Genomic DNA, 72089 nt, shown 5'->3' with positions numbered 1-72089 from the left:
TTGCAAGACTAAATAAAAAAATAGATGATCTTATGGAAATTAAAGAAACTGTTGACCAAATTAAAAAGATTCTGGACACTCATAGTACAAGACTAGAGGAAGTTCAACAATGAATCAGTGACCTGGAAGATGACAGAATGAATAATGAAAGCATAAAAGAAAGAATGGGGAAAAAAATTGAAAAAATCGAAACGGACCTCAGGGATATGACAAATGATACAAAACGTCTGAATGTAAGACTCATTGGTGTTCCAGAAAGGGAAGAAAAGGGTAAAGGTCTAGGAAGAGTATTCAAAGAAATTGTTGGGGAAAACTTCCCAAATCTTCTAAACAACATAAATACACAAATCATAAATGCCCAGCGAACTCCAAATAGAATAAATCCAAATAAACCCACTCCGAGACATATTCTGATCACACTGTCAAACACAGAAGAGAAGGAGCAAGTTCTGAAAGCAGCAAGAGAAAAGCAATTCACCACATACAAAGGAAACAGCATAAGACTAAGTATGACTACTCAGCAGCCACCATGGAGGTGAGAAGGCAGTGGCACGATATATTTAAAATTCTGACTGAGAAAAATTTCCAACCAAGAATACTTTATCCAGCAAAGCTCTCATTCAAATTTGAGGGAGAGCTTAAATTTTTCACAGACAAACAAATGCTGAGAGAATTTGCTAACAAGAGACCTGCTCTACTGGAGATACTAAAGGGAGCCCTACAGACAGAGAAACAAAGAAAGGAGAGAGAGACTTGGAGAAAGGTTCAGTACTAAAGAGATTCTGTATGGGTACAATAAAGGATATTAAGAGAGAGAGGGGAAAAATATATATGACAAACATAAACCAAAGGATAAAATGGCTGATTCAAGAAATGCCTTCGTGGTTATAACATTGAATGTAAATGGATTAAACTCCCCAATTAAAAGATATAGATTCACAGAATGGATCAAAAAAAAAATGAACCATCAATATGTTGCATACAAGAGACTCATCTTAGACACAGGGACACAAAGAAACTGAAAGTGAAAGGATGGAAAAAAATATTTCATGCCAGCTACAGCCAAAAGAAAGCAGGTGTAGCAATATTAATCTCAGATAAAATAGACTTTAAATGCAGGGATGTTTTGAGAGACAAAGAAGGCCACTACATACTAATAAAAGGGGCAATTCAACAAGAAGAAATAACAATCATAAATGTTTATGCACCCAGTCAAGGTGCCACAAAATACATGAGAGAAACACTGACAAAACTAAAGGAAGCAATTGATGTTTCCACAATAATTGTGGGAGACTTCAACACATCACTCTCTCCTACAGATAGATCAACCAGACAGAAGACCAATAAGGAAATTGAAAACCTAAACAATCTGATAAATGAATTAGATTTAACAGACATATACAGGACATTACATCCCAAATCACCAGGATACACATACTTTTCTAGTGCTCACGGAACTTTCTCCAAAATAGATCATATGCTGGGACATAAAACAAGCCTCAGCAAATTTAAAAAGATTGAAATTATTCAAAGCACATTCTCTGACCACAATGGAATACAATTAGAAGTCAATAACCATCAGAGACTTAGAAAATTCACAAATACCTGGAGGTTAAACAACACACTCCTAAACAATCAGTGGGTTAAAGAAGAAATAGCAAAGAAATTGCTAAATATATAGAGATGAATGAAAATGAGAACACAAAATAACAAAACCTATGGGATGCAGCAAAAGCAGTGCTAAGGGGGAAATTTATAGTACTAAATGCATATATCAAAAACGAAGAAAGAGCCAAAATCAAAGAACTAATGGATCAACTGAAAAAGCTAGAAAATGAACAGCAAACCAATCCTAAACCAAGTAGAAGAAAAGAAATAACAAGGATTAAAGCAGAAATAAATGACATAGAGAACAAAAAAACAATAGAGAGGATAAATATCACCAAATTTGGTTCTTTGAGAAGATCAACAAGATTGACAAGCCCCTAGCTAGACTGACAAAATCAAAAAGAGAGAAGACCCATATAAACAAAATAATGAATGAAAAAGGTGACATAACTGCAGATCCTGAAGAAATTAAAAAAATTATAAGAGGATACTATGAACAACTGTATGGCAACAATCTGGATAATGTAGAGGAAATGGACAATTTCCTGGAAACATATGAACAACCTAGACTGACCAGAGAAGAAATAGAAGACCTCAATCAACCCATCACAAGCAAAGAGATCCAATCAGTCATCAAAAATCTTCCCACAAATAAATGCCCAGGGCCAGATGGCTTCACAGGGGAATTCTACCAAACTTTCCAGAAAGAACTGACACCAATCTTACTCAAACTCTTTCAAAACATTGAAGAAAATGGAACACTACCTAACTCATTTTATGAAGCTAACATCAATCTAATACCAAAACCAGGCAAAGATGCTACAAAAAAGGAAAACTACCGACCAATCTCCCTAATGAATATAGATGCAAAAATCCTCAACAAAATACTTGCAAATTGAATCCAAAGACACATTAAAAAAATCATACACCATGACCAAGTGGGGTTCATTCCAGGCATGCAAGAATGGTTCAACATAAGAAAATCAATCAATGTATTGCAACACATTAAAAATTCGAAAGGGAAAAATTAAATGATCATCTCAATAGATGCTGAAAAAGCATTTGACAAAATCCAACATCCATTTTTGATAAAAACACTTCAGAAGGTAGGAATTGAAGGAAACTTCCTCAATATGATAAAGAGCATATATGAAAAACCCACAGCCAGCATAGTACTCAATGGGGAGAGACTGAAAGCTTTCCCTCTAAGATCAGGAACAAGACAAGGATGCCCGCTATCACCACTGCTATTCAACATTGTGCTGGAAGTGCTAGCCAGGGCAATCTGGCAAGACAAAGAAATAAAAGACATCCAAATTGGAAAGGAAGAAGTAAAACTGTCAGTGTTTGCAGATGATATGATCTTATATCAGGAAAACCCTGAGAAATCGACGATACAGCTACTAGAGCTAATAATCAAATTTAGCAAAGTAGCAGGATACAAGATTAATGCACATAAGTCAGTAATGTTTCTATATGCTAGAAATGAACAAACTGAAGAGACACTCAAGAAAAAGATACCATTTTCAATAGCAACTAAAAAAATCAAGTACCTAGGAATAAACTTAACCAAAGATGTAAAAGACCTATACAAAGAAAACTACATAACTCTACTAAAAGAAATAGAAGGGGACCTTAAAAGATGGAAAAATATTCCATGTTCATGGATAGGAAGGCTAAATGTCATTAAGATGTCAATTCTACCCAAACTCATCTACAGATTCAATGCAATCCCAATCAAAATTCCAACAACCTACTTTGCAGACTTGGAAAAGCTAGTTATCAAATTTATTTGGAAAGGGAAGATGTCTCGAATTGCTAAAGACACTCTAAAAAAGAAAAACCAAGTGGGAGGACTTACACTCCCTGACTTTGAAGCTTATTATAAAGCCACAGTTGTCAGAACAGCATGGTACTGGCACAAAGATAGACATACAGATCAATGGAATCGAATTGAGAATTCACTGATAGACCCTCAGATCTATGGCCGACTGATCTTTGATAAGGCCCCCAAAGTCACTGAACTGAGTCATAAAGGTCTTTTCAACAAATGGGGCTGGGAGAGTTGGATATCCATATCCAAAAGAATGACAGAGGACCCCTACCTCACACCCTACACAAAAATTAACTCAAAATGTACGAAAGATCTCAATATAAAAGAAAGTACCATAAAACTGCTAGAAGATAGTATAGGAAAACATCTTCAAGACCTTGTATTAGGCGGCCACTTCCTAGACTTTACACCCAAAGCACAAACAACAAAAGAAAAAATAGATAAATGGGAACTCCTCAAGCTTAGAAGTTTCTGCACCTCAAAGGAATTTCTCAAAAAAGGTAAAGAGGCAGCCAACTCAATGGGAAAAAATTTTTGGAAACCATGTATCTGACAAAAGACTGATATCTTGCATATATAAAGAAATCCTACAACTCAATGATGATAGTACAGACAGCCCAATTATAAAATGGGCAAAAGATATGGAAAGACAGTTCTCTGAAGAGGAAATACAAATGGCCAAGAAACACATGAAAAAATGTTCAGCTTCACTAGCTATTAGAGAGATGCAAATTAAGACCACAATGAGATACCATCTAACACCGATTAGAGTGGCTGCCATTAAACAAACAGGAAACTACAAATGCTGGAGGGGATGTGGAGAAATTGGAACTCTTATTCATTGTTGGTGGGACTGTATAATGGTTCAGCCACTCTGGAAGTCAGTCTGGCAGTTCCTTAGAAAACTAGATATAGATCCATTTGATCCAGCGATTGCAGTTCTCGGTATATACCCGGAAGATCTTAAAGCAGTGACACGAACAGAGATCTGCATGCCAATGTTTATAGCAGCATTATTCACAATTGCCAAGAGATGGAAACAACCCAAATGTCCTTCAACAGATGAGTGGATAAATAAAATATGGTATATACACACGATGGAATACTACACAGCAGTAAGAAGGAATGATCTTGTAAAACATATGAGAACATGGATGAACCTTGAAGACATAATGCTGAGCGAAATAAGCCAGGCACAAAAAGAGAAATATTATATGCTACCACTAATGTGAACTTTGAAAAATGTAAAACGAATGGTTTATAATGTAGAATGTAGGGGAACTAGCAATAGAGAGCAATTAAGGAAGGGGGAACAATAATCCAAGAAGAACAGATAAGCTATTTAACGTTCTGGGGATGCCCAGGAATGACTATGGTCTGTTAATTTCTGATGGATATAGTAGGAACAAGTTCACAATAATGTTGCTATATTAGGTAACTTTCTTGGGGTGAAGTAGGAACAGGTTGGAAGTAAAGCAGTTATCTTAGGTTAGTTGTCTTTTTCTTACTCCCTTGGTATGGTCTCTTTGAAATGTTCTTTTATTGTATTTTTTTTTATACAGTTGATTTAAAAAAGAAAAAGAAAGTTAAAAAAAAAAAAAAAACAAAAAAAAAACAAGGAATAAAAGATGTAGTGCCCCCTTGAGGAGCCTGTGGAGAATGCAGGGGTATTCATCTACCCCACCTCGATGGTTGCTAACATGACCACAGACATAGGGGACTGGTGGTTTGATGGGTTGAGCCCTCTACCATAGGTTTTACCCTTGGGAAGACGGTTGCTGCAAAGGAGAGGCTAGGCCTCCCCAAAATTGGGCCTAAGAGCCTCCTCCCGAATGCCTCATTGTTGCTCAGATGTGACCCTCTCTCTCTAGCTAAGCGAACTTGAAAGGTGAAATCACTGCCCTCCCCCCTACATGGGATCAGACACCCAGGGGAGTGAATCTCCCTGGCAACGTGGAATATGACTCCTGGGGAGGAATGTAGACCTGGCATCGTGGGATGGAGAACATCTTCTTGACCAAAAGGGGGTATGAAAGGAAATGAAATAAGCTTCAGTGGCAGAGAGATTCCAAAAGGAGCCGAGAGGTCACTCTGGTGGGCACTCTTATGCACAATTTAGACAACCCTTTTTAGGTTCTAAAAAATTGGGGTAGCTGGTGGTGGATACCTGAAACTATCAAACTAAAACCCAGAACCCATGAATCTCAAAGACAATTGTATAAAAATGTAGCTTATGAGGGTTGACAATGTGATTGGGAAAGCCATAAGGACCACACTCCATTTTGTCTAGTTTATGGATGGATGAGTAGAAAAATAGGGGAAGGAAACAAACAAACAAACAGACAAAGGTACCCAGTGTTCTTTTTTACTTCAATTGCTCTTTTTCACTGTAATTATTATTCTTGTTATTTTTGTGTGTGTGCTAATGAAGGTGTCAGAGATTGATTTAGGTGATGAATGTACAACTATGTAATGGTACTGTGAACAATCGAATGTACGATTTGTTTTGTATGACTGTGTGGTATGTGAATATATCTCAATAAAATGAAGATTAAAAAAAAAAAAAAAAAAGAAAGAAAGAATAAGACCAAGAAGATGGCAGCATAGAAAACAGTGGAAGTTAGTTAGTTAGCTAGTCCCCCAGAACAACTAGTAAATAATATGGAATAACTGCTGGGGGACAAACATGACTGTCCACACATCATACACCAACCTGGATTGGGAGGAATGCCTGAGATTGCAGCATAAAATCTGTAAGTAAAAACTGCATACCTGAGCCAGGAGCCCCCTCCCCCGATGGCAGGCAGAATTGCAAAACCTTGCTGTGATAGAGAGCAGCACTCTCTGAACAAGCGAATCTACCTCAGTCCAGCCCCAGCTGGGGTTTTAAGTAACAAATGTGGACTGCTCAATACAAGCTAAAAATCCCTGACAAGCAAACAGGCTTTTAGTGACGACTGACCTTAAAGAGCTGGAGGACTTCTCTGTCCCAGGAGCGGAAGCCCTAAGGACCAGATGCTATCTCTGGCCGGTGGGTGAAGATGGGGGGCTGTGGCATGGCCCTGAAGGGGGGCTTTCTGTCCCTTTCTCTATCTCTCAACCTGGGCGGTTCAGTGGAGAAAGCCGCAGCCATTTTCAGTTCACAGTGCTCTGACCCAGACAAGGGTGGAGATAGCAGAGTCAGAGAGACAAAGAACCTATTTAAATGCTGATGATCACTCCCTAGGGGGTGTATCTTCCCTAGGAGGAAAGAGGTGGTGCGCAGCCCTACTACCAGCTTCCCATTCAGAACCAGACCCCAGAGCCTGGAGGAAAACAGCCAAAAACAGCCAAACCAGAAACTAAGTGAGCCACACCTCCTTACACCCATTAGGAGCAACAGGCTGACAGGCACCACCTGTTGGGCAGGTTAGGAAAAGCACAGCAGCTAAAGGCCTCACAGGGTGTGTCAATCTTCTAAGACACACCCTCAGGGAAACCTGATACCAAATATTGCCAGCTTCTGAGATCTGAGCCTGTTCTGGTCTGGGAAAACCTGATTGGGGTAATCAAGGAAACCAGATGCTTAGACAACAGAAAACTACAACCTACACTAAGAAAAACAAAGTTATGGCACAGTCAAAGGAACAAACTTACACTTCAACTGAGATACTGGAATTGAAACAATTAATGCTAAATCAATTCAAAAAGTTTAGGGAAGATATGGCAAAAGAGATGAAGCAGATAATGAAAACACTGGGCAAACATAAGGTCGAAATCGAAAGTTTGAAAAAACAACTGGCAGAATCTATGGAAATGAAAGGCACAACACAAGAGATTAAAGACACACTGGAGACACACAACAACAGATCTCAAAAGGCAGAAGAAAACACTCAGGAACTGGAGAATAAGACACCTGAAATCCTACACACAAAAGAACAGATAGGGAAGAGAATGGAAAAATATGAGCAATGTCTCAGGGAACTGAATGACAATGTGAAACACATGAGTGTACATGTCAACGGTGTCCCAGAAGGAGAAGAGAAGGGAAAAGGGGCAGAAGCAATAATAGAGGAAATAATCAATGAAAATTTCCCATCTCTTATGAAAGACATAAAATTACAGATCCAAGAAGTGCAGCATACCACAGAGTAGATCTGAATAGGCCTACGCCAAGACACTTAATAATCAGATTATCAAACATCAAAGACAAAGAGAGAATCCTGAAAGCAGCAAGACAAAAGCGATCCATAACACACAGAGGAAGCTTAATAAGACTATGTGCGAATTTCACAGTAGAAACCATGGAGGCAAGAAGGGAGTGGGGTGATATATTTAAGATACTGAAAGAGAAAAACCACCAACCAAGAATCCTATATTCAGCAAAACAGTCCTTCAAATATGAGGGAGAGTTTAAAATATTCTGTGACAAACAGACAATAAGAGAGTTTGTGAATAAGATACCTGCTCTATGGGAAATACTAAAGGGAGCACTACAGACAGACAGGAAGAGACAGGAGTGAGAGGTTTGGAACACAATTTTGGGTGATGGTAGCAGAGGAATGTAAGTACACTGAACAAAGATAACTATGAGTATGGTTGAAAGAGGAAAGTTAGGAGCATGTGGGACACTAGATGGAAAGAGGAAAGATAAAGACTGGGACTATATAACTCAGTGAAACCTAGAGTGCTCAACAATTATGATAAAATGTACAAATATGTTTTTACCCGAGGGAGAACAAATGAATGTTAAACTTGCAAGGTGTTAAAAACAGGGTGGTATTGGGCGAAAAATATAATCAATGCAAACTAGAGACTATAATTAACAGAAACATTGTATTATGCTTCCTTTAAAGTAACAGAGGCAATATGCAAAAGCTAAATGCATATAAGCAGGGGACATACGGGAGGGGTATGGGACTCTTGGCATTGGTGATGTCTGACTCTTTATTCTACTTAAGTTTAATGCTATCTTTCCTTTTGTTGCTTCCCATCTGTCACTTTTTTTTCTTTCTTTTTTCTTTTTCTTTTGTCTCTCTACCTTCTTTGACTTTCCCTCCTTCTTTGTGGAAGAAATGGAAATGTCCTTATTTAGATAGGGATGATAGTGGTGAATACATAAATATGTGACTATACAGAGAACCATTGATTGTTTACTTAGGACTGAATGTATGGTGGGTGAACAAAACCGTCTTAAAAAAATGGGCTGATGAAGAAACCTTGAGGACACTATATTAAGTAAGATAAATCAGACACATAAAGACAAATATAGCAGGGTATCACTCACATGAACTAATTATAATATGTAAACTCATAGACATGAAATATGTTACCAGGATATAGAACAAGGCTAAAGAATGGGAAGCAGTTGCTTATTATGCGCAGAATGTTCAACTAGGGTGAACTTAAACATTGGGAAATGGACAGAGGTGACAGTAGCACACTGTGAAAATAACTAACAGTGCTGAATGGTGTGTGAATGTGGTGGAAAGGGGAAGCTCAGAGTCACGTATGTCACCAGAAGGAAAGCTGGAGGTTAAAAGATGGGAATGTATAGAACAGTGAATCTTATGGTGGACAATGTCTGTGATTAACTGTACAAATATTAGAAATCTCTCATGAACTAGAACAAATGTATGCCACTATAACTAGAAATTAATAATAGAGGGGCATATAGGAAAAATATACCTATTGCAAACACTATACTACAGTTAGTAATATTTTAACATTGTTTCATCAACAGTAACAAATGTACTATACCAATACTTTGAGTCAGTAATGGAGAGGGGGTGGTTAGGAGCATGGGAGGATTTGAGTTTCCTTGTTTTGTCTTTCTTTTCTGGAGTAATGAAAATGTTCTAAAAATTAAAAAAAAATTAATTGTGGTGATGGATGCACAGCTGTATGATGGTACCGTGGGCAACTGATTGTATACTTTGGATCTTTGGATAATTGTATGGCATGTGAACAATCTCAATAAGAAAAAAACTTAAAAAAAAAGAATTGATCAGGCTATTATCCCTTTGTGCCATCATTTTCCTGCCCCCTCTCTCCTTTTTAGTCAATTAATATATTTTATAAGGCATCAAAATCACTTTCCACTTCCCACCTGTGGTTCCCCTTATAGGAATATTAATTGCCTGCTTTCAGAAAAACTAGTACTGCACTCAGCCTACATAACAGTTCTCAGAAAAAGTTTATAGTTAAGCACCGCATCCGCCTTGACTAAAATTCCAAGCCATTTGAACAAACTCTCACTCTCATTCCTGTATTCTATGTAACACACCTATATTTACATTTCTGCTTAGAGTTAAGGGAAGGTAACTGAATGGATTGTTGCCATCTTTTCTGGACCTTAGAAAACTTTTTAATTGTAAAGTATCATTTCTCCAATTCCTGTAAAACCCAATCTGGTGCATACTGTGCCATGATCTGCCTGTTGCTTTTGTGGTATTACCGTTCATCCTTTGCATTGCCATGAAAATTCAGCAGTCCATGATAATCTTCCCTCTTTCAGCAATATTAGAGAATATTCTTGGCTGAAGCAGGAGGAAACTGCATTCATGTCTCTGTTTCCTGTTTTAGAGATGTTCAGCTTAACAGAGTGACCTTAGTACTGAACTCATGAGGACTGCCTCAGTTCACAGGTTTCTCTCTAAATAAAATTTCTGGGCAAAATGTGCCATTTTGATGAGTAACTGGAAATATCATAACATATTTGAGATCAAGTAGGCTATATTAGGACTAGTTTTTACAACCGGTGAACTCCTGACTCATTCTCCTTCCCAAAGATGGCGACATGGGAGGCACCCAACAGTGCGTCCAATTCTGGACATCCAGCCAACTGCACACTTCACCGTGGGTGACAGAAGCAGCAAACACGATTTGGCAGGTGGACTGTCCACAGATGTTTGCAAATGTCACATGGCTTTTGCTAGATGAGGGCTGCACCGCTTCATTCATAATAGGGACATCAAGGATTTAAATTAGGGCAGAAGACTGGACTAAATGATCTTCAAAACTGCTTCTGGCACTAATATTTTGAACAGGAAAACTAAGAGCTAGGTTATTGTTACTTTTTCTCATCAAATAAAACTAGGTGCTTTTAAGCTAAGTAATATACATCAAAATTAATTACAGTCTACCATGTTCAATACTAACAAAGAATTTGAACAATGCTGTTTTAAAAGCCCTAGATATTGCTGTTTGGCATTTTAAGAGGTGTCTCCTGCCCAAGCCTCTGGCAACAAAGCCAGGAGTTAACTTGAGCTATTTTGTTCCAGGAACCTACTGCTTTGGCCACTTGGTTAGGTAAGTAAAAATAAGTGGGGAGCATATAACAATAAAAGCAAAAGCTGCCCTGAAAATATGAGTTCTAATTTCCCTTTTGCTGTGTCTGAAAACCAACTACTCCAATTCTGTGAAAGGACCTCACAAAACTACAAACATGTGACCAGACTCAACAAAGAGATGGCATTTTCAACACACATTACCAAATGAAAAGAGCTCCCAGAATTTTACTAACAGTAGTGGCACTTACTAAATACACTGTATTTCAAAGTCATTTTTATATTATATAACCGATGGCATGGCTTACAGCAAAACTGGTGCAGACTCTTGAACATTAACTTTTTGTTAAGGGAGTTGAGGAACAAAATTTCTGACTTTCCCATCCTGTTCCTCCCCCCGTCTCTCCCAAATGAGTTTTCCAGGCAGCAGCAACTTTTCACTTTGTTGAAATGTTTTCAAGTAAACTATGTTAGATATTGTAAAATAAATTTTCCTGATTTCTCATGCAGATGGTACTGGTAAAATACTTGTCGTAGTTGGCAAAATAATGATATTCTCTCAGGATATTATTTGCCACTGCACTACCTTGTCACAAACTACTGTTTTTATTTGTTTTAACACCATCTATCCCTTACTATCAAACTGTTATAAATATGACTTTTTATCTGGCCTGCTTCTAACAGGCTCCTCCTTCACGTCATAGCTTCAACTCTCGAAACTTTTATCCTATAGACTGGGAAGCTAGATCACTAAGCTTTTTCAAATTCTATGTTAAGTAAGAATAAATTCTCTGAGTGAGCATCTGTATCTCTTCACTCATTCAACTGATGCTTCTGATTAAGAAAATACGTGCTTAAACTTCAACATCTTTTTGGGTGCCTCTATATTTTTAAGCCTACTTTTTTGTTCTCCATTATTAGATGAATATTTTATACTATATATTCAGTTTGGTATCCTATATAGTGAGTATATTTTAAAACACAAACTGTAAATAAAGAATATCCAAGCACCATTTAACACATAATGTAAAGAGCCTGTTATGCCATCAGGCACAGAAACTAAGAACACTTGACAATCACAAGTATGCAATTTAGCTCCAACATAAAGGATAACAATTTTGACAGAAGAAGAGGCAGCTGCCTATAGTTCTTTTCCACAAATGTACTTACTTACGAGAGACTGAAAATATGGTAGAGAGTTCAGAACAAGATAGGATAGGGTCCTTATCCAGAGCTTACAAAGAGGCCACCACGAGCTTTGATTGGCTGGCATAATCTTACACAAATATATCTGACTACCTTTAGGTGGAACATACACACTCTTGTCCCCACCACTCTCTCCTCCCACTGCTTCTCTGAGCCCTGAAGACAGGTGCATTTGAAAGCTGTGTCCTGGTCACATCACAGTTCTCCTGAATTCTTGATGCATCTATCAAATGGGAATTCCTTCTTTTCTACATGTTGCATGGGGATATTATGCAGTGAAATGATCTATCATATAAGAAACAATAAAACTTTTGGTGAGGTCACACAAAAATTAAATCAAGGGAAAATTACTAAATTAATCACAATGATAAAAAAGAACAAAGAACAGAGGAACTAAAACATGGATGATTCAAAAATATTTTAACAATTACATTTCAATTTTTTTTTCTATAAATTTCTAATCAGATCCATAGCAAAAAGGAAGCAACACTTCACTTCCCTCTACTCTATTTGTGCCTTTGGTAGAGTTTTAAGGAATAATAAAATGGCCAAGGTGAAAAATGTGGAAGCAAGGAGAGAGATTATATGAATAATTTACCAGAGTCCCAAATAATATAAAGACTAGATGAAAAGCAGTATGTGCCTGTGGAAAAAAGAATACATATTAAGATTTAGCCTTAGAGCAGATCATACGTTATCAGTATCTCTGCCACTAAAAATGGGCAGTAGTAATATAATCTCTTTTATCTTTTCTACCTATCCTGGTTGGGTGGTAAAAAGTTTGGTAATGGGTAAAATTAAAATAAAATCTGAAAATTCAAGCCAATAATTATTTATTGAAGCTCAACTCTAGGTCCAATATGTTATAAAGATGCTAACAGCAGATTTTAGCACTACTCCTGCCCTCAGGGAGCTTATTATCTTGGGAGAAAGAAAAGACTTACACATATGAAACGATTAGAGAAAAGGCAGTAGAAAAATTGGTGAACAGAACACAATCATGTGTTTTACTATTACAGTTAACCAAAGAGTTCAGGAACTACAACGTCCACATATTTGGGATCTGAAGTTCATTAATTTTAATAGGTTGGCCAAAAAATTCACTTTCTTTTTAACAGTCACAGTTAAAATAAAGTTTAGTCTGTCAATCCTGAATATTTCCTTCAATTCCCCACCTCCAGAAGAATCTGACAAAAGCATTATTACTTGCTATGCATAACAACTGAGATGAGTCAAGCTTCCCTCGAGACCTGAACCTCTGGCAATTATTTTTCCCCTGACCTCACCGCAATATTTTTATCGCACATTTTATTACATCTATTTTATGCCATGCACTGTGGATACTTAGATGAATTAAAGCACAGTTCCTAGCATAAAGGAGTGCACCCAAAGACAACACATTCACAGAGTTTTAATACAAACAGCCTAAGTATGACAGGCATGGTCAAGAGGGGCTCCTATCAGTTTGCTCCATTGTAGGTGATGCTAAGTTTGATCACTTGAAATAAACTGACATCCTCCTGAGCTCTCCATTGTAAAGATATCTTCGGCCTTTTATAAGCCCAGTGGGAAAGGACAGGAGTGATGGGAGGGAATAGAGTTCCTAGAGAAAGTGGGATCTGTCAGGCAAAGCAGAAGAGGGGGAAAGAACATTAGGAAGAGGGGATATGGAAGAAAAGCACCAAGCTGAGAAAAACTGAAGCACGGGCTTGGAGTGACAAGCATTATGAAATGCCATGAGGTGGGCATGGGCAAGGAACCGGATATAAAGGACTTTAAAAGAACATCAAGGAGATTGGTACATCTTGTAGGCTAGCAGTCTAGAAGTGTGGCGTGCACTGATGTGCTGGAAGAGAAATCTTCATCTTCTTAAAAAATGCACTTCTGTGTACATTTCATAGGGGAGAGTATTATATATATGACCCATTAACTGATATCAGGATCCCAAGAGTTGGACTGGGGGAGGGGTGCGGGGGAGGAAAAGGGCTGTTGGAGTAAATTAAAAGCTCAATCTTAGATTTACTGAGTTAAATATGCAAAGGCAAGCAGGAGGAACTGTCCAGTAGACAGGTGGACATCAATCTGAAGGTCTGGAGAGGGGCCTTTGCCTGGACTTGGAGATTTGGGAGATATCTGCTGGAAACAGAGGAGAGTAGTGGGCAGAACCACAGGGAACACCTACATTTACATTAGTATAAACACTCTTATTCTTTCAAAAGGAAAATCACAGTACAAGAAACAGTGTTTGCACTTTAAAAAAAAAAAAACATTAAAAAAGTTAATAGGTGCTATTTGTTACCATTTCCATTAGTGTATGCAAATAACACTAAATGCACTATGAAGAAAAAAAAATATTTCTGCTAGTAACCTAGTAGCAATTTGGAATGAGTTAATTTTATTTTCTTACCATTTGGGAGGATAGCTAATAAACGTTTTAAAAGCCCACCAGGAAACTAGAGCCATTTGGGGAAATACATTAAGGTCATCTATGTATGGTTATTATGCCATAGTGGATTTCATTTTGATGAATGTGTTAAATACTAATAAATTATTTAATACTTTAAAAAAAAAAAAAAGCCTACCATGGAAATTCTTTCCCATCAAAGTCAACAAAGCTAAAAAGTGGACTAACATGGCCTTTCTGGCCAACGTCAGTGACCAAATTTCTGTGTTGTTTTTTTTTTTTTTTTAAGGGTCAAGAATCATGAGTGACTTACCTGTGAAATTAACCAACCAGCAAAACACTTATACCATTCAACCACCTATCAAAACAATTTAACACTGCAAGATCTGTAATCTTCTGGTTTTAAAATAATTTATTTCATAGGTCTGTTTAATTTCATGTCTGAGAGCATACATTATTTAACCAAGAGGTGCTGGACAGAGGTTGTAAAAAGGGAGGAAACACTTAGGGTAAGAAACCAGCTCAATTCCATTAGAATTTGATCCTACCTTGTAAACTCTTGCTAGGATAAATTTCTATCATATTTCTTTTGTGCTTACAAAAAACATTAACTTCTGAATTTCCAATGTTGTAAATAAAAATTTTTACAATTAAGTATGCATTCAATTGACACACACAAGGCAACCAAATATTTGTCATCAACATTAGCATAATGTATATTTCCTGTCACTGTACTAACATTCAACTAAACTTCAAACCCCAAAAACATTGTGACTAACATTAAAAAGGCAAGCTGTAAGATACTCAAAGCTTATAAAGGACAAATTGCACATGGTTAGGGTGGGACATCATTTGACAAGAGCTGGTGGTGTGCGTATGGCTGCTTTTTCTTATAAGAAGGCCACCGGCAAACAGGGCAACAGTGTCGGCCCCCAACCAACCACATCACAATGCAATTCTGGTGGAACACGTGACCACAAGGCAACCCCATCAGCAAACATCCATTTTCAAAATTCTCCAAGCAAACAACACATTCAGTGCAGTGCAACATCTCAGCAGGCCAAGCGAACCAATCGGGTTCCACATCGTCCTTAGGGCTGCATGGGCCGTACGACCCCTCCTTCCTTCCTTCTGGGCTGATCTGACAGTATCTATTGGCACACGTACAAGCCTCAGCATCACAGCGACTTGCTTTTCCTTGAGAATTGTGAACTGTGCTTTGCTTATCTTCAAATATGTCTTTCTCACTGCTCACAGTGTCTGTGTTTTCACTGTCTGAGTCATTTTCAGTATCCTGAGAGCCCTCCGACATTTCCTCTTCAGACAGGACTCCACGGCATTTAAATCGCCACATTGGTAAGTTTTTTATATAATCGGTTGGTATCAGAGGGTGAAGCCAAAGGTCAGGAAAAGCCAACCGCTCCAAGAAGAAGTCAGGGTCTTCGTCCCCATCAGATTCCAGAGGAAAGTTCTGAAAAGATGCAATCGGGTGGAAGAGGTAGCTGGTGTACCAGTCCCACAGGCTTGATAGCCATTCTAAGTTATTGGCATTGACTTCATCGTGGTTGTTGTGCCGTCTCTTCTTTTCAAAGTAATCTATCAGTAAACCATGCCCAAGGTACGTGCTGAGAAACAGGGCCGGGTGTGAAGAGTAGAACATCCAGTCCGCCCTGACCCAGGAAGCCAGCGTGGTTGTATTGGAATATCTCAACAATTTTAGGCTATATTCGTAAAAGCTATCTAAGTAAGGGAGCTGTAAAAAGCCCAAGACAGGTAGCCAGGAAATAATTAATAGAGAATTATATGTCCCTAAAGTGCTTATGAGAACCACAAATCGCTTTATGGTAGCTCCTTGTGTGATAAATAAGTCCATCCAAGCCATAAGGTTAACTAGAACCAAGCTTAAAACAAACAAATCATTTACTTCCGGTTGTAATGAGCGCAAAAATGAATCCATGGCCTGAAGGGACAGAAATTCACCTGTGTGGTTTCCATATCTGTAAATTCCTTCAGGAGTTCTAAGTATATATGATGGCATGCTATGTACACCAATGTCTGTCATATAACTCTTATTGTCCCAGTTTTCTACCTTAACAAAAATAAACTCAACTCTTCCAGTAAACTTAATACTTAGAGAAGAGAAGAAAGCTGGGGGCTGGTCAAGGTTTGCAAATAGGTATATTTTTACCCAATACTGGTCACTTTTATTCCATTCTTCTTTCAAATGTTCAGCATTATAAATGGTTTTGATCCGAGAAGCTGCATGAGCTGTTATCCACTTAAAAATGTGCTCCACTTCAATCTTGCGTCCACTGTACTCTTTAAGCATGACTTTCCCTTTAGAGGTGCTTGTTTGTGGCACAGACATAATGAGTGTGGATCGCACCCAGCCTCTTCTCCTGCAGTATCTATAAAAGAGCAAACTGTAAGTAAACAGCTGGCCTGCTCATCGTCACTCGTGCAAACAATTTATATATCTTCAGCACAAAAGAGCACATTTATAAATAACGTCCAAATAATCAAAAGTGGTACTAATACTTAGCAGCTGTGCAAGAGGAAAATGCATGCTCTCTTTTTGTAGTATTTTTGTTTTGTATTTCTATGTTCCCTTTTTTTTTTTTAAGAAAGTATACCTTGAACAGCCTTTGGGTCAAGACAATCAGCAAATACTTCAGCATCTACTGCATGCTTACTACTGCATTATGTGCTAAGATCCAAGAGATAGCAGGAGAGGGGCGGGGCAGGATGGTGGATTGGTGAGGTGTATGTTTTAGTTACTCCTCCAGGGAAGTAGGTAGAAAGCCAGGAACTGCGCGGACTGGACACCGCAGAGCAATCTGACTTTGGGCATACTTCATACAACACTCATGAAAACGTGGAACTGCTGAGATCAGTGAAATCTGTAAGTTTTTGCAGCCAGGGGACCAACGCCCCTCCCTGCCAGGCTCAGTCCCGTGGGAGGAGGGGCTGTCAGCTCCTGGAAGGAGAAGGGAGAACTGCAGTGGCAGCCCTTATCGGAAACTCATTCTACTGATCCAAACTCCAACCATAGATAGACTGAGACCAGACACCAGAGAATCTGAGAGCAGACAGCCCAGCAGAGAGGAGACAGGCATAGCAAAAAAACAGCAAGACAAACTCAAAAATAAAAGCAGACGCTTTTTGGAGTTCTGGTGAAAATAGAAAGGGGAAGGGCAGAGCTCAGGCCCGCAGGCTCATTTGCAAAACCCGAAAAAAAACTGATCTCTCTGCCCCCTGGATCTTTCCTTAATAGCCCTAATTGCTTTGTCTCTTAGCATTTCAATAACACATTAGATCTGCCAGGAGGGCCCTTTTTTTTTTCTTATCTTCTTTTTAATCTTTTTTTCAGTTTCTAAAACAATTACTCTAAGAAGCCCAATACAGAAAGCCTCAAAGACTTGCAATTTGGGCAGGTCAAGACAAGAGCAGAACTGAGAGCTCTGAGACAAAAGGCAATAATCCAGTGGCTGAGAAAATTCACTAAACACCACAACTTTCCAAGAAAAGGGGGGTGTCCGCTCACAGCCATCATCCTGGTGGACAGGAAACACTCCTGCCCATCACCAGCCCCATGGCCCAGAGCTGCCCCAGACAACCGAATGTGATGGAAGTCCTTACAATAACACGCATACACCACAAAATTGGGCGTGGACATTAGCCTTCCCTGCACCCTCAGCTGGTTGTCCCAGACTTGGGAAGGTGGAGCAGTGTGAATTAACAAGCCCCATTCAGACATCATTTCAGCAGACTGGGAGCCTCCCTACACAGACCGGCAGCCCAGAACCGCCCTGGGGGGACGGCACTCACCTGTGACATAGCACAGTCATCCCTCAACAGAGGACCAGGGGGTGCAAGGCCTGGAAGAGGGACCCACTTGCAAGTCTCAGGAGCCATACGCCAAAACCAAGGACTTGTGGGTCAGTGGCAGAGACAAATTGTGGCAGGACTGAACTGAAGGATTAGACTATTGCAGCAGCTTTAAAACTCCAGGATCACCAGGGAGATTTGGTTGTTAGAGCCACCCCCTCCCTGACCACCCAGACACACGCCCCTTACACAGGGCGGGCAACACTAACTACACACGCAAGCTTGGTACACCAACTGGACCCCACAAGACTTACTCCCCCACTCACCACAGAGGCAAAGCGGGGGAGAACTGGCTTGAGGGGAACAGGTGGCTCGCAGACGCCACCTGCTGGTTAGTCACAGAAAGTGTACTCCACAAAGCTGTAGACCTGACAATAATTAGAGATAAGGATTTCAGTTGGTCTACAAATCCTAAAAGAACCCTAGCAAGTTAAGCAAATGCCAAGAGGCCAAAAACAACAGAAAATTTTAAAGCACATGAAAAAACCAGACGATATGGATAACCCAAGCCCAAGCACCCAAATCAAAAGATCAGAAGAAATACAGTACTTAGAGCAACTAATTAAACAACTAAAGATGAACGATGAGACCATGGCACGGGATATAAAGGACATCAAGAAGAGCATGGAACAGGATATAAAGGACATCAAGAAGATGTTAGAAGAGCATAAAGAAGACACTGCAAGACTAAATAAAAAAATAGATGATCTTATGGAAATTAAAGAAACTGTTGACCAAATTAAAAAGATTCTGGATACTCACAGTACAAGAATAGAGGAAGCTGAACAATGAATCAGTGACCTGGAAGATGACAGAATGGAAAATGAAAGCACAAAAGAAAGAATGGGGAAAAAAATCAAAAAAATCGAAATGGACCTCAGGGATATGACAGATGATATAAAACGTCCAAATATAAGACTCATTGGTGTTCCAGAAGGAGAAGAAAAGGGTAAAGGTCAAGGAAGAGTATTCAAAGAAATTGTTGGGGAAAACTTCCCAAATCTTCTAAACAACATAAATACACAAATCATAAATGCCCAGCGAACTCCAAATAGAATAAATCCAAATAAACCCACTCCGAGACATATTCTGATCACACTGTCAAATATGGAAGAGAAGGACCAAGTTCTGAAAGCAGCAAGAGAAAAGCAATTCACCACATACAAAGGAAACAGCATAAGACTAAGTAGTGACTGCTCAGCAGCCACCATGGAGGCAAGAATGCAGTGGCACGATATATTTAAAATTCTGACTGAGAAAAATTTCCAAACAAGAATACTTTATCCAGCAAAGATCTCCTTCAAATTTGAGGGAGAGCTTTAATTTTTTCACAGACAAACAAATGATGAGAGAATTTGCTAACAAGAGACCTGCCCTACTGGAGATAATAAAGGGAGCCCTACAGACAGAGAAACAAAGAAAGGAGAGAGAGACCTGGAGAAAGGTTCAGTACTAAAGAGATTCAGTATGGGTACATTAAAGGATATTAATAGAGAGAGGGGAAAATATATACGACAAACATAAACCAAAGGATAAGATGGCTGATTCAAGAAATGCCTTCACAGTTATAACGTTGAATGTAAATGGATTAAACTCACCAATTATAAGGTATAGATTTGCAGAATGGATCAAAAAAATGAACCATCAATATGCTGCATACAAGAGACTCATCTTAGACACAGGGACACAAAGAAATTGAAAGTGAAAGGATGGAAAAAAATATTTCATGCAAGCTACAGCCAAAAGAAAGCAGGTGTAGCAATATTAATCTCAGATAAAAGAGACTTTAAATGCAGGGATGTTTTGAGAGACAAAGAAGGTCACTACATACTAATCAAAGGGGCAATTCAACAAGAGGAAATAACAATCATAAATGTTTATGCACCCAATCAAGGTGCCACAAAATACATGAGAGAAACACTGGCAAAACTAAAGGAAGTAATTGATGTTTCCACAATAATTGTGGGAGACTTCAACACATCAATCTCTCCTATAGATAGATCAACCTGACAGAAGACCAATAAGGAAATTGAAAACCTAAACAATCTGATAAATGAATTGGATTTAACAGTCATATATAGAACATTACATCCCAAATCACCAGGATACACATACTTCTCTAGTGCTCATGGGCTTTTTTCCAGAATAGATCATATGTTGGGACATAAAACAAGGCTCAATAAATTTAAAAAGATTGAAATTATTCAAAGCACATTCTCTGACCACAATGGAATACAATTAGAAGTCAATAACCATCAGAGACTTAGAAAATTCACAAATACCTGGAGGTTAAACAACACACTCCTAAACAATCAGTGGGTTAAAGAAGAAATAGCAAGAGAAATTGCTGAATTATTTATATAGAGACGAATGAAAATGAGAACACAACATACCAAAACCTATGGGATGCAGCAAAAGCGGTACTGAGGGGGAAATTTATAGCACTAAATGCATATATTAAAAAGGAAGAAAGAGCCAAAATCAAAGAACTAATGGATCAACTGAAAAGCTAGAAAATGAACAGCAAACCAATCCTAAACCAAGTAGAAGAAAAGAAATAACAAGGATTAAAGCAGAAATAAATGACATAGAGAACAAAAACACAATAGAGAGGATAAATAACACCAAAAGTTGGTTCTTTGAGAAGATCAACAAGATTGACAAGCCCCTAGCTAGACTGACAAAATCAAAAAGAGAGAAGACCCATATAAACAAAATAATGAATGAGAAAGGTGACATTACTGCAGATCCCGAGGAAATTTAAAAAATTATAAGAGGGTACTATGAACAACTGTATGGCAACAAACTGGATAATGTAGACGAAATGGACAATTTCCTGAAAACATATGAACAACCTAGACTGACCAGAGAAGAAATAGAAGACCTCAACCAACCAATCACAATCAAAGAGATCCAATCAGTCATCAAAAAGCTTCCCACAAATAAATGCCCAGGGCCAGATGGCTTCACAGGGGAATTCTACCAAACTTTCCAAAAAGAATTGACACCAATCTTACTTAAACTCTTTCAAAACATTGAAGAAAATGGAACACTACCTAACTCATTTTATGAAGCTAACATCAATCTAATACCAAAACCAGGCAAAGATGCTACAAAAAAGGAAAACTACCGGCCAATCTCCCTAATGAATATAGATGCAAAAATCCTCAACAAAATACTTGCAAATCGAATCCAAAGACACATTAAAAAAATCATACACCATGACCAAGTGTGGTTCATTCCAGGCATGCAAAGATGGTTCAACATAAGAAAATCAATCAATGTATTACAATACATTAAGAAATCAAAAGGGAAAAATCAAATGATCATCTCAATAGATGCTGAAAAAGCATTCGACAAAATCCAACATCTGTTTTTGATAAAAACACTTCAAAAGGTAGGAATTGAAGGAAACTTCCTCAGTATGATAAAGAGCATATATGAAAAACCCACAGCCAGCATAGTACTCAATGGTGAGAGACTGAAAGCCTTCCCCCTAAGATCAGGAACAAGACAAGGATGCCCGCTATCACCACTGTTATTCAACATTGTGCTAGAAGTGCTAGCCAGGGCAATCTGGCAAGGCAAAGAAATAAAAGGCATCCAAATTGGAAAGGAAGAACTAAAACTGTCATTGTTTGCAGATGATATGATCTTATAACTGGAAAACCCTGAGAAATCGACGATACAGCTACTAGAGCTAATAAACAAATTTAGCAAAGTAGTGGGATACAAGATTAATGCACATAAGTCAGTAATGTTTCTATATGCTAGAAATGAACAAACTGAAGAGACATTCAAGAAAAAGATACCATTTTCAATAGCAACTAAAAAAATCAAGTACCTAGGAATAAACTTAACCAAAGATGTAAAAGACCTATACAAAGAAAACTACATAACTCTACTAAAAGAAATAGAAGGGGACCTTAAAAGATGGAAAAATATTCCATGTTCATGGATAGGAAGGCTAAATGTCATTAAGATGTCAATTCTACCCAAACTCATCTACAGATTCAATGCAATCCCAATCAAAATTCCAACAACCTACTTTGCAGACTTGGAAAAGCTAGTTATCAAATTTATTTGGAAAGGGAAGATGTCTCGAATTGCTAAAGACACTCTAAAAAAGAAAAACCAAGTGGGAGGACTTACACTCCCTGACTTTGAAGCTTATTATAAAGCCACAGTTGTCAGAACAGCATGGTACTGGCACAAAGATAGACATACAGATCAATGGAATCGAATTGAGAATTCACTGATAGACCCTCAGATCTATGGCCGACTGATCTTTGATAAGGCCCCCAAAGTCACCGAACTGAGTCATAAAGGTCTTTTCAACAAATGGGGCTGGGAGAGTTGGATATCCATATCCAAAAGAATGAAAGAGGACCCCTACCTCACACCCTACACAAAAATTAACTCAAAATGGACCAAAGATCTCAATATAAAAGAAAGTACCATAAAACTGCTAGAAGATAATGCAGGAAAACATCTTCAAGACCTTGTATTAGGTGGCCACTTCCTAGACTTGACACCCAAAGCACAAGCAAAAAAAGAAAAAATAGATAAATGTGAACTCCTCAAGCTTAGAAGTTTCTGCACCTCAAAGGAATTTCTCAAAAAGGTAAAGAGGCAGCCAACTCAATGGGAAAAATTTTTGGAAACCATGTATCTGACAAAAGACTGATATCTTGCATATATAAAGAAATCCTACAACTCAATGACGATAGTACAGACAGGCCAATCATAAAATGGGCAAAAGATACGAAAAGAGTTCTCTGAAGAGGAAATACAAATGGCCAAGAAACACATGAAAAAATGTTCAGCTTCACTAGCTATTAGAGAGATGCAAATTAAGACCACAATGAGATACCATCTCACACCGATTAGAATGGCTGCCATTAAACAAACAGGAAACTACAAATGCTGCAGGGGATGTGGAGAAATTGGAACTCTTATTCATTGTTGGTGGAACTGTATAATGGTTCAGCCACTCTGGAAGTCAGTCTGGCAGTTCCTTAGAAAACTAGATATAGAGATACCCTTCGATCCAGCGATTGCACTTCTCGGTATATACCCGGAAGATCGGAGAGCAGTGACACGAACAGATATCTGCACGCCAGTGTCCATAGCAGTGTTATTCACAATTGCCAAGAGATGGAAACAACCCAAATGTCCTTCAACAGATGAGTGGATAAATAAAATGTGGTATATACACAGGATGGAATACTACACAGCAGTAACAAGGAACGATGTAGTGAAACATATGACAACATGGATGAACCTTGAAGACATAATGCTGAGCAAAATAAGCCAGGCACAAAAAGAGAAATACTATATGCTACCACTAATGTGAACTTTGAAAAATGTAAAACAAATGGTTTATAATGTAGAATGTAGGGGAACTAGCAATAGAGAGCAATTAAGGAAGGGGGAACAATAATCCAAGAAGAACAGATAAGCTATCATGGGTAAATTTAATGTTCTGGGAATACCCAGGAATGACTATGGTCTGTTAATTTCTGATGGGTATAGTAGGACCAAGTTCACAGAAATGTTGCTATATTAGGTTACTTTCTTGGGGTAGAGTAAGAACACGTTGGAAGTAAAGTAGTTATCTTAGGCTAGTTGTCTTTTTCTTACTCCCTTGTCTCTTTGAAATGTTCTTTTATTGTATGTTTTTTTTTTTTATTCTTTTTAAATCTTTTTTATTTTTCATACAGTTGATTTAGAAAAGAAAAAAAAGTTTAAAAAAAAAAAAAAAACAAGGAAAAATATATGCAGAGCCCCCTTGAGGAGCTGGTGGAGAATGCAGGGGTATTGGCCTGCCCTACCTCGATGGTTGCTAACATGCCCACAGACATAGGGGACTGGTGGTTTGATGGATTGAGCCCTCTACCACGGAATTTGCCCTTGGGAATACTGTTGCTGCAAAGGAGAGGCTAGGCCTCCTTGTAATTGTGCCTAAGAGCCTCCTCCCGAATGCCTCTTTGTTGCTCAGATGTGGCCCTCCCTCTCTAGCTAAGCCAACTTGAAAGGTGAAATCACTGCCATCCCCGCTACGTGGGATCAGACACCCAGGGGAGTGAATCTCCCTGGCAACATGGAATATGACTCCCGTGGAGGAATGTAGACCCGGCATTGTGGGATGGAGAACATCTTCTTGACCAAAAGGGGGATGTGAAAGGAAATGAAATAAGCTTCAGCGGCAGAGAGATTCCAAAAGGAGCTGAGAGGTCACTCTGGTGGGCACTCTTACGCACAATTTAGACAACCCTTTTTAGGTTCTGATGAATTGGGACAGCTGGTGGTGGATACCTGAAACTATCAAACTACAACCTAGAACCGATGAATCTTGAAGACAATTGTATAAAAATGTGGCTTATGAGAGGGGACAGTGGGATTGGGGGGGCCATAGGGATCACACTCCCGTTTGTCTAGCTTGAGGATGGATGAGTGGAAAGGTGGGGGAAGGAAACAAACAAACAAACAGACAAGGGCGCCCAGTGTTCTTTTTTACTTTAGTTGCTCTTTTTCACTTTAATTATTATTCTGGTTATTTTTGTGTGTGTGGTAAAGAGGGTGTCGGGGATTGATTTTGGTAATGAATGTACAACTATGTAATGGTACTGTGAACAATCAAATGTACAATTCGTTTTGTATGACTGCGTGATATGTGAATATATCTCAATAAAATGAATAAAAAAAGATAGCAGGAAAATAATTCTAGGTTCACAAGAAATTTAAAATTCTATTAAGGAGACAAAACTTGGAAATATAAAACTGTATATGTTCTCTTGCTAAATAATGCAAAAGAATTTCAAGGAAAGGAAATATCATTGGGCTTTTGGGCAAGTGAAGATTTCATGACAGGTTTTGGAATTGAGCTAGGTCTTGAAGGATGGTTCAAATTCAGATGGGCAGAGTAGAGAGGAGAAAACAGATTATCCTAGACACTGAGTCACTGACTTGAATGCAAGCTCAAGGGTAGGAGCCGTGTCTTATCTATTTATTAACCCAAGCACCTACAACAGTGTTGCCTGCACACAGACTACAAAGAATGTAGTCTGTACAAAAATGAAGCCAGAAAAGAGCTACTACACATCCCATATTCTCTTGTTTTTCTAATCTCTTCACTGAGGACCATGTGGACTACATGAGACAGAAAGCATTTAGATTAAGAGATTCAGTCCAAGGATTATTCACATTTTACAGAGTAAGTAGAAAAATTTCACTAAAATCAAATCATTTGTTGAGGTTTATCAAGTGGCGTTGTGATTCCACTCCTTTTGGGCATGGACTGGTTCTTGCTATGAGATCTGTGATAGCTACCCCTAAAAGTAACTAAGTGACAAATGAAAGGAAATACTAAAAAAATGACAACTATTGCATCACAGTGAAGGGATTTTAAGTGAAAACATTTTTTTTTTCAAATAAAAAGTATTTTTCCCCAAATCCTACTATGTGTATACATATTATTCATTCCAGATTTGTCAATAATGGTAATAAACATTTGATCTTTTATCTTGCTATTCAGAATACTGATGTAAAAATCATAACTATTATGCATGGATTACATTTTATTAAATTAAATAAGTACATCACACATCCACATGATAAGAATAAGAGCGAGGAAAGAACTGACATGAGTATGTGGCATATGGTTTTATGATAATATGATTAATTTTATCTCAAGAATTTTGTGATATAATTTTAAGATTACTGGAGATGTGTTATATCTTAAAGACAGTAATGACTCTGGGAAACTATCTGGTGACTCAGAATCACACACTTAGCTCTGGTTGAACTGATTCACTTCCTTAACAAGGTTGATTCCATTAATATCAATATTCTGCTTCAACCAAAATGGTTTGAAAATTATATATTCCTTTAAAATAAAGTATCTTCTATCCCTTGACACTGTATTTGTCCTATGCAAAACAATGAGTCATTGACACGAATTCTATTTTTATTCTTTCATAAAAAAGCAACAAGTCAAATGCATAGAAGTAATTGCTTATTGACATCTTACAATGTTTAGGTAGCTTTAAATTTTTAACTACATACTACACTTATGATGATACATTTTAACTCTTGGTCATTCTTTTTATCTTTCTATAACTACCCAGAGAATATGTGGCTTCTGTTTGTCTTATAAATTAGATGACAAAATCTTTCTGACAAAAAACTTTACAAGGACTTAGTGCATACATTTCATCATGTAAGAAACAAACACACTATGGGCTTCGTTTTTAGTTCAAAGCTAAGTGACAGATTTAAGTTTTATTATTCCAGATGGACTTCAAGAGTACCAGAGGAAAAGAAAATCCCACATGTCATCACATATCTTTCAAATTAAATCATGTTTCCCAGACTTGCCAAAATCTCTAATACTTATAAAACAACAGGTTCTTTTGTATCTCCCTGTTTTGTTCTTCTATATCTCCATTTTTCAAAAGAAAAAATGACCCTGACTAAGCACCATGACCCTGGTAAGAATATTTCTTACTCTATTTGACAGCACTAGGAGTGGAAATAAGCAGCATTTCTAAAAGGAAAATATGGAATTATGAAATATGAAACAAATGTGACAGACAATTTTAGAGATGAAGACAAAAAGGGAAGGAAAATGTCTGCGAGAATCACAGAAGATTTAGATCAGCACACAGGTGTCACGTAAAGCCATGAATGTGCTGTGGTCTCTTTGGAAAAGAAAACTAAAACACAAAGGACTGAAGATATGCTCTTAAGAAACACCCTACTGGGAAGAACATAGAAGAACCAGAGAGAGAGAGAGAGAGATTTCAGAAAGTATATAACTTACTGTTTATCAGAAACTATTAATCCAGTTCCTGTGTAGCCAGCAGTGTGCTAAACACGCTCAAGTTTCAGTTTAGACAGGCTTTTGATATCATTGTCTTATCAAACAAAGAAAACATCTAGTCAGGACTCAAATACTATGAATTGCCTAATCTACTTACCTGGGATCACTGGAACAGTTAAAAGTGCCTGTACGTATTCCAAATCTTGACACCTTTTTAACCATTTTCTCCCAGTGGATTTTACCCACCACAGGACTTCTGTCATTTGCTATGACCTATTCCCAGAAAAAAAAGGAAAAAAGAAAAAAAAAAAAAAAAAAAAGAAGAAACTTTTAATGACCTAAAAATGAAGTTAAACTAGCCATTTATATCTACAATATAACTTGACTTTTTTGAAAAAGGTATTCTATCCCCAGTTCTTATTTGTTTACGAGGTCATCATAGCATCAATCCAATTCTTGCAGAAGAAACAACTGCCCAGCGGGAAAAGACTTAAACATTGAACATGGTACTTAAACTCCTATACTCTCTGGCAGTACATTAAGGGGAAGTCAACACCGAATTAAAATGCTGGCCATGTCTCCCATTGTGTGGCCTGTTCCCCAGAATTAAGTTACACAGGAAGAATCATTCCCTTGGCCCTTGGAGTCATTTCTCTTTGCTCTGAAAAATTCAAAACAATAATCTAAATAAAGCTTACTCAAAATGACTGTGTGTGCATTCAACAAATTTAAATTTCACTTTAATTCAAAGTATAATCATGGAGCCAAGAGTCAAACAGTTTTTCTATTCAACTATGCTTTGACTAAATCAATACTGCTACTTCTATGGCTTTTTCCTTAACAATCACTAAAGGTTGTAACATATAAAAAGAACTCTACATTTTGGACCTTCAACTTCAAATGTGCAAATGTCTTGCAAACATGATTAGAGTTGGGGGGAGAGGATTTTAAATAAAAGAAAAGAAAGAAAAAGAATTCTAAGTTAATCTTCAAAACATGTAATGACTCCTCTCATTTTATAAACACTAGCCTTTCTAATTGTCAACACCTTTTCTCTTTACCCCTTAATCTACCTGCCTTGAATGAAAGCAGAATTTCAATAAAGAGGCCAGTACACAAAACAATTACAAACAAAAACAAAAATAACTAAATGGGAACTTAACGGAAAGCAAAAAATGTCTGAAGTCTTCGCGAAACCAGCTGCTTGATTTATTTTAAGTCCAGGGTATATGGGCCAAGTTTGTTTTCAGGAATGCTGTATTATGGATACTATTTTGGTCCAAAGTACAACACAATACCCTGGGGCCTCTGACCCTTCGGAGAGGAAGGGCCATGTTTACGTTCACAAAGCCTCCAGGAAATGAAGTCCCAGGAGGATTTGCGGAGGGAGTCAAGAGGTGGTGCAGCTTCTCCATTGCTGCCTCTCGGCTGGGAGGTCTAACAAACTGCAGAGGGCAGCAGGAGGACTGCGACCATAGGGGAGTGGCAACTGAACTGATGCCCACTTTATCTGCCAGCAGATCACTGTCCAGCAAGCCCCACAACATGCCATCAGACTTACACTGACATAAATGCACAGGTAACATTTTGTAAGATAACACATGCACACACCATAAGAACATTAAGCATTTGACTCTGATCCCACTTGTGATGTTTAAGTTCATATGTTAACTTGGCTGGGTTATGGTGCCCAGTTGTTTGGTCGAGCAACCCTGGCCTGATTGTGACTGTGGAGGTATTTCATGGATTTACGCCTGTTGGTGATGACATCTACAATCAACTGAGGAGATGGCTTTCAACATAAGTGAAGGCTCCTCATCCAGTGAGTCGAAGGTCTTGAAGGGAAAACTGATGATTTCAGTTGTCAGAAAGAATTTCAGTCTTTACTTCAGACAGCCAGATTCTCCTGCGGAATTCATCATCACTTTCATGAGTTTCCAACTTGTGAAACTGCCTTAAGGAATTTGGACTTGAACATCCCAGAGACAGGTACATGACAAGGTTCAGCCCCAGCATCTGCTTTTGAAGAGTGTAAGGACCCCTGACTGAGAGAGCCACGGGTAAAGAAAACCCCCCTAGGCATTGTGTGAAATCATTTTATATGGCTCTATTGCCGTCTTTATGCAATAAGAAATTGCATTGTCTAATGTCCTATACAATCATGATATTCAACTGAAGGTTTAACATAAATTAAATTTGTGGAGGTTTAATTAAATGACGACTATAAAAACTGTCTTCACAAAACAACTTGTCTGGCTGAGTCACGGTATAACAAAGTACTCTAAATCTATTACTACTGCCTCACACTAATGAGAGTCCCCAAAATATAGCTCCTATCCTAAGAGTATGCCTGATGATTCTGAGTGGCAGTCACACTGCTGGTCTTACTGGAAGGGGAGACATATTCCTTGGCAATTCAAGAAGGAGGTTGTGTTCCCTGAAGGGACTATTTTGGGACTAGAAAACACTAGGACAAAAGTACGGTGTAAGTTCCAGATCTGGAGCAGACTTGGTAACAGAAGAGAAGTGTCACAACCTTTCCACCCCCTTTCCAGGGTATCTGCCTCTCCAACTGGAGTCCCTACCCCTGTTCACCATTGTATCCCCTGCACCTTGTACAGGACCCAGCCCATCTGGGTGCTCGTTAATTATTCCAGTTGACCTAAACTATTTCAGCTTTTAACAACATACTAACTCATTCTTCTACTTCTGATTACACAGGCTTTCTAAAGTATTCAAGTTTTTGATTTCTGTTACAATGAGAGTCCTTTCCCCAATGACCTGCCTGAGATGTTTTCTGGACAAACAGTACAAAAGTACCTGGCTATGCAAATGTACTTCCGTGTTCTTGACCCCAGTCAGACATAAAGATATTTCCAATTCAGTGTATTTTAAAATACAATTTGTATATATATTTTTTTAATTTTTATTAGGATTGTTCAGATACCATACAATTATCCAAAGATCCAAAGTGTACAATCACTTGCCCCTGGGTACCCTCATACAGCTGTGCATCCATTACCACACTTAATTTTTGTTCAATTTTTAGAATCTTTTCATTACTCCAGACAAGAAATAAAGTGAAAGATGGGGAAAAAAAAAAAAAAAGAAAGAAAGAAAAAGAAAAGGAAACTAGAATCCTCCCATATCCCTAACCAACCCCCACTGACTCGTAGTGTTGGTATAGTACATTTGTTAGTGTTTAAGAAAGAATGTTGAAATACTACAAACTGTAGTATATAGTTTGCAATAGGTATATATTTCTTCCCTATATGCCCCTCTATTGTTAACTTCTAGTTGTACTGTCATACATTTGTTCTGGTTCATGGAAGAGTTTTCTAATATTTGTACAGTTAATCATGGACATTGCCCACCACAGGATTCAGTTTTATACATTCTGATCTTTTGACCTCCAACTTTTCCTTCTGGTGACATATATGATTCTGAGCTTCCTGTATCCACCTCATTCATGTGCCATTTGGCACTGTTAATTATTCTCACATCTTGCTACTGACACCTCTGTCATTTCCAAACATTTAAGTTCATCCTAGTTGAATATTCTGCTCATACTAAGCAACCACTCCCCATTCTTAAGCCTCGTCCTATATCTTGGTACCTTATATTTCATGTCTATGAGTTTACATACTATAATTAGTTCTTATCAGTGAGACCCTGCAATATTTGTCTTTATGTGTCTGGCTTATTTCTCTCAGTATATTGCCCTTGAGGTTTTGTCATCAACCCATTTTTTTTTTTTTTTTTAAGATGGTTTTGTTCACACACCATACATTCAATGGTTCTCTGTATGGTCACATCTTTATGTGTTCACCTCCTTTACTACTATCTATATAAGGACATCTACATTTCTTCCACAAGGCAGGAGGGAGCATCAAAGAAGGCAGAGAGGGAAAAGAAAAAAGAAAAAAATGACGGCTAGGAAGTAGCAAAAGGAAAAGTAACCTTAAATCAAAGTAGGGTAAAGAGTCAGACACCACCACCAGTGTCAAGTGTCTAACATGCCTCCCCTATCCCCCCTCTTATCTGCATTTACCTTGGTATATCGCCTTTGTTACATTAAAGGAAGCATAATACAATGATTCTGTTAGTTACAGTCTCTGGTTTACATTGATTGCATCCCTCCCCCAATGCCTCCTCATTTTTAACACCTTGCAAGGTTGACATTTGCTTGTTCTCCCTTGTAAAAGAACATATTTGTACATTTTATCACAATTGCTGAACACTCTAGATTTCACCAAGCTACACAGTCCCAGTCCTTATCTTTCCTCCTTTCTTCTGGTGTCTCACATGCTCCCAACCTTCCTCTCTCAACCATATACATAGCTATCTTTGTTCAGTGTACTTACATTGCTGGGCTACCATCTCCCAAAATCATGTTCCAAACCGCACACTCCAGTCTTCTCCTATCACTCTGTAGTACTCCCTTTAGTATTTCCTGTATGGCAGGTGTCTTGTTCACAAAGTCTCTCATTGTCTGTTTGTCAGAAAATATTTTGAGCTCTCCCTCATATTTGAAGGACAGCTTTGCTGGATATAGGAGTCTGGGTTGGTGGTTTTTCTCTTTCCGTATCTTAAATATATCACCCCACTTCCTTCTTGCCTCCATGGTTTCTGCTGAGAGATCTGCACATAGTCTTATTAAGCTTCCTTTGTATGTGATGGATTGCTTTTCTCTTGCTGCTTTCAGGATTCTCTGTCTTTGACATTTGATAATCTGATTATTAAGTGTCTTGGCATAGGCCTATTCAGATCTATTCTGTTTGGAGTACGCTGCGCTTCTTGGATCTGTAATTTTAAGTCTTTCATAAGAGATGGGAAATTTTCATTGATTATTTCCTCTATTATTGCTTCTGCCCCTTTTCCCTTCTCTTCTCCTTCTGGGACACCAATGATACGTACATTATTGTCCTTTGTTTCATCTTTAAGTTCCCGGAGACGTTGCTCATATTTTTTCATTCTTTTCTCCATCTGCTCCTTTGCGTGTAGGCTTTCAGGTGTTTTGTTCTCCAGTTCTTGAGTGTTTTCTTTTGCCTCTTGAGATCTGCTGTTGTATGTTTCCATTGTGTCTTTCATCTCTTGTGTTGTGCCTTTCATTTCCATTTATTCTACTGGTTGTTATTTTGAACTTTCAATTTCTGCCTTATATATGCCCAGTGTTTTCTTTACAGCCTCTATCTCTTTTGCGAAATATTCTCTGAACTTTTTTGATTGATTTAACATTAGTTGTTTAAATTCCTGTATCTCAGTTGAGGTGTACGTTTGTTCCTTTGACTGGGTCATAGCTTCGTTTTTCTTAGTGTAGGCTATAGTTTTCTGTTGTCTAGGCATCTGACCTTCTAGGCCACCCCATTCAGATTTTCCCAGATGAGAACAGGCTCAGGTCACAGAAGGAGGTAATATTTCAGTATCTGGTTTCCCTGATGGCTTTTCTTAGAGGATTGAGACACCTGTGCTTTTCTGCCCGGCAAATCCACCTGTCAGCCTGTCACTGCCTGTGTAAGAGGGTGTGGCCTGTGGCTCTCCTCCCCCAGGCTTTGGGGTCTGGTTCTGGAAAGACTGAAAGATGGACAGTAGAGCTGGACCCCTCCCTTTCCTCTTGGGAAGCTGTGCCCCTTCCAGAGATGTCATCTGCATATCAATAAGTTCTTTGTTTCTCTGACTCTGCTGATCAAAGTGTTTTGATTTTAAAATGGCAGAGGCTGTCTTTACTGCAAAGCGCTGCAGGCTGAGAACAGCTGAGGTTTTCTCCACAGAGAGAGAAAGAGACAGAAAAACTCCCAGGTTCACCCGTCAGCCAGAGATAGCACCCGATCCTCTGGGCTCCCCGTCCAGAGACAGATATGTCTCCCGACTCTCCCAAGGTCAATTGTCACCAAAAGCCTCTGTCTGCTTGTTGAGGATTTGCTGTCTGCATTGAGCATTTAACATTAAAACCTCACTTGGAGCTGGGCTGAGAGAGTGCACTGCGTTGCTTCCGTGAGGGAGGGGCTCTTGGTTCTCGGCTCTCCGCGCCGGTCCGCAGTTTTACTTACAGATTTTATGCTGTGATCTTGGGCATTCCTCCCAATTCAGGTTGGTGGATGATGAGTGGACAGTCACGTTTGTCTCCCCGCTGTTATTCCAGGTTATTTACTAGTTTTTTGGTCATTTATGAATTGTTCCGGGGGGGTACTAACAGTCTTCCACTCCTCTCTATGCCACCATCTTAGCTCCTCCCCTCAATTTGTATATTTTTTAAAGGGAGGTGGGAGTATATTACTGACCAGAAGATTTGGCATATTCCACACCCCCTCTTTTTAGGTTTACAGAAAAATCATTCAGGAAGTAGAGTTCCCATATAATACCATCCCCACACATAGATTTCCCTGTTATTAACATTTTGCATTAGTGTGGTATGTTTGTTAAAATTGATGAAACAATATTATAATAGTTATAGAATAAATAGGACATATCTAATATTAGAGTTCACCCTTTATGTTGTACATTTCTATGATTTTTGTTTTTTATCCTAGTAACATATATACAACCTAAAATTTCCCCTTTTTGCCATTCTTGACAATACAACTCCATTGTTAATTACCTCTATGATGTTGTGCTACCATCACCACCATCCATCACTAAAGCTTTTCTATCACCCCAAAAAGAAATGCTATACCCATTAAGCATTAACTTCCAATTCCTTAACCCTACCTGGCCTCTGATAATCTCTGTTCTAGTTTCTGACTCAATAAATGGGTTTATTCTAATTATTTCATATCAGAGAGATCATACCATATTTGTCCTTTCGTGCCTGACTTCTTTCACTCAACATGATGTATTCAATGTTCATCCATGTTGCCACATGTATCACAACTCCATTGTTTTTTACAATTGAATAACATCACATTGTGTGGATATACCACATTTTGTTTACTCATTCACCTGCTGACAGATATTTCGGTTGCTTCCATCTTTTGGCAATTCTGAGTAATGCCACTATGAACACCTGTTTGAGTCTCTGTTTTCAATTCTTTTGGATATATACCTAACAGTGGCATTTCTGGATCATACAGAAATTCTATAAATTTCTGAGGAACTGCCAAACTGTTTTCTACAGCAGCTGTACCATTTTACATTCTCACCAGCAGTAAATGAGTGTTCCTATTCCGTCATATTCTGACACTTGTAATATTCCGGCTTTTTTTAATGGTAGCCATTCTAGTGGGTGTGAAATGGTATCTCATTGTGGTTTTGATTTGCATTTCCCTGATGGATGTTGAACACCTTTTCATGTGCCTATTAGCCATTTGTACACCATCTTTGGAGAAATGTCTATTCAAGCCTTTTCCCCATTTTTTAATGGGTTCTCTTTTTGTTGCTGTATTAGAGGAGTTCTTTCTATATTATGGTTATTAAATCCTTATTGGATATCTGGGTTCCAAATATTTTCTCCCACTCTGTCGGTTGTCTTTTTACTTTCATGAAGTAATGTGATGCACATTTTAAATTTGGATTAAGTCCCATTAATCTATTTTTTCTTTTGATGCTTGTCCTTTTGGTGTAAAGTCTAAGACAGCTTAATACAAAGTCATGAAGAAGCATCCCTAAGTTTTTTTTCTAGGGGTTTTATAGTTTGGGTTCTTATATTTAGGTCTTTGATCCATTTTGAGTTAATTTTTGTATATGGTGTGAGGTAGGGCTCTTTCTTTGCCTATGGATATCCAGTTCCCCCAGCACCAACTGCTGAAGAGCCTATTCTTTCCCAATTGAGTGGACTTGACATCCTTGTCAAAAATCAACAGGCCATATGAAAGAGTTGAAAAAGAGTTCAGACTTCAATTAGAGATACGAATGAGCAGATATGGTTAGGACTAAGGCAAATCAGGCCAAAGGGTAAAGGACGATACTGACTGGGTTTTAAAACTAAAACTTTTGTTCAAGACCAAGGGAGGAGATGTTTATTTGGTGCAGGATCTATATTTTCTGTAGTATACTAGATAATTTAATTTGTATGATCAGTTTGTTTGAACACCATAGGTGCATGGAGCTTTGAATGGGAAGTGGGATTTGGTAAGTTTCTATAGGCTGGGGTGAAATTCTGATACATCCCAGAGTGATATGGGCAGAGAGTAAAAGTGTATTTGCAGGGACCTCTGAGACACTGGGGAGAAATGTGGAAATGTTGGACTTCCCCACCTGGGTTACTGCTGATTTTCTCACAAATATTGAGGACTGCCAATGTTTGGTGGGCCGAGCCCTCGATCTCGGGACTTTGTCTTGTGAGGCTTATTGCTCCAAGGGAGAAGCTGAGCCCACTTATAACTGTGCCTAGGAGTCCCCCCACCCCACCCCCACCCCGAGTGCCTCTTTGTTGCTCAGATGTGGTTCTTTCTCTAGCTAAACCCACTCGGCAGGTAAACTCACTGCCCTCCACCCTACGTGGGACCTGACTCCCAGAGGTGTAAATTTCCCTGGCAATGTGGGAACTGACTCCTCGGGATGAGCCTGGACCCAGCACTGTGGGATTGAGAAAAATCCTGACAAAGCGGGAAGAGAGATGAAACAAAATAAGGTTCCAGTGGCTGAGAGATTTCAAATGGAGTTGAGAAGTCACTCTGGAGAACATTCTTATGTGCTATATAGATATCACTTTTTAGTTTTTAGTGTGTTGGAATGGCTAGAGGGAAATACCTGAAGCTGTCGAACTACAACCCAGTGACCCTGATTCCTGAAGATGATTGTATAACTATGCAGCTTGCACAGTGTGACTGTGTGATTGTGAAAACCTTGTGGCTCACACTCCCTTTGTCCAGTGTGTATATATGTGAATGTATCTCAATAAAACTGGATTAAAAATTTGTTATTCACAATCTCACTAGTTTAGACTGACCATATCCTCAATTTGGACAAATCATTCAGTTTTTCTCTTCTTTCATGACACTGTAAGTACTGAAATATTATTCCCATTTTCAGGCATAAAGCTTATTAAATTATTAAGTATTTCTGAAAAAAAAAAGAAGGCTTTTTGCCTCTAAGTCATGAAATCGTTACAACTCTACATTTTGTTGATTTGGTGGTGATCATAACATGAGCTTACTTGCATTTGTTTTAAATCTCTGAGTAAAGACAAGATCTTGAAAAATAAAAAAATCAATGGGCCAGAGATGCAAGGGTTGATTTCTGAACTTTCAATTTGATTCCACTTATCTATACGGCTGTCCTTGTGGCAGTACCATGCTGTTCTGATTACTTTATCTTTGTAATAAGTTTTAAAATCAGAAAGTGTGAGTCCGCCAACTTATTCTTCTTTTTAAAGATGTTTTTGGACATTTAGTACCCGTTACCCTTCCATATAAATTTGATGACTGGCTTTTTCATCACAGCAAAGAAGGCTGTTGGAATCTGAATTGGGATTACTTTGAATCTGTAAATTGCTTGAGGCAGAATTGATATCTTACCAATATTTAGTCTTTCAATCCATGAATACAGAATGTCCTTCCATTTATTTAGGTGTTCTCTTATTTTAACAATGTTTCGTAGTTTTCCAATTGTAAGTCCTTTACATCCTTGGTTAAATAGATATCTGATTCTGATAATTGCTGTTGTAAATAGAATATTTTTCTTGATTTCCTCTTTGGACTGCTCATTAAAAGTGTACTGATTTTTGCGAGTTGATTTTGTACCCTGTCACTCTGCTGAATTTGTTGATTAGCTCTAGTAGCTTTGTTGGATTCTTCAGGATTTTCTAAGTATAGGATCATATCATTGACAAACGGAAAGATTTACTTCTTCCTTTCCAATTCAGGTGTTTTTATTTCTTTTTCTTGTCTAATTTGCTCTGACTAGAACTTCCAATACAGTGTTTAATAACAGTGGTAACAGTGGGCATCTGTGTCTTTTTCCTGATCTTGGAAAGCTTTCAGTCTTCCACCATTGACTACAACGTTAGTTGTAGGTTTTTCAAACATGCCCTTTATCACGTTGAGGAAATTTTCTTCTATTAGTTTTCTCAGTGGTTTTGTCAAGAAAGGGTGCTAGATTTTGTTAAATGCCTTTTAGCATCAATTGAGATGATCATGTGTTTTTTTTTTCCTTCCCTCTACTAAACGTGGTATGCCAGATTAATTAATTTTCTTATGTTGAACCACCCTTGCATACCTGGATAAATCCCACTTGATCATGGTGTATAGTTCTTTTAATGTGCTTTTGGATTTGGTTGCTGATACTTTGTTGAGGATTTGTACATCACTATTCACAAGGGATATTGGTCTGAAATATTCTTTTCTTCTGGTATCTTTATCTGGGTTTTGGATGAGGGTGTTGGCTTCACAGAATGAGTTAGGAAGTGTTTCCTCCTATTTAATTTTTGGAAAAGTCTGAACAGGATTGGTATTAATTCTTCTTGGAATGTTTCATAAAATTCAACAGTGAAGGCATCAGGTCCTGGACTTTTTTGTTGTTGTTATTAGGATGTTTTTGATTGCTGATTCAATGTCTTTACTTGTTATTGGTCTGTTGAGGTGTTCTATTAAGCCATTATATACAGTCTGTGCTTTTCTAGGAATCTGTCCATTTTATCTCGGTTGTCAAATTTATTGGTGTTAAGTGTTCACAGTACCCTCTTATAATCCTTTTTATTTCTGTGGGGTTGGTAGTAATTCCCCACCCCCACTCCCTTCTGTGATTTTCATTTTCTGTTCTCTTTCTTTGTCAGTCTAGCTAATGGTTAGCTGATTTTACAGATCTTTTCAAAGAACAAATTTTTGGTTTTGTTGATTCTGTTGTATTTTTTCCCTTCTATTTCATATATCTCCACTCTAATCTTTGTTATTTCCTTTCTTCTGCTCACTTTGGATTTAGTTTGCTCTTCTTTCTCCAGGTCCTCTAGCTGTGAAGTTAGGTGTCTGAATTGAGAACGCTCATCTTTTAAATTAAGCATTTATAAGAGGTATAAATTTCACTCTCAGCACTGCTTTTGCTGCATCGCCTAAGTTTTGGTATGCTGTGTTTGCTTTTATTCACCTCAAGATATTGCCTAATTTCCCCTTTGATTTCTGTGACCAATTGGTTGTTTAGTATTATGTTGTTTAATTTCCACTTATTTGTGGATTTTCCAGTTTTCCCTCTGTCATTGATTTCTAGCTGAATTCCATTGTCATCAGAGAAGATACATTGTATGATTTCAATATTTTTAATTTATTGAGACTTGTTTTGTGACCCAACATACAGTCTATCCTGGACAACGATCCATATGCACTAGACAAGAATGTGTACTCTGCTGCTGGGCGAAGTGTTCTGTATATGTCTGTAAATCTAGTTGGTTTATAGTATCATTCAAGTCTTCTATTTTCTTATTAATTTTCTTTCTTTATGTTCTATCCAGTATTGAAAGATGGTGTTTTGAAATCTCCTGCTATTAAAATAGAACTATTTCCCCTTCAAATCTGTCAACATTTGCTTCAAATATCTTGAGACTCTATTATTAGTGTGTATGTATTTATAATTGTTATGTCTTCTTGTTGAACTGACCCTTTAACCAGTATATAGTGATCTTCTTTTCCATAATTTTGAGAAAGATGACTCTGCCGGGTTTTGCTAGTTGGAGCATCTTATGCCTCCATGTTGGTCAACCTGAAGCCTGGGCATAACCCTTCTAATACTGTTAATCCCCACACAACAACATCTAGGCTTAATTAGCCCTTGAACAACATAAATGTTGTGCTATGATATTTTCTGCATTTCTCAATATTTTATTTTAATAGGGAGTCTCTACTTTCAAAATCATAAACCAACCTAAGTACAGACATGCAATCCATACAAAATCATTAAAAGTGAGGGTGAGTGTTAGGCAAAATAAAATTCAATGGCATTTATATTTCTTGTATTCTCACTAACTTTATGAATAAACTGAATAAATATTTTTCATCAATACAAAATAAAGGAAAAAGTGACTTGCCATGTATTTTGCCTCTACAGTAACGTCAAAAAGAAATTAACAAGTTAGAATTTCCCTGAACAAAACTATTTGTCTAGGGGCAAAGATAAACAAGTCTAAAAACAGCTATTAACTCTTCTCAGCCAAACAAGAAATACATTAACATAGTACTTCAGTAAATATTGACCTAAAGCTTTACTATGTCATATGACACTATTCTCTGCTACCTCAATTCCAGGTTTTTAAATTCTTTGTTATTTTTACACAGCCAGGAGGGAACAAATATCACATTCCTTCTTGGAGCTAGGACAAAAATCAAGAGAGAAATAGAAATGTTAAAGCGAGGATAATCCAGAAAATCCATAAATCGTTTTAACTTTTCCACTTCAGAAGCCTAATCATTGTGCCACCTGTCTCTTAGACCAAGAGTCTTTTCAAAGAAAAGGAACTGTCTTCTATTTGTGATGCTAAGAAAAGTCTAGGTAGCAGGAGGGTAAAAGAATCAACTGGAAAATAAATAGCTAATGAAAGATACAAGGTTAGGCAGCAAGCAAAGCAGGAAAATTTAGAGTGTTAGAAAGAACTGAATGTTAGGAAAAAGAATGTTAGAAAGAACTGTTAGAAAAAGAAAGAACTGTTAGAAAGAGGACTTGGTTCTTCCATGTATTACACAGTACATTACCGGTAAAGATGTCATATATATATATCCCTACTTTGAAAACTAAAATTAGTTCTGTTCATCTCACGTTACAGAGAATACAGGACAGACATGGAAAACTTGACATGAAAAGGAATATCCCATTATTTTGCTTTAACATAAGGATAATTCCTGAACCTAATACATCTTTTTGTCTTAAACTTTATTTATCAAAAAAATAAAAAAAGAACATTTCAAACAAAACAAAACAAAGGAATAAGAAAAACAAATACCCTAAAATAACACTGCTTCCAATATGCTCCTACCATACACCAAGAAAATTAATGAACCAGTCATTCCTGAGCATTCCCATGTCATTAAGATTACCCTCAATATCTTACCTGTTCCTATTAGATTATCATTCCCTCTTCACCATTTGCTGTCTATAAAATTACAGAAACTTAACTTTTCTTTTGGAGTGTCATTCTATATGCAGCATCACCAAAAAAAAAGATAATCAATGTAGATTATCAATCTGTTCTAGAAAAATAATGAACCTACCAAGTGACTGACAGTTAAGTCACTACCCATTTCCATTTCCCCTAAAATATGTAAATCCAGACATCCTTCCAGTGACACGATATATGAAGTCTAAAGTGCTTATTATCATATGTCACATAACTATAACTTATCTCAGTAAGTACAAATAAATAATTCGTCTGAACAACAAAATGATATTAGAAAATCAGGGGGGAAGAAGAAAGAACTTCGATGTGCTTCACTATTTCTTACACAGGATACCTAAAATAAAGACAAAGTGAAGAAGATTGAATTGGCCAAGGATCTATGTACCATTACTTATGGAAACACTACTCACAGATTTAAAAAACAAAAAAACACAAAACTGAAATTAATCAGCTTCTTTTTAAAATAAATAGAAAAGAACGATAATCCAAATTGTTAAAAAGCGAATTCTTCAAAGTTATCCTTTAAAGGGAGATTAGATAAATATGATCTGAGCTGAAAAAATAGAAGAAACTAAGAGGATATTTCTCTTCTGTTCCTAGCAGATATTTTCAATTTTAAATAAAAACCTGACCCTCTTTTAAGCGCTAAAACCAGGATGTCTGTGCTGATGAGCTTAGCTGGTTAGTTCACAGCGCCAAGCACAGGGCATCACTCTCAATTTCCTCAGTTACCCTGCCAGATGGTTCTTCCAGCCAAGCCAGACATTTGACAAATGTAAGCCACTGGCCCCAAAGAACACAAAAGAGGCCATACAAACCTTGAGGGTCACTGGAAAAAATTAAGTGTGTGCCCAACTGCATCATTTTCACAAATACAAAACATATAAATACATTCCATTATTCCTAGGAGTTGTGTTTCAACTATAAATATCTATCAGGTTTAAGAAATATTTTCAAAGAAAAATAATTTAGTAACTACAATTTATAATGCTATCAATCAGTATTATTCCTTATTTGTTCTTCACTTCATTCAAGTGTCCCTGTCACTCTCTGTCTCCTTACCCTGCTTCCTTTTCTTCCTAACACTTTCTACTAATCGATGTTATATTAAATATTTGTTTGTTTAGTGCCTGCCTCTCTCAACTGGAATGTGCACTCCCTGAGACAGCAAGGACTGAGCTTGGTGGGTATTCCCTGGTATGCCTTCAGGGTCCCAAATTTGGCTCAATGTCTCCTGAATTGAAACTGTTCAATGAGTTTCGTCATGTATTAAGGGAGTTTAATCCGTAAATACTTACAATGGGACATCAAAAAATAGGAGATCTTTCATAAGCCAAGAACACATTACTAATTAGTGGACCAGCATGTCTGTTGTCCATAGGCAGCACTCTGTAAGAGTAAAAGCACCGGCAGGAATTTCCAGGCTTCTGACACAACTCTTCCAAGTTTGGAAGATGCTCAGCATCTTCATCATTCATCTCATGGATCATTCAATATGGGTGACCAACATTTAGACACAGGGCAATGAGACTGGTCACTCAACTCAACTTCAGTAATAAGTCTAAAACTATTAAAACCAAAAAGTCTTCCTCAGACAGACTATTAGAAATAAATACCAGGGAAAAGAAACAGAATAACAATTTAAATTAAAGCTGGAAAGATACCACAGCTTATTTTAAAATACAAATTAAATAACTCAGAAATAAATGAAAAGAATTTGAATGGATAATGTGTAGACTGTATCCATACTCTCCCAGGTTCTCCTTTTCCTGAACTTAAAAAGTACTGAATTCTCTGGAGGTTAGAAGGTCAAACATAATAGGATGGTTGCAAGGAAAGGAAAGTCCATGTATATCCAGTACAGTCACCTGAAGTATTCCCAAACCTTAACCCTTTAGCATAGTGGGTCTGCAGTATTACCACTCTAGCCTCTTTAGGTGTGTATGTGTTTATCCGAGACCACACCCAACAGAAAATCTATATCAATGATCTTAATGCAAGTCAGAGATAAGACCGAACTTGCAACTAAGCTCTCAACACACAGCTTTTTCTACCATCTTTTGCAATCTTTGTTCTCAGAAAGAAATATCAATAAGGTATTTTGATTTTCATACCCCTGAACCAGAATTTGCCAAGCCCAGTACAAAATGACAAGAGCAGGGGCAAGAAATGAGGAGATCCGGAATTTGATCTGGTTCAATAGTACTGACTGTGACTATGGGCAAGCTACTTCACCGCTCAGAGCTCCAGAAAGGATCACTCTGATACGACTTCCAAGCTTCAGCCAGTCTCAGACAACACTTATAATTGCAGCTCCCTTCATGCTGTTAATTTGCTTGATATGTTACTTTAAATAAACTTACATATTTTTATTTAAATAACTTTAGCCTTATCCTAAACCATATTTATGAAATCACACATTTAATATGCCATAGATTTTTCTAATTTACATGAAAATAATCTGTGTCACTCATTTACCGTGAGTGGCACATGAACCACACTTTGGGAAGCATAAAGTATAATTGTTAGGGCCCGTGGTAGGTCTAAAATTCTAATACATTTATTAAATTTCAGTTTTGACATCATAAGAATTAGGGTAAAAAAGTAATACCTCATCCATGTCACAAGCCAAGTAATGAGCATCCCAACCTCCCCTACCAACACACACCCAAAGTTAGCTGTTTCCCTAATAGAAGGCTTCCTACGGTTCTTCCTTTAGAAACAAAAATTATCTGGATCTCTGAATCCAAAACTGAATTGTTAACACTTGAGAAAAGCAGTGCAAATCACTAAATAAAAGGAATATATAATTGTTTCTCATTTAAATGAAGAGCCAATAACTAAAATGGATTTGCTTCTGCTGATTCTAAACAAGTCAACTGCTTTTCCCCTCCAATTTTCATTTCCTCTGGTCTGCAAAATCTCTTTAAGAGGACACTGGGGATTCCCATTGAGAACTGAGTTATATGCCTAATAAACATGGACAAGCACACAGAAGTATTACTGGCCAGTGAATACTATTTTGATAAAAATAATGTCTCTCTTAAGTTATCACACTATCAAGGACTATTACTGTTTCTGGTACCTGAACCAGCCAAATGCCATCTTTCGTGTCTTCTACAAGCTCATAGAAGTGCATTTCACCACTGAAATTGGTACTAGAAACGGATTCAGATGCTTCTTCTTCCTTGAGAGCAGAATAGAGCTCACCCTCCATCAAGTCTCCTGGAGAAAGGTAAAAATAACACTAATGATTAGATTTCAAACAGGTAAAATACACAGAAATCCCACTTTCCCAACTTCAAAGATTAATTCCATTTTTACGGATAAGAATCGTGTCAATGTGTTCTATAGGGAAGAACAGAAGAACCTAAATACATCCACGTAAGATTCATATATACCATAAATATGTAATAACAACTTACAAAGTATCCGGCAAAAATGAAAAAAAAACAGACAAAAACCCATCTCTTCATGGAGCTTACATTCTAGTGGGATCGTCACATAATTTAATTAGGAAATTACTGAATTTGTAGCAATCCAAAAAAATCACAATATTAATTTTTTAGTTTTGTATATGACATGTGCAGGCTTCAAATAATTTTTAGACAGTATAGTTCATGTGTTTTGACTTAAAAGATTCAGAAATGGATTTACAGAATTTGCCATCAGCACAGTTTAAAATAGTAACAGGACTTACACGACTTGGAGGTTAGAACTTTACCTAATAGAACAAACTCCATATTAATACACAAATTTACTGTGTAAATTTAGAGCTGGTATCAAGTTAAAAGAAAAAGAAAGCACTAATGTTAAATTCTCTAACTTCTGCCTTAAACATTAAATAATGAGAAACCAAGCATAGTTCCATAAGATCAAAATCATTCAAAACAAACACTTAGGTTTTAAACTGAAATTGCTATATCAAGTCTTTTTTGCTGTAAAATATGTGATCTGAGTTATATTTTAGGTAACTGTGGGTATTCTTTAGATTATATGCAGGCTCCTAGTACACTCAAAGTGACAAGTACTTTTAGCCTCCCCCGGAAAGAAACAATTAAAATAATTAAAAGTAAACATTTAAAAATGCATGATCAAATTATTTTACCATGGAAAACGATTTGGCTTTGGCAGTTGAAGACATCTGTAAACCTATAGTTTATTTATTATAGATCTTTTACCTTAGTATTCCATTTATTTTCCCACAAACCAATCAGTAAACAAGGGTCAAGAGTAATAAACTATTGTTTTCGCTAAAGAAAAATTTATCACTTTTGCAGAAAAGGTTACCTCACTCCATCGCAGTAAGATGAGTTCTAAGCTAAAATATTCAAGTGTTCAACTCCTCCGGAGTTAGTATTCTTGTCTACCACTCTAAATGGCTATAGGATACTAAATAAGGGAAAGAATTGTCTTGTAGAGGACACAGCTGACAGATACACTTGAAACAACAAAAAAGATAACCATCAGTTTCAAGAGCTTGTTACAGCAACCCAGAATGCCTTTCTCAAATTACAGCATGCTCCCCTTCCAGAAAGAACATCTAAACAAAGATATACTTTATCCAGGAGGGAAAAAACTAACCATATTTCTCACCCAACCCTACTCAAACTACCAGTTATTGAAAATGCATCCTTTAAGATGTTACATATTCTTTAAGAGTTATTTCAATCCTATTCCCCATCTCATTTAAGTGAATGCACAGTGCCTGTAACACAGAAAGCCAAAAAAAAAATTACATCCAAGAATTAAAAAAAATATTCTAATCCTGAGATAAAGAAACTCTCTCAAAACAAAACAAAACACCTGAGGCAGGCATTTACACAAATGCTCACCTTATTTTTACCAAAGTATGAAAAGCTAACAGTGGACAGGGTACACCTTCTCTCTGTCTACCCTCATTAAATGAAATGTAAATATGATTTAACTATACTATCACATTCCTCTTTGGTATAAGAACTCCAGTGACATTTTCCCCTCGGGGTAGGGTGCAACCACTATAGTGGCAAATCTATGCAACGTTTTGGAGTTTTCCTTTTCTTCCTATCCTTCCACTGGACACATAATGCTTTCCAATTTGAGACTGGATGGCATTCCCGGATTTTGAGAAAATCACTCAACTTAGTGAACAACGCCAAGAAACCGCACTTCAACCGGTTCCTTAAAAAAAATAACCTGGAAAAGACCCACCAACGTCCCTGCCAATGAGGCCTTCGGAAACCCTCCCGGGGCACCGGCGGCCCGGGGACGCGCAGGCCGGGTTGGGGGGTGGGGGTGCCGGGGTCTGGAGGCGCCGAGGGGTGGGGGTCCCCGGGTCGCAAGCTGCCCCGCGCCGCTACTCGCCTGACTTCTGCACCAGCGCCCGCACGTCCTTCTTCTCGGGCAGCCCCGAGTAGCCCAGCCCCCGGCACTCGAGGATGGTCTTCAGCTTCTGGAAGCTCAGCGCCACCGGGTCCACCAGCTGCGTGGCGAAGAGGCCCGTCTCGTACCACACGACGGCCTCGAAAAACCTGGCCAGCACGAACAGCACCAGGAAGTAGAGCAGCAGGAAGAAGAGCTTCAGCCACATCTTCCCGGCGGCTTCTCCCTCCCGGGAGCCCGGAGCGGGTGCCGCCACGCGGGGAGCGGCCGGGGGGCAGGGGCGCGGCCGGCTGAGGGGAGGCGCGGGGCCCTGTCAGGAGGCGCGGGGTGCGGGCCGCGGAGGGTCAGAAGGCCCCATGCGCTCGGCCACGCCGGGCCGGGGGCGGCGCTGCGGGGAGGGGGCGGGGCGGCGGTTGGGGCCGAGGGGCCGCGGCCCGGCTCCCGCGGCGGCTCAGGAGGGCGCGGCGCTCGGCCCCGCTCCCGGGCCCCAGGCCCCGCCGGCCGCCCTGGCTCCGCGAGAAGCGCGGCCCGCACGGCGGCGGCCGCTCCAGGGTCGCTCGGGCCGCTCAGGCGGGCGGGCGGCGCGGCCTGGGCAGAGAGGGGCCGGGCGATGGGCCGGCGGGAGGACGCACAAGTAGGCCCCGCTCCGTGCCCCCCGGCCGGCTGTCGGGCCGCCTCCCGGAGCCGCAGCACTTGCCCCCCAAGCAGTGGCTCCGCTGCGGCCGCGGCCTGAGCCGAGACACAACAACTGACGTCGCGGGGGCGGGGCCGCGGGCCCGGGGGCGGGGCCTGCAGGGCGGGAGCGGGGCCGCGAGGGTGCGCCCCCTGGCGCCAGGGCTAGGGGAGTAGGGGTGGGGGGTCCGCCTTGATTGGCCTGGGCTGAAGGAATTGGGGTGTGGGGTCTGGCTTGGCTGTTTGGGGCTCGGGGAATGGGGAGTCTGACTTCGCTTTTCGGAGCTGGGGGAATGGGTCTGGCTTGGCTATTTGGGGCTGGGAAATGGTGGGGGGGTGGCTTGCCTTCCCACAGCTTCAAAAGTTGCCGCTCCATTGTCTTTCTGCTGTCTTCCCTTTTGCCCTGTAGATGTTTAGTAATTGATTTTTTTCTAAGGATTGGATTTTGGACTGTGTCACCTTGTGTATATTTTTGCAAAATCAGAGCAATTAATTATCCTTTTAAAGTGGGTAAAAACGGAAGTGTATGTTTATGCTGAATCCTGGTGAAATGGGAAAATTTGGGCACATTTAGTTTGAGGTGGTAGAAGATGAAACCCAGAAAACAGATGTTTTCCACATCTAGGTCAGAATATAGCTTGTGCGTGTGTTGGAGGAGGTGTGGCTGAAAGGCGAGCTAGAACTATGCCCTGTAATTCCTGCCTGTTATCTTCTGTCCCGCCCTCCACCCCCTTCAGCCCCAGGGGTCTTAAAAGCCAGGTATTGAGGCTCTGAGTTTCCAGGGCAAAGGTGTTGTACATTACATCTACGTGCAAAATTCCTTTTGTTTTCTTTCACGAGTTATCCATCCGAGTGTGGGCACCTCCAGCAAAAAAATCTTACATAAAATGAGTAGTATGGACAAGCTTGCAGTACCTGGTTCTGTATTTATTTAACCCGGGTGAAGTATATTCTTTATGTGAATCTCTTGAGAGAGGGGAGAGTTGGATGCGTAAACTGCACGTCATTGGCTTCTACCAGCCCTCTTGATCAAAAACGGAAAACCCAGTCACTACACGAGAAAGGTTAGCCATTGTGCAAAGCTGTCACCTGTCTTAACTAGGAAAGGGTGAAAGTTTTAGGAAAAAAGAGGGTGTGATCCTCAGTCTTGGAGCAAATGAGGAATGGAAAGCAAAGAAAGGACGGTGAGAATGTAACCTCGGAGTGGTGTCCCTTTAGAATAAAGCCACAAAGGCATCTCCCACCCACTGGTGGAGGAGGCATTAGGAGGGGCCTGGCAGGGAGAGTTAGAAGAGGAGGTGTAGGAATGTATAGCCAGCTCTTGGTCCCTGCTCCTGTGTTTCAACTAGCTTCAATGTGGCTTTGTTTCCATAGCTGGCAGATCAGTGTGGGAGACTGTATTAAAACAAGCTGGGTTCCAAAATTTCAGAATCCTTGCGCCTGTCACAGTGACCCTGTCAACGGACAAGATTGCCGTTCAAAACCCTGACTTATGTTCCTTGCCTCAAAAGAAAGAATTGGTGTGTGGGGAGAGACTGACCCAAACTCAAATAATGTAAAAGGGGTCCGGGGGTCTGGATGTGACCTGAGGATGGAGGCACCTGGGCCCAGAGTCCCAAACTGGAAAAAGGTAATGAGGGAGGGACCAAAAAGAAGGGATTAAAGAACTTGTGTTTCTTGTATTGCCTCCCATCCCAAACCCCTGGCCTTGTTCCTCTCGTGGTTTAGCTCTTAAGAAAGATAAAAGTAATGGTAGAACATACAGCATGGGCTGAATATGAATATGTATATCCCGTATGGCAGGAGTGTACAGCCTTTCAGGAGGCAATTTACACTGTGAGCAGGAGCCCCTCTGAAATACATGCTCTTTGGCACAACAGTCTCACTTAAGGGAACGTATCCTGAGGAAATGATTGGCGATAATGCATGAAGATGTATGTACATAGTTTTGTTGTTGCTGTAAAGTTAATACTAACAAAAGAAAAAAGAATCCACATATCTAGTATTGCAGGACTGGTCAAATACAGTAATGCGAATGATGGACTATTATGTAGACATTTGGTTACAGACATGGAATCATGTCCAAAATATAGTGTTTGGTGAAAAATGCAGGTTCCTAAGAAGGGTGCATGATAGAATCCTTTTTTTTTTTTTTTTTTTGGCTTAATAACAGGAATTTATTGGTTCACAGTTTCAGAGGCTAGAGGTCTTGCTTCCTCCCAGGGGTTGGCAATCTCTGGAATTCCCTGGCTTTTCCATCACCTTCCGGGTTCCATTGACTTTCAGTGTGTGGCTTCTCCCCATGGCTTCTTTCTCTGTGGCCTTCCCTATAAGAACTCCAGTAACAGGATTAAGACCCATCATGATTGAGGTGGACCACACCTCAACTGAAACAATCTCATCAAAAGGTCCCACTTATAATGGGTCCACACTCACAGGAAGGGATTGAGATCAAGAACATGTCTTTCTAGGGTACACGACTCCAAGCCACCACAGAGGGATCAAGGTCACACTGCAAAAGAGAAATGGGAGATATTGTCACAGCCATCCATGGAAAGTACACTTGGCCACACCAGACTATGCTTACAAAATAAGGCAACTCTTCCTTTCGTGTACAAATCATCATTGCACAAGTCCCCCAAATGCCCTCCCCCCAGGTATATCTCTATGCCCTATTTACCTTGATGGAGTAGCAGCCTAGGATCCTGTTTTTGTTTTTCTATTGAAAGAAGTCAGAGATATATACACGTTTTAATGTGTGTTTTACAAAGTTAGCCATATTTATCTCTAGGTGACAGGGTTTAGAAGATTTAGTTTTTCTTTTGTGCTTTATCTCTATTTTATTAGTTTTTCTGAAGTAATTGTGCATTCCTTGTGTAATTTTAAAATGTGTTAAAAAATAATGATGGAACAACCACTAAGACTGCTTTCCTGATCTCGAGGTCTAGCAGCAGGGCTCCATCCCCTGGGATTTCAAGGGTGGCTGCAGTTGGAGGCGTCTGCTATTCTCCCCTGAGGGTAATTTCAGTCTCCACGATGCCTAGCTGGGCAGAATCATTGTAATTGCTATTCAAAGACCAGGCTGACAAAAGAAACTTTGAATTATTCATTGATTTTTGTAATCTGTTTTTCTGAAAACTAGGCTGTTAATCTGGGTTCTTGCTTTTACATCTCAGATTGTTCATTTGTGGAGTGGCTTAAATGCCTTACCATGTGATATTGAGGCAAGAGTATGAAGCTGTAATTGGAGAGCCTGGCCTAGTGTGAACTAGTACCTCACTTTTATCATCCATAAAATGGGTTAGCATGTATGCCCCAGGAAGCTGCTGCAAGGATTAAATGAGACAGTGAATGTGAAAAGGGTTTCAGAACAGACCTGTTGCTTGTATTTAACTTAAAATGAAGAATTGATTTTAGGGAGAAAGAAAATAAAAATCTTTGGCTGATCTTGATGAAACAGGGTTATTTTATTTAGGGTCCAAAGAGCACTCTCTTTTATTTTATTTTTATTGAAGTATTACACATATATAGTTTAAAAAGTCAAGTAACACTTGGAGGCTTCATCCATACTTGGGCAATTTGAAGAGTGAAAGGGACAATTGTAGTAAAATTATGCCAAGCTAACAAGGATAAACTGGGGCTGTCCCCCAAACCACTGCTATTTATCATGGAAAACAGGTCCCCTGCTGAACCCTCCCCATCCTCAAAGGCATCCGCCTTCAATTCTTTTAAGCATTTGTCTCATTTTTACTTTTATACTTCCAAAAAATAGGTTCCTATTGCTTTTCTGGATTTTTCCATTTTATAGATTATTTACTGATTTCTTCCTGTGGAAGATGAGGAATTATCTCCCTTACACCCTCCTTTCACATATAACTTCCCTCTCCACATTCCAAACATGATCATATTATATATTCATTTTTAGATTAATACAACCATATAAATCTTGTTCTTGTCTGAGCCACATCATTATATATCCTCTCATGTGCAATTGTTGATTTTCCTTGGGGTTAATAATTAACTCACATTTCGGTTTGTTCTATTCTCCATGGCCCTGTCCACTTATTCATCTCCAAACTCGCTGTCTGAACTATAAAACTACTCAAACGGCTACTCTTATCAGCTCCCTTTTGTCCTTTGTTCTCCTGCTCCATGCTGGACTTGTTATTTTCCAGACCTACTACACAGCTGCCATCCCGGAACTTCCTTTCACTTCTCTTTTATGTGAGTTCTCTGTTTTCTGGATCCCATGGTTGTGCCGTGTTCTTTGACTTCCTTGTTTGCATGGAAAGCGACCCCACCTACAGCGGCTTCTAAGAACTGGGGCATGGAGGATAAATTTTGGAGACCTTACATGTCTAAAAATGTCCTTATCCTTCCCTCATTCTTTTTTTGTTTGTTTTGTTTTTCAGGCTTAGAGAAGACTTGCAAGAATATCATAAAAACCTCCTTTTAAATGAGCAGAAAAAATGGGGGCAAAAAAAAAAAAAAGGCACCCAGGGTTCTTTTCAACTTTAATTGTTCTTTTTCACTATAATTTTTATTCCTATTATTTTTGTGTGTGTGGTAATGAAAATGTTCAAAAATTAATTTTGGTGATGAACACACAACTGTACAATGGTACTGTGAACAATTGAATGAATGCTTTGTATGACTGCATGGTATGTGAATATATCTCAATAAAATTGAATTTAAAAAAAAAGGAAAAGAAAAACCTCCTTTTAAACCCTTCACCAGTTGTTAACATTTTGTCATATTTGCTTTATCTTGTCTTTTATATATATACACAGATTTTTAATTTGAACCATTTAAGAATTGGTCGCAGTTACTCTAATTTTTACACGAGTTTGACCAAGTATAGAATTCTAAATTGGAAATCATTTTCCCCCAGAAATCTGAAAGTATTGATCCATTATCTTCTGGCTTCTGTTGATGCTGTTGGAAGGTTGGTGCCATTCTGATTTCTGACCTTTAAAAGGGACGTGTTCGTTCCCTCTTGAAGCTCTTGTGGTCTTCCTTTTATCCTTGATGTTCTGAACTTCTGTGATGATCTACCTTGGTGCAAATCTCCTTTCCTTGTATTGCGTGCCCAGTGGGCCCTTTCGTATGGGAACTCATGACCTTCAGTTCTGGGAAATCGTTGATAATTTCCTCCCTCTGTTTTCTCAGTTCTCTGGAACTCCTGTGCATGAGATGTTGGAACTCCTAAATTGATCTTACAATTTTATTCTCTTTTTTCTCCAGTTTTCCTCTCTTTATCTTTCATTCTACTCTCTGGGAAATTTCTTCAACTGTATCTTTCACCCTTCTACAGAATTCTTGATTTTGTCTATCCTATTTTTTTTTAAGTTCTAAAAGCTCTTTCTTATCACTGGAACATTCCTTTTCTATAGCATCTGGTTCTGTTTTTTTTTGTTTTTTGTTTTTTGTTTTTTTTTAATGTTTGCAATAGATACATATCTCTCTAAAGATTTTAATTATAGTGGTTTTCCCTCTAAGTTTTCTTTTGCTCCTTTTGCATTCCCTCTTAGCTCTGAGTTCATTTTCTGATTGTTTATTTTGGTCTCTGACTTTCACAATGGAGGCTCATTTTAATCGCTTGGTAATTCTGGGCTCTCTCTTTGTTCCCAGATAAATGGGAGGCCCTGGAAGGCTCACTGGACATTCCCTGGGAGCAGGTGGGGTTATCAAATGGGGCCTCACTGTAGGGTAACTGGGCTGGTGTTTCCAAGGCCAGACCCTCTCTGTTCATTTCCTCTGCAGTGGGAGAGGGGCATGGGCCTGGCTGCCCAGGGTCCCACCGAACCTTATAAGACTTTTAGCACATCCTCCAATGTTCAGCCCTACTTTCTCCTCTGGGCTTCTAAAGTGTCGTGCTTTCAGTTTCAGAACTTTTCCTGGGCTCTGTAGCACCAGCTGATTGGGGTGGCAGAGATGGTGCCAGGGGCTTACCACACTGTTCTTGGGAGTCTAGGCAGGCCACAGCTGGGTAAGTGGCTGACCTGTAGCTAGTAGGAGGTGGGTGGAAGTTACCTGCACCTCCTCCAGGCCTGGACCTTGTAAACAGCTTTCAGCCCTCTCCAGATTGGGTGGCCATCAAGGAGGCATCTGATCTAAAGCCTGAATGAGAGGGAGACAGCTATGTGGTTGGAACTCTGGGGTGAGAAACCATCCAGAAGGAGAAAACAGCGAGTGCAAAGGCTCTGGGGCAGGAATGGGCTGGATGTGTTTATCTGTCTCCTAAGACAGAAAAAGGCACCAAGGATGATGACAGTGAAGGTGAGGAGAGGAAAATAGTGCATCAGACTCAAGTACCCAAGGAACAAGTAGGCATTGCGATGAGGGTGGGGAGAGCATGAAGGAAAACAGCATTATTGATTTATTTTTTGAATATCAAATATGTTTACATGGTTCAAAATTCAAAAGGTACAGAAAGGTTTACAGTAAAATCTCTCTCTCCTGCCCCCCAGCCACCTAGTTCCTCCCCTGTTCCAAGCTGTCTATTGTTGAATAACAAATTACTCCAGTGCTTACTGTCTGCAGAAACCACCGTTATACCATACTTTTCCATTTTGGGGTTTGAGGATTTGGGCAGGGCTTGACTGAGTGATACATGGAGTTGAGAGCAGTCAGCTGGTGATTGGGTTGGTCCGAAAGTCCAAGATGGCTTTGATCACATGTCCAGTGCTTTGGCAGGGATCCTTGGAAGGCTAAGCTCAGCCAGGATTGTTGACTGGAGTGTTATAAATGGCCTTTCCAGCTGCCTCCAGGTGGCTGAACTTCATGCATGGTGGTTCAGGGATCCGAGAGCAAGAGCTCCCACAGATGAGATGGAAGCTACAGCACCTTTTGGATCCAGCCTTGGAAGTCACATGGCATCACGTCCACTATCCTCTATGGGTCAAAGCAGCCATAACATCCTACCCGATTCCAAGGGGAGGGGGCCTAAACCCCACTTCTACTGGGAGGAGTGCCAAAAAAATTTGCCACCATGTTTTACAATGGACACACCTCCTCAGAGACAGCCACTGTTGCCAGTTCCTTGCATAGCCTTCTGAATACATTTAAATACATTACTTCTACCTCCAAGCAAATGGTAGCATATTATCACACTATTTTGTCCTTTTTTTTAGTTCTAGAATTTCCATTTGCTTATTTATTTATTCATTTATTTATAGCAGTTGTGGGTTTATAGAAAAATCACGCAGAAAGTAAAGTTCCCATCCTCCCCCCGTTTTTCCTATTTCTAGGTGCATTAACATGGTATATTTGTTACAATTGATGAACCGATGTTGTAATGATATCATTCGTTAAAGTCCATAGCATATATTATGGCTCACTGTTTGTGTTCATTTGTTTATTTTTTATGTTTTCTACTTTTTTTATGGGTTTCCCCCATGAGTATGCTCATTATATCCTCTTTTCTTTCAAATCATTGATTGTAGTTATAGTTTCCCCCCTTTTTTAATAATTCAATTTTACTGAGATATATTCACAAACCATACAGTCATCCACAGTGTACAATCACTTGTTCACAGTACCATTATATAGTTGTGCATTCATCACAATCTATTTTTGAACACTTTCATTATCACACACAAAAAAGAATAAATAAAAGTTACAGCAAAAAAGAACACCCAAAATATCCCATCCCCCCATCCCTCCCTGTTATTCATTTACTTTTTGTCCTCATTTTTCTACTCATCTGTCCATACACTAGATAAAGGGAGTGGGTGCCATAAAGATTTCACAGTCACACAATCACACAGTGTAAGCAATATAGTTATACAATCATCTTCAAGAATCAAGGCTACTGGGTTGCAGTTCTACAGTTTCAGGTATTTCCTTCTAGCTATTCCAATACACTAAAAACTAAAAAGGGATATCTGTATAATACATATGAATAACCTCCAGAATGACCTGTCGACCCTATTTGAAATCTTTCAGCCACTGAAACTTTATTTTGTTTCATTTCTCTTCCCCCTTTTGGTCAAGAAGCCTTTCTCAATCCCGTAGTGCCAGGGCCAAGCTCATCCTTGCGAGTCATATCCAAGGTTGCCAAGGAGATTTATACCCCTGGGGATTATGTCCCATGTAGGGGGAAGGGCAGTGAGTTCACCTGCCACGTTGGCTTAGAGAAAGAGGCCACATCTAAGCAACAAAAGAGGTTAAGAGAGAATTTAATTCTTTAATTCTTTTTTTAAATAATTCAATTTTATTGAGCTATATTCATATACCATACAGTCATAGAAAGCATAAAATCAATTGTTCGGAGTAACACCATTTAGTTGTGTGTCCATCACCAAAATCAATTTTTGAACATTTTCATTACCACACACACAAAAGTAATAAAATAAACATTAAAGTGAAAAAGAACAATTAAGGTAAAAAAGATCACTGGGTGCTTCTCCCCCCCTTTTTTTCTGCTCATCCATCCATAAACTGGACAAAGGGGGGAGTGTGATCCACATGGCTTTCCCAATCACATTGTCACCCCTCATAAGCTATGTTTTTATATAATCGTCTTTAAGATTCAAGGGTTCTGGGTTGTAGTTTGATAGTTTCAGGTATTTACTGCTAGCTATTCCAATTCATTAGAACCTAAAAAGAGTTATCTATATTATGCATAAGAGTGCCCACCAGAGTGACCTCTCGGCTCCTTTTGGAATCTCTCTGCCACTGAAGCTTATTTCATTTCCTATCACATCCCCCTTTTGGTCAAGAAGATGTTCTCCATCCCACAATGCCAGGTCCAGATTCCTCCCCAGGAGTCATATTCTACGTTGCCAGGGAGATTTACTCCCCTGGGTGTCAGATCCCACATAGGGGAGAGGACAGTGATTTCATCTGCCAAGTTGGCTTAGCTAGAGAGACAGGCCACGTCTAAGCAACAAAAGAGGTTAAGAGAGAATTTAATTCTATGATTCTATTTACATTGTAGATTCCTATCTGTTAAGTTAATGAGTGTGGCAACATAAAGGGTAATATAATACATAATATTCCACAGTTAAGGAGCCAAGAGTGCTATGTACAGGCTGAAAGAGGGGGAGCATCTGCGGGTTATTAGAGATACCCACACCCACCATCTGAGTAGCTCATTGGCTCTGTGGGAGAGGGCGTGTGATGATGGTAGGGTTTATGGTATCAGGGTTTTCTTTTAATATTTAGAAATATGGAGGCAAATAAAACATTTGAAAGTGGTTGCAACTTTTAGACCTATTTTTTTAAATGATGAGAATTATTAACTTTGATAAAAATAGAAGAAAACATTTAAAGTCATATTGAATACAAAGGACTGAATATGTAGCGTCCACCAAAAACGGCAGAGGGAAGAAAGAAAAGAATGGACTCGTGGATCTTTTTTTAAAGGGTAAAAGTGGCCTATGCTAGTTTTCATGTTTTTAAAAATTATTGCACTGAGTTTAAAGAAATATATATTGCTATGTGAGCATTTGTGCTTAGATAATAAACTCCGTTTCAGAGATAGTTTTAGAAGCTTTAATACTTAGGGTGCTTGTATACTAAGACTTAATTTTTTTAAAATTCAATTTTATTGAGATTGTTCACATACCATATAATCATCCAAAGTGCACAGTCAATTGCCCAGGATACCATCATACAGCTGTGCATCCTTCACCACAATTAATTTTTTTTCAATTTTTAGAATATTTACATTACTCCAGAAAAGAAATAAAAACAAAAAGAAAACTCAAGTACTCCCATACTTCTAACCACCCCTCCTCCTTTATTGACTCATAGTATTGATATAGTACATTTGTTACTATTGATGAAAGAATGCTAAAATAATACTAACTGTAGTACATAGTTTGCAATAGTATATTTCCCCTTATATACCCCTCTATTATTAACTTCTAGTTATAGTGTCATACATTTGTTCTAGTTCATGTAAGATTTCTTATATTTGTACAGTTAGTTACAAACATATTCCATCAGAAGATTCACTGTTTTATACATTCCCATATTTTAACCTTCATCTTTCCTTCTGGTGACATACTTGACTCTGAGCTTCCCCTTTCCACCATCTTCACACACCATTCAGCACTGTTAGTTATTCTCACAGTAACATGCGACAGTCACCTCTGTCCATTTCCAAACACTTAAGTTCAACCTAATTAAACATCCTGCTCATAATAAGCAACCACTCCCCATTCTTTAGCCTCATTCTATGTCCTAGTAACTTGTATTTCATGCCTATGAGTTTACATATTATAATTAGTTCATATCAGTGAGACCATACAATCTTTGTCCTTTTTTGTCTGACTTATTTCATTCAATAGTTTCTTCATCAACCTGTTTTTTTTAAAAAAGACGTTTTTCTTCACCCACCATACATTCCATCCTAAGTGAACAATCAATGGTTCCCTGTATGATCATGTATTTTTGCATTCACCACCATCACCACTATCTATCTAAAGACATATCCATTTCTTCTACAAAGAAGGAGGAAGAGTCAAAGAAGGTAGAGAGACAAAAGAAAAAGAAAAAAAGAAAGAAAAAAATGACAGCTAAAAAGGAACAAAAGGAAAGATAGAATTAAAGTAGAGTAAAACAGACAACATCACCAATGCCAAGAGTCCCACAGCCTTCCCTTGTATCCCCCTCTTAAAGGCATTTAGCTTTGGTATATTGCCTGTGTTACACTAAAGGAAGCATTATACAATGTTTCTGTTAACTACAGTCTCTAGTTTGCATTGATTGTATTTTTTCCCCAATATCACCCCATTTTTAACACCTTGCAAGGTTGACATTAATTTGTTCTCCCTCATGTAAAAACATATTTGTACATTTTATCATAATTGTTGAGCACTCTAGGTTTCATTGAGTTATACAGTCCCAGTCTTTGTCTTTCCTCTTTCCTTCTGGTGTCCACATGCTCCTAACCTTCCTCTTTCAATCATACTCACAGTCATCTTTGTTCAGTGTACTTCCATTGCTGTGCTACCATCACCTAAAATTGTTTTCCAAACCTCTCACTCCTGTCTTTTCCTATCTGTCTGCAGCACTCCCTTTAGTATTTCCTGTAGAGCAGGTATCTTGCTCACAAACTGTCATTGTCTGTCAGAGAATATTTTAAACTCTCCCTCATATTTGAAGGACAGTTTTGCCAGATTCTTGCCAGATTTGCCAGATTCTTGATTGGTGTTTTTTTTATCTTTCAGTATCTTAAATATATCACACCACTTCCTTCTTGCCTCCATGGTTTCTACCGAGAAATCCACACATACTCTTATTAAGCTTCCTTTGTATGTGATGGATCACTTTTCTCTTGCTGCTTTCAGGATTCTCTCTTTGTCTTTGACATCTGGTAATCTGATTAAGTGTCTTGTCATAGGTCTATTCAGATCTATTCTGTTTGGGGTATGCTGCACTTCTTGGATCTGTAATTTTATGTCTTTCATAAGAGACAGGAAATTTTCATTGATTATTTCCTCTATTATTGCTTCTGCCCCTGTTCTAGTTTGCTAATGCTGCCTGTTATGCAAAACACCAGAAATGGATTGGTTTTTATGAAGGGGGTTATTTGGTTACAAAGTTACAGTCTTAAGGCCATAAAGTATCCAAGGTAAGTCATCAACAATCGGGTACGTTCACTGGAGGATCGCTGATGGTGTCTGGAAAACCTCTATTAGTTGGGAAGGCACAGGCCTGGTGTCTGCTCCAAGTTCTGGTTTCCAAAATGGCTTTCTCCCAGGATGTTCCTCTCTAGGCTTCAGCTTCTCTCCAAAAGTCACTCTTACTTGCTCTTGGGGCACTTGTCCTCTTTTAGCTTCTCTGGAGCAAAAGTCTGCTTTCAAAGGCCATCTCCAAAATGTCTCTGTAAACTGCAGTTCCTCTCTCAGCTCCTGTGCATTCTTCAATGTGTCCCTCTTGGCTGTAGCTCCTCTTCAAAATGTCACTCACAGCTGCACTGTGTTCCTTCGGTTTGTCAGCTCATTTATATGGCTCCAGTGATTTAATTTAGATCCACCCTGAATGGGTGGGGTAACACCTCCATGGAAATTATCCAATCAAAGTGATCACCCATAGTTCGGTAGGTCATCTCTCCATGGAAACATCCAATCAAAAGGTCACACCATAACCAAAAAGATTAATCAGTCTGCCCCACAAGACTGCATCAAAGATAATGGTTTTTTGTGGGACATAATACATTCAAATTGGCACAGCCCCTTTTCCCTTCTCTTCTCCTTCTGGGACACCCATGACATCTACATTCATGTGCTTCATGTTGTCATTCAATTCCCTGAGTCATTGCTCATATTTTTCCTTTCTTTTCCCTATCTGTTCTTTTGTGTGTAGGATTTCAGGTGTCTTGTTTTCCAGCTCTTCTGCCTCTTGAAATCTGCTGTTGTATGACTCCATTGTGTTTTTCATCTCTTGTGTTGTGCTTTTCATTTCTATAGATTCTGCCACTTGTTTTTCAAACTTTCATTTTCTACCTTGTATTTGCCCAGTGTTTTCTTTATATCCTTCATCTCTTTTGCCATATCTTCCCTGAACATATTGACTTGTTTTTTTAATTGATTTAGAATATTCATTTGAAAATCTTTAACAGATTGTTTCATTAAAGTGAAACAGTATCTCAACTGTATCTTAATCGAGGTGTAAGTTTGTTCCTTTGACTGGACCATATCTTTGTTTTTCCTAGTGTAACTTGTAGTTTTCTGTTGTCTAGGCATCTGGTTTCCTTGGTTACTCCAATCATATTTTCCCAGACCAGAACAGGTTCAGGTCTCAGAATGGGGCTATATTCAGTGTCAAGTTTCCCTGAGAGTGTGTCTTAGAAGATTGATAGACTTTCCTATGAGGCCTCCAGCCACTGTGCTTTTCCTAACCTGCCCAGCAGGTGGTGCCTGTCAGCCTATTGCTCCTGATTGGTGTAAGGAGGTGTGGCCCCTTTAATTCTCCACTTTGGTTGTTTCTGTTTTGCCTGTTTTCCCCCAGGCCTGGGGTCTGAGTTCTGAAGGGAGGGTCGGCACTAAAGCTGTGCCCCACCTCCTTCCTCTTAGGGAAGATACACCTCCTAGGAAGCTATCTTCTGCATTTGAATTACTCCTTTGTCTCTCTGACTCTGTTAACTCCACCCATCTGGGTCAGAGTGCTACAAACTGAAAATGGCTGAACTTTCTCCACTGAGCCACTCAGGTTGAGAGAGAGAAAAAGGGAAAGAAATGCCCCTTTCAGAGCCAGTCTACAGCCCCCCAGTTTCACCTGTTGGTCAGAGAGAGCACCTGGTCTTCTGAGCTCCCTTTCCCAGGGCATAGGTGTTTTCTGGCTCTCTAAGGTCAGTCATCTTTAAAAGCCTCTGTATTTTTCCATCTTTTTTAAAATTAATTTTTTTTTTCCTTCAGGGTCACCTCCTCTCCACTGGGAGCAACCTCAGGGTACTTTGTTGCTTGTTAGGGGTTTTTCTATGTTTGTAACTTGTATTCAGCAGTCCACATTTGTAAATTAAAACCCCAGTTGGAGCTAGGCTGGGCTATATTTGCTTGCTCCAGGAATGCTGCTTTCTCCCACAGTGAGGTATTGCAGCTCAGCCTGACACGGGGGGAGGGGGCTCCCGGGTCTGCAGTTTTTACTTACAGATTTTATGCTGTGATCTCAGCCATTCCACCCAATCCAGGTTGGTGTACAATGTGTGGACAGTCACGGTTGTCCCCCAGCAGTTGTTCCAGATTATTTACTAGTTGTTCCTTGTTGTTTATTAGTTGCTCCAGGGGGCTAACTAAATTCCACACCTCTCTATGCCTCCATCTTGCTCTGCCTCCTCGAGAGACATTTTGAAGACGGCTGTTGAAAGCTGACGCTGACATTTTGGAGAATGCCATTTTGAAACACAACCTAAGAGCAAGCAGATACCAGCCACGTGCCTTCCCAGCTGACAGATGTTTTCCAGGTGCCATCATTGTTCTTCAGTGAAGGTACCCTACTGCTGATGCCTTTGTTTGGACATTTGCATGGCCATAAGACTGTAACTTTGTAACCAAATGACCCCCTTTATAAAAGCCAATCTATTTCTGGTATTTTTGCATAATGGCAGCATTAGCAAACTGGAACAGCCCCTAGTGCTTGTTATAGTTCCCCTTTGAGTGTGCTTGTCTCTTAATTCCATAACCTCTGTCATTTCTGTGTCTGTTTCCACTGACTTTTTCAATTCTTGTGTGGGTCTGATTTTGCTTCTCTGCATGTCCAGTAGTTTTAACATTTGCTTGAGTTAATGGAGAGTTTGGACTTTGCTGTCATCCTTTAAAGAGTATTTTGTTCTGGCATTTAGTTAATTTACAGATGGCTTAGCTTGATCCTTTCAAGGCTTTTAGGCTTTTTGTTTGGTGGTGTTTTTTATGAATGTGGGTCTGATACAGCCCACCCATGTCATCTAGAATAGCTCTGTTCCTGAGGTGTGGCCTTACTGGGCTTCAGGTGAATGCCATGGTGACCAGTGGTGTCTCTGCACCAGCTGGTTGGAATTGTACTCCCTGCTCACCTCGGATCCCCAATCCCCAGCAGGTTTTTTTGCCTGGCCTTGGGCTCTCTCTTCTTATTCATGCACATAGTAGTACTATATTTGACCAACAATTCCAGGGGATCCCTAGGCAGATGGCTGAAGCTCCCTCCCAGCACAACTCACTTCTCCCTCATTCTCTGCTGGCAAACTCCAGCCGCCTTAGCTGCCCTGCTCCTTACTTCTGTTTTCTGGTTTTTGTTGTTGTTGTTGTTATTGTTGTTTTTACACTTTTTAACAGCAGTTTTATTCCCACACCATATAATCCATCCAACTTGTACAATCATTGACTCTTAGTATAATCACAGAGTTGTGCATTCATCACAACCAATATTAGAACATTTTCATTGCTGCACAAAGGAAAACCCCATACCTCTTATGCCCCCATTATTGACACTTAGATTTGTTTAATAGTAATATTATAATATTCTTCCATGAACTGCAACAAAGGTACCACACCAATGTTTTGTACTTTTTTTTCCACTTTTATAATTTTTGGATGCTTTCCAAATCAATGCATACTGAACTACTAGGAAGGTTTTGGTGGGAATATTAGTCTCCTTTGGCTGCTCAAGCAAATAATATGCAGTGGGATAGCTTAAACAATGGGCATTTATTAGCTCACAATTTTGAGGCCAAGAGAAAGTCCAACTCAAGGCATCATTAAGATGATGCTTTCTTCCCAAAGACTGATGATATGGGCTGGCTGCCAGTAATCCTTGGCCCTGGGCTCCTCTGTCACATGGCAAACAACATGGTGGCCTCTCCTGTTCTCTCCCTTCTCTTCCTTGTTCTGTGGACCTCCAGCTTATTGCTTCCAATGGCAATTATCTTTATCTCTCTGAGTTTCATTCTGTTTATAAAAGACTCCTGCGATAGGATTAAGACCCATCCTGGGCCACACCCTAACCAAAGTAACCTCATCAAAGGGTCCTACTTACAATGAGTTTGCACCAATAGGAATGGACTAAGTTTAATGTTTTCCTGGGGGTCATACAGCTCCAAACCACCATAGTGGGTGATCTGGAACAGTGGTTGGAAGCAATAGTGGGAAGAAGGGTATGTCTCTTTCTGGACTATGAGATAGGGCAGTGCAGTAGAGAGTGAGAGGGGAGTCACGGCAAAGTCATGGAGTGTCTGAGAAAGAGGTTGAGCATGAAAGGGTTTTCTTTACAATAGAATGGGGATTCCAGATACTGATGCCTTACTTATGGCAGGTCTCATCTCACTTGTTGTCACTCCCTCAGCCCAAGCCTGGAACAGAGTAAGTACCTCAGTGGATTTTAGGTTACTAGTGGAATAGTGGAAAACCCCAGCATAGATGTTCTGGTTTGCTAATGATGATCCAGAAATGGATTGGCTTTTATAAAGAGGGTTTATTTGGTTACACAGTTACTATCTTAAGGTCATAAACTGTCCAAGGTAATGCATCAGCAATCGGGTACCTTCACTGGAGGATGGCCAATGGTGTCTGGAAAACCTCTGTTAGCTGGGAAGGCATGTGGCTGGCATCCACTTGCTCCCAAGTTGTGTTTCAAAATGGCATTCTCCAAAATGTTGCTCTTGGGGTGTTTTGTCCTCTCTTAGCTGCAGCTCCTCTTCAAAATGTCACTCTCAGTTTCTCTGAGGACCCTCTCTGTGTGAGCTCTTTTTATAGGACTTCAGTGAACTAATCAAGACCCACCCTGAATGGGCGGGGCCATATTTCCATAGAAACATTCAATCAAGGGGTCACACCCTAATCAAAGGTGTCACTCACAGTTGGGTGGGTCACATCTCCATGGAAACACTCAATTAGAAGGCTCCAACCTAATCAACACTAATACATCTGCCCCCACAAGATTGCATTAAAGAATATTAAAGCTTTTCTTGGGGACATAACATATATAAACCAGCATAATAGACAACATAAGGGTGAAGGGAAGAGCTAAACTGGAGAGGGAGGGGGTTGGGCCAGGAGAACAGAGCCAAGACCTTTGCACTATAGCAAACCCTATAGACTAGGGGAGACAGAGTCAGGCCCTGGGGCCAAGAGATTTGTTCTTATCTATTGCTGATATATACATATATATATATTTTACCATAGAGCTTTTTGCATCCAAGACATGATCAATTCCAGAGAGCCAGAGGAAGAAGGGTGGGGCTTGCAGGAACCCAGAAGGGTAGTAGGCAGGGAATATAGGGAAAGGAACCCCAACATCTGCTACTTTGCCTTCTGGTTGGGGAGTGAGTATCAGATAAAGGCAAAAGCAATAATCCCTCTTTCTTCATTTTGTTCTCTGACTCTATTAGCAAGAGGACATTTGGTAAAAGAAAAAAAAGAAAGAAAGAAAGAGAGAAAGAAAGAAAGAAAGAAAGAAAGAAAGAAAGAAAGAAAGAAAGAAAGAGAAAGAAAGAAAGAAAGAAAGAAGGAAAAGAAAAGAAAAGAAAAGAAAAGAAAAGAAAAGAAAAGAAAAGAAAAGAAAAGAAAAAAGGTACAAATGGTAAAAGACAACAAAAGTTTAGGTATCTGAGTCCTGCATAGGTAGGTTGGATGTTTATCATTTTACCTACGATGGATACACCAGCTAAGCACAGATTTGAGGCAGGTAAGGGAGCGCCTCTAAATTTCTTTCCAGTATATATGATCTTTCCCATTCCAGGGACATAAATGTTAATTTCATTAGTAACTAATAATAAAAGGGCTGATATGGGTAGCCCTTGACTTAGCACTCACCCTTTGGTGATTCACTCTGCCCGATATACCTGTGCGATGAGGTGAGACCAGGTGTGCTACATGCCATGCCCTGAAATCTGCTGGCCCCTGGCCTCTCCCTTCTTGGCCCACAGCTTCTCTTCTCTCTTTGGCCCCTCCCTGTCACTCTCCCACCCACACAGACGCCCCCTTCCCAGCTGTGGTAGATTTGATTATGGACCCCAAAAAGCACATGCTCTTCATCCTAATCTGTATCCCTGTCGGTGTGAACCCATTCAAAGAGGACCTTTTGAAGATGCTTTTAGTTAGAGTTTCGCCAACTGAAACAGGGTGGGTCTTAATTCATTTTACTGGAAGCCTGAAAAAGAGAACCTGGGAGTCCCAGAAAGGAGAAAGTAGAGGACACGGCCATGTGACAGGAGGCTGAGATACAAGTTGAGGAACCCCAGGGTTTGCTGGCAGCCAGCACTAGAATGCCACAGGCTCCAGGAGAAAGCAAACCCTGCTTCTTCTAGCCTCAAAACCAGGAGCCAATAAGCCCCTGTTGTTAAGCCAAACCCCACTGTGCAGTGTTAATTATCTCAGCCTGGCAAACTGAGATGCCAGAGTGTCCTAAAAAATTAAAGGTAACTGAAAAGTTGTATGATTGATTTCTTATTACCAGATTAACTGATTTACATTTTGAAAGCTTACCACTGGACAGTGTACAAATATATAATTTATAGCTGGTTTAAATATGGCACGTATGGTCATTCAAAAAGAAGAGTTAAGACAAAACCCTTAGGCATGTAGCTAACCCACTAGGCTGTTGCAGTGTGAAAATCAGACATGCCCGAGAGCACCTTCTCCAGGAACCTAACCTGATTCTGAGCACTGCCTGTCCTGTCCTTCTGCAGAGCTGACCAGTTGGCCATCATCACAGCATTAGGACAAAGTTGCTTTTCCCAGTGCATTCTAGTCCTTATATGCAGGAATAAGTGACACCCTGATAGAGACTTATTTGGCACTCAGACTGATATCTTCAAAAGGAGGCACCTCTTTTCACCAGAGATGCCTGCAGAAAGTGGCTTCCAGTGAACCTGAAATGAGGCCGCCTCAGGCAGCCCTTCCTTGTGCACTGCCATCCATATTGTAAACAGCCCTTCTCCCTGGCTAGCCAGCCCTCCAGTCCACTTTAGGTGTGGCTTCCTTGAAGATGAGGTTGCTGATCAAAACAGAACATTACACTTCAGGTCCCTGTGCCCGTCAAGATGGAGGAGTGAAAACTTCAGGGCTCTGCCCCTCACAGTAGCTTTGAACAACCAGCAAGAAGAGACAGGAATATCTTTCTCAAATCTCCAGAAAACAGTTAAAGGGTTGTAGGACATGGTAAGCACCAAGCAAGCAAAAGGCAACTTAAAAGTGGTAGGATCTCATGGCACCATGGTTGGCACCTCCCTGATTCCTTACCAGCTCAGTGCAGAGTGGCCCATGCTCCCAGGCTGTACATTAGGAACCTGTATGTCTGGCTCAGTATCTCTAGTGGTGGCCTGAGGGATGGAGCCAGGACACTTATCACAGTCTTTCCTTCCCAGAACTTGCCTTCTGCATAGAAGGCAGCTCACAGAGCTCTCCTTTAGGGCACTGTGGGAGGGCAGTCAAGTTGTGGCTCCTTGGAGGGGGGGGTTCTTGGCTGTAGGGCATACACTGCAGTGTCTGGGGCTGTAAAGGAAACTTTTCCTAGGAAAGAAAGGACACTTATATCTGTGTAAATAGGGTAATTCCTAGGCCCCGTGTGCATGTCCAAGACAAGAGGCATTGCAGAAAGGCTCAGGGAGACCCTTATGCTTCATCTCAAGCTAATCTCCAAACACATTGTATGGTTAAGCCCTGAAGGAGAGCACTTGCACAGGTCAATCTGCAAAGACTGGGAAAGGTGTTTTCTGTTTACCCTTCTTTTTTATATCTTTGTTAGCTCCTGGCATTCAAGGAATCTCTAGCATAACACCAGCTGGATGTAAGCTTAAGGAACAAACACATCAGGGTCTAAATTCCAGTGATAACACATCAAAATATCAAAATGTCCAGGTTAAAAAAAGATTATAAAACATACAAAGAAATAGGATGCAATGATCCAGGCAAAGGAGAAGATTAAGCATTAGAAACCATTAATGAGGAGGACCAGACCTGAGACATACCAGACAAAGACTTTAAAGATGAAGAACTAAAGGAAATCAGGAAAATGGTAGATGAACACAAAAAGGCTATCAATAGAGGGATGGAAATTATGAAAAGGAACCAAACAGGGCTGAAGTCCACAGTAACAGAAATTAAAAATTCCCTAGAGGGGCTCAACAGCAGATTGGAGCTGGCTGAAGAAAGGATCAGTGAGCTTGAATGAAGATAAGACAATTGAAATCATCTAGTCTGAAGAGCAGAAAGAAAAAAGAATGAAGGAAAGTGAAAAGAGCCTGAGGAACCTGTGGGGCACCATCAGGTGTACCAGTATACACACTGTGGTACTCTCAGAAGGAAAAGAAAGAAAGACTGGGGCAGAGTGCCAATCCAAAGAAATGACTGAAAACATCCCAAATTTAAAGAAAGACATGATTATCCATCCAAGATGTACAACTAACTCCAAGCAGGATAAACCCTAATTGACCTATAATCAAAGTATCAAATGTCAAAGATAAAGAGAACTCTGAAAAATGTAAGAGAGAAGCAACATGTCACATATCAGAGAACCTCAATAAGATTAAACACTGATTTCTTATCAGAAACCGTGGAGGCAGGAAGGCAATGGGATGACATATTTAAGTGCTGAAAGCAAAAACTTGCCAACCAAGAATTCCATACCCAGCAAATATCAAAAATGAAGGAGAGATTAAGATGTTCCCAGATAAACAAAAGCTGAGAATGTCTGTCATTATCAGACTGGCCCAACAAGAAATGCTAAAGAGAGTTCTAAAGGTTGAAGGAAAGGACAATACACAAGAGATCAAAGCCACCTGAAGAAATAAAGGTCTCCTATATGGATAATGACTTGGGTAAATAGAAATGCAGCACATTGTGTTTTTGGTTTGTAAGTCCACTTTTTACTTCCTACAGGTTCTAAAAGGCAACTGCATAAATGTAATGATAAATCAGTGGTTCTGGACTCATAATGTATAAACCTGTAATTTGTGACAAGAACTCCATAAAGATGGGGGGACAAAGGGGTATAGAAATACTTTGTGTACACTATTGAAGTTTAGGTAGTATCAAACCAACAAGATTCTTATAGATTTAGGATGTTAAATTTAAGCCCCAATGGTTACTACGAAGAAAGTGTCAGAATATGAAAGCTCATAGAGACAGAAGCTAAGAGTACAAGCTGCCAGAGGTGAGGGTCAGGGGGAATGGGGAGTTAAGGCAAAATGGGTCTCGCGTTTCTATTTAGGGAGAGGGAAAGTTTTAGTAATGGAATGTGGTGAGGGTACTGTGCCCGTGTGAATGAATAATCCCACTGAATGGTATGCTTGAAAGAGGTTGGATGGGAGAGGTTACGTTGCATATATGTTCTTACAATTAAAAAAATAAACAGAGCAACTAAAGAAACAATGACAATTAAATGCAATACATGGTACTGGACAAGATCTAACAAAGGAGGAGAAAAGGCTCAAAAAAGACATTACTGGGGCATATGAAAAAAACATGGAATACAAACTGCAAACTTTATATCAATTTTCAATTTCTTGAACTTGATAATTGCTCTTAAGGTGGTTACGTACGTGAATACCCTGATTCTGAGGAAATGTACATGGCAGTATTAAGTGTTCAAGGAGCACAGTCTATACAACCTGTAGTCAACTGTTCAGAAAATGGATTGCAAGAGAGAGAGAATGATAATGGAAATATGGCAAAATGTTAAAATTGTTGGACTGGATATCTTGGGGCATAGGGGTATGCTGGAATTCTCTGAATGCTGTTTGCATTATTTTTGTAACTGTCCTGTAAGTTTGAAACCCATTTCAAAATAAAAATAAAAATAAAACCAAAAAACTGGAATGTCACAGAACTTCAGCTGTGGGAGGCATTGTTAGTCTATGTAAAATCACACTGCTTAATAATCTCAAATTAATAATTTCTCATTTCCTTTCCATGTTCTCCCCACCACCGCTTCACATGCACAGTCAAGCAATTTTGTCTGTGGTTGGCAGCTGCCCCCTCAGATAGCAGTCCCTGCTGCTGTCATCTTCCAAGACCAGGAGAACCAAGCAGTAAGACTCCCCTACAAACACTTTTGAGACAAGGGTAAATAAGTGTGGAATAAGCAAATAAGTCACTTTTGATCCTGCAGTAAACTGTTCCCTCCCCTGATTGCTTGAAGCTACAATGACACATACCATGACAACAGCACAGTAGCACTGGCTAAATAATTTGGGGGACCCAGTCCAGATTGAAAATGCTGGCCCTGTTCAGAAAGCAGGGAAAAAGTGCAGTTAAAGGTCCTCATATATAAAGTTTTCCTTTCTTTCACGCTTTCCCTCTTGACCTGTCATGGTGTTTTCTATATGCTATTTAATGGGTGAGGGGCACCCACTGGGCAAGTGCAGATCCTTAGGGTGCCTAGGCCCCCCTCCACCTCCCCCAACCGCAGGCCAGCACCCCAACCCATAGCAGATGGCTGGAACCGCAGGGATGGCAAACAGTGCCAGGACATGCTCAGGACCCAGACTGGGGGTGGGCAAGAGGCCTGCCCCCTGCGAGTCACCAACTGAACAGTGTGGTGCCCGGCTGCTGCCCGGCCACCTGCCACTCCAGGGTGCTGTGCCCGATCCCAAACCTCCCCACTTGGCAGAGGCCCAGAGCAGAACACAGGACTTCACCCCACCTCTCCCCACCCCCCTACATAACCTGATCACCACCCCAGATGGAGGGCAGCAGTGGTCACAGCGGGGGTCGGAGGTGGAGAGGGGGAGGCTGGCAGGGCCCTGGGCACCGGAGGCTGGAGAGCTGGCTGCCAGGGAGTGGGGAGCTGGCAGCAGGCAAGACTGCAAGTGAGCCAAGGCTCCAAGCCCCTGGCACAGGTTCCAATGTCCATCAGCCCTCACTTGCAACACGCAAATTCAAAGATGAAATTGTTAGGAATTTCGAGGCAGTGACCGCAGGGAGCAGGCTGTGTTGTCCCTGCACCCATGAAGCCAGTGCTGTGGGGTAGGATTACTGAAACCAGTGGTGGCCAAGACAGTTCACTGTTTTTATTATATTTATCCTATGCTGCCTCGCACATAGTTTTTTTCTGTACATACCCGGCTTTTCTCCCCAAATATCATCAGAAAGGGCTCAGCTCTCTCCTGCTCTTTAAGCCAGCTGTTCTCAGCACATTGCAACCCCTCTTGAAGCCTTATATATAAAATAGAAATAATATCACTGATCTCATAGGATTGTTGTAAGGACTAGATAAAATAAAGTTTATCAAGCACCAAGACCAGTACCTGGTGTGTGTTTTATACATGCATATATGTCCCCACATACACTGATGCACACGCATGTCTGCTAGGACACGTATGAATGGTGCCAGAGGACAGAAGGAAGTTATTAAGTCTTTTTTTTTTTTTTTTTAATAAAAGTTCACGGTTATGAACATTGTCTTAAATGTCAATTTGGCTAATGGATACTTTCGGTGAAATGCTGTGTTTGTTTAGGTGAAATAACTTCATTTAAAAGAGAAACTAGAAAGGCATTTTTTCAGCAATTCACACTGGTTGTGGTAGAATAATTCAGTAAGTAAGCCTAACTTAATTAAGGACATGGAGAGAATGAAAAAAGTCCTGACAAACCTGGTAAATACAATTTCAGAAAGAAAATAGGTCTTGTAAGGAAAGATGAAAGAAATTGGGGTAGGTTAGCATGGAGAAGGGAAGGATAAAGAGAGAAATAAATACAATATTGTTTTCAATTAAAAGAAGGGGTTTAAATGTGTGTATCTTGTTACAAAAGTAATACATGTTTATTATAGAAAATTTAGAAAATGCATATAAGTAAAAAGAAGAAAATTTAAAATATGCCCAATTCCACCATACTCACATAATGAACAAGTCCATAACAACTGATTATCCCATATAAATATAGATTTGATGCCCTCAATAATATTGGATATTTTCACTATTTTGATTTAAATTACTTCTTTGAATAATCAATTACGTCTTTCCTCACATCTATTGTTCATATATATTTTTATTTTGTGAATTGTCCGTGTCTTTAGATTATTTTTAATTGGGATGTTTATTTCTCTTTAAAAAAAATATTTAGATGTACATATAAAAAGCACAGAAGATCATATAGCAGACGGAGCATTTCGGTACATTTTGTACACAGGTCCTTAGAGAGAGATCGGTGGCCGGGCAGCAGCCTCCCTGCCTGGGGCTGGCGGCACCACACCATTCAGTCAGCGGCTCACCGGGGACAGGCCTCTCGCCCACCCCAGTCCAGGTCCTGAGCTTGTCCTGGCACTGCTTGCCATCCTGGGGTTTTGACCATCTGCTGTGGATTTGGCCAATGAGCCCATGGAAAGCAATACTGACTTCCCATGCTGACCGGGCACCATGCATTTGGTGGTGTTTTTTATTTGCTATTTAATGGAGCTCATGAGGTATGTGCGGAACATTTAGGTCTCTGATCCATTTTGAGTTAATTTTTGCATATGGTGTGAGGTATGGACCTAAGTTGATTTTTTTCTTTACATATGAATATGCAGTTTTTCCAGTACCGTTTGTTGACAAGGCTGTCCTTTGCCTTGTGCCTTGTCAAGAACCAGTGGGTCCATATATGGTGAGTTTATTTCTGGACTTTCTGTTCTGTTCCATTGATCTATTTTCTGTCTTTACACCGATATCATACTCTCTTCATTAGGATATCTTCATAATAATTCTTGAAGTCAGGCAGTGTTATCCTTCCAGCTTTGTCTTTCTCAGAGTTGTTTGGCTATTCTAGGTTCTTTGCATTGCCATAGGAATTTTAGAATCAGTTTGTCAATTTCTACAAAATGCTCTGCTGGTATTTTGGTGGGGATTACATTGAATCTATAGATAAATTTGTGGACAATTGATATCTTTACAATATCAAGTCTTCTGATCCATGAACACAGTATATCTCTCCATTTCTTTAGGTCTCCCTTAATTTCTTTCAGCAATATTTTTTTGTTTCTCTTTAACAGGGTTTTATTTTTTATTTTTTTTTACTTTTTTTCTTCTTTTTTTAATATTCATTTTATTGAGATATATTCACATACCACGCAGTCATACAAAACAAATCGTACATTCGATTGTTCACAGTACCATTACATAGTTGTACATTCATCACCAAAATCAATCCCTGACACCTTCGTTACCACACACACAAAAATAACAAGAATAATAATTAAAGTGAAAAAGAGCAATTAAAGTAAAAAAAAAACACTGGGTGCCTTTGTTTATTTGTTTGTTTGTTTATTTCCTTCCCCCATTTTTCTACTCATCCATCCATAAACTAGACAAAGGGCAGTGTGGTCCACATGACTTTCCCAATCACACTGTCACCCCTCATAAGCTACATTTTTATACAGTCATCTTCAAGATTCATGGGTTCTGGGTTGTAGTTTGATAGTTTCAGGTATTTACTGCTAGCTATTCCAATTCATTAGAACCTAAAAAGGATTGTCTAAATTGTGCGTAAGAGTGCCCACCAGAGTGACCTCTCGGCTCCTTTTGGAATCTCTCTGCCACTGAAGCTTATTTCATTTCCTTTCACATCCCCCTTTTGGTCAAGAAGATGTTCTCCGTCCCACGATGCCGGGTCTACATTCCTCCCCGGGAGTCATATTCCACGTTGCCAGGGAGATTCACTCCCCTGGGTGTCTGATCCCACGTAGGGGGGAGGGCAGTGATTTCACCTTTCAAGTTGGCTTAGCTAGAGAGAGAGGGCCACATCTGAGCAACAAAGAGGCATTCGGGAGGAGGCTCTTAGGCACAATTATAGGGAGGCCTAACCTCTCCTTTTTTCAGCAATATTTTGTAGTTTTTAGTGTATGGCTTTCACTTCTTTTGTCAAGACTATTTCTATATATTTCATATTTTTATGTTATTGTAAATGGTATTGTTTTTTATTTCAATTTCCAATTTTTCATTGCCAGCCTAGAGAAAGGCAATTCATTTTTGTATATTGGTCTTCTATCCTGGATCCTTACTAGTCTCAATAGATTTTTTTTTTTTAATACACCATGTCATCTGCAAATAAAATGGTTGATTTCCTCCTATCCAATCTGGATGCTTATTATTTCTTTTTCCTGCCTGATGGTACTGGCTAGGACCAGTACAAAGTTGACTTGACTTGACAGGAGCAGACATCCTTGATCTGTTCCTGATCTTAGGGGAAATGTATTTAGGCTATCACTAGTGTGATATAGGTTTCTTTACACACCCTTTTTCAGGCTGAGGAAGTTCTATTCTAATTGTAGTTTGCTGAAAGTGTTTATCATTAGGAGTGGATGTTAGATTTTGTCAAATACTTTCATAAAATCTATTGAAATAATCATATGATTTTTATTATTTAGTTTGCTAATGTGTTGAATTGTAGTGATTGATTTTCAAATGTTAAACTAAATGTGCATTGTCAGGATTAACCCTACATGATCATATGACACATTATCTTTTTAACATACTATGGGATTCAGTTTTCTGACATTTTATATAGAATTTTTTACATCTATGTTTACAAGGGATACTGGTCTATAGTATTCTTTTCTTGTAATGTCTTTGTTTGGTTTTGTTTTAA

At 39.4% G+C, this 72089-nt stretch overlaps 1 protein-coding gene across 1 annotated transcript; it reads right to left on the bottom strand.

Moving 5' to 3' along the window:
• Positions 1-14709: 14709 nt before the first annotated feature.
• Positions 14710-46160, bottom strand: RNF103 (ring finger protein 103). Its single transcript, XM_037806454.1, has 4 exons — positions 45412-46160; positions 43154-43293; positions 27190-27305; positions 14710-16728 (listed from the first exon to the last, which is right to left on the bottom strand). The coding sequence occupies exons 1-4, from the start codon at positions 45635-45637 to the stop codon at positions 15156-15158; spliced, it is 2055 nt and encodes a 684-aa protein (XP_037662382.1). The 5' UTR covers positions 45638-46160; the 3' UTR covers positions 14710-15155.
• Between the last annotated feature and the right edge of the window lie 25929 nt (positions 46161-72089).

Source organism: Choloepus didactylus, chromosome 17, assembly GCF_015220235.1.
Source record: "Choloepus didactylus isolate mChoDid1 chromosome 17, mChoDid1.pri, whole genome shotgun sequence".
Lineage (NCBI taxonomy): Eukaryota > Metazoa > Chordata > Mammalia > Pilosa > Megalonychidae > Choloepus > Choloepus didactylus.
Note: the sequence above shows the minus strand (reverse complement) of the source record. Positions and strands in the feature narration are given on the sequence as shown.

Bases quoted from the DNA above. Each gene is read 5' to 3' on its own strand.
- RNF103 (XM_037806454.1), bottom strand. From the start codon at position 45,637: ATGTGGCTGAAGCTCTTCTTCCTGCTGCTCTACTTCCTGGTGCTGTTC. The intron at 27,306-43,153 runs GTACCAGAAACA...TTCTGGGAATAG, and splicing joins ATGGCATTTGGCTGGTTCAG to GTCATAGCAAATGACAGAAG. The intron at 16,729-27,189 runs GTAAGTAGATTA...GCTCTTTTATAG, and splicing joins AACTGTTCCAGTGATCCCAG to ATACTGCAGGAGAAGAGGCT.